The 65268-nt window shown below is 37.9% G+C and overlaps 1 protein-coding gene and 1 pseudogene across 1 annotated transcript; one reads left to right on the top strand and one right to left on the bottom strand.

Moving 5' to 3' along the window:
- The first annotated feature begins 274 nt into the window (after nucleotides 1-274).
- LOC123936358 lies at nucleotides 275-748 on the top strand (annotated as a pseudogene).
- A 26000-nt stretch (nucleotides 749-26748) lies between these two features.
- On the bottom strand, nucleotides 26749-37398 carry LOC123936357 (putative coiled-coil domain-containing protein 195). Its single transcript, XM_045996953.1, has 4 exons — nucleotides 37137-37398; nucleotides 32306-32538; nucleotides 30814-30819; nucleotides 26749-26904 (listed from the first exon to the last, which is right to left on the bottom strand). The coding sequence occupies exons 1-4, from the start codon at nucleotides 37396-37398 to the stop codon at nucleotides 26749-26751; spliced, it is 657 nt and encodes a 218-aa protein (XP_045852909.1).
- Between the last annotated feature and the right edge of the window lie 27870 nt (nucleotides 37399-65268).

Genomic DNA, 65268 nt, shown 5'->3' with positions numbered 1-65268 from the left:
CTGGGTGACTAAGTGTGGGAGGGCAAGGCATCCTAAATGACCCTTAGGTTTTGGGTTTTAGCGACTGGGTGAATATTTGTAACATTTACTGAGGTGACATTTACTTGGTTTGGGGATCAGAGGGCCATATAGGCTGGGTTTGGGCCCCCAGGACATGTCAGGCTTTATGGGCAGGTTGCACACTTAAAAGTCTGGTAATGACTCGCCATCTTTTGTTTCCCCGAGAAACAATATGTAAATACTGCCCTCACTCCCTTTTGTCTGGGCTGCCAACATGTCATCCAGACTGAGGAAGACCCAGAAACTTCAGGGCCACGTGAGCCACGGCCATAGTCCCTATGGGCAAGCACCGGAAGTCCCCAGGAGGCCTGGGTCATGCTGGTGGCAGGCATCACCGCAGGATCCACTTTGACAAATATCACCCACAGTTTACCTTGGGAAAGTTGGTATGACGCATAACCATTTAGAGGAACCAGAGCTTCTGCCTGACAATTAACCTTGATAAACCGTGGACGGTGGACCTTGGTCAGTGGGCAGACATGGCGGAGTGCTGCCCAAAACAAGACAGGAGCTGCTCCTATCATCGATGTGGTATCATGGGTCTACTACAAAATTTTGGGCAAAGGAACGCTCCCAGAGCAGCCTGTCATTGTGAGTGGCATTGTCATTCAGTAAAAGAGCTGAGGAGAAGATTAAGGGTATGTGTTTGTGTCTTGGGGGGTTGGGAGACTGTGTCCTGGTAGTTTGAGGGAGGTTCATTAAATGCTAATAAGCGCTTTTTTTTTTTCACTTTTTCAAAATTTCTTTTTGGCGTAACAGTATTCATTGTTTTTGCACCACACCCAGTGCTCCATGCAATACGTGCCCTCCCTATTACCCACCACCTGGTTCCCCAACCTCCCACCCCCCCCACCCCTTCAAAACCCTCAGGTTGTTTTTCAGAGTCCATAGTCTCTCATGGTTCATCTCCCCTTCCAATTTCCCTCAACTCCCTTCTCCTTTCCATCTCCCCATGTCCTCCATGTTATTTGTTATGCTCCACAAATAAGTGAGACTATATGATACTTGACTCTCTCTGCTTGACTTATTTCGCTCAGCATAATCTCTTCCAGTCCCGTCCATGTTGCTACAAAAGTTGGGTATTCATCCTTTCTGATGGAGGCATAATACTCCAACGTGTATATGGACCACATCTTCCTTATCCATTCGTCCATTGAAGGGCATCTTGGTTCTTTCCACAGTTTGGTGACCATGGCCATTGCTGCAATAAACATTGGGATACATATGGCTCTTCTTTTCACTACATCTGTATCTTTGGGGTAAATACCCAGTAGTGCAATTGCAGGGTCATAGCGAAGCTCTATTTTTAATTTCTTGAGGAATCTCCACACTGTTCCCCAAAGTGACTGCACCAACTTGCATTCCCACCAACAGTGTAAGAGGGTTCCCCTTTCTCCACATCCTCTCCAACACATGTTGTTTCCTGTCTTGCTAATTTTGGCCATTCTAACTGGTGTCAGGTGGTATCTCAATGTGGTTTTAATTTGAATCTCCCTGATGGCTAGTGATGATGAGCATTTTTTCATGTGTCTGATAGCCATTTGTATGTCTTCATTGGAGAAGTGTCTGTTCATATCTTCTGCCCATTTTTTGATATGATTATCTGTTTTGTGTGTGTTGAGTTTGAGGAGTTCTTTAAAGATCCTGGATATCAACCTTTTGTCTGTACTGTCATTTGCAAATATCTTCTCCCATTCCACGGGTTGCCTTTTGTTTTGTTGACTGTTTCCTTTGCTGTTAACAAGCGCTTTTCTAAATAAATAAATAAATAAATAAATACAATACAATACAATACAATACAATACAATACAATACAATACAATACTGCCCTCAATGGCCCTGGCATTGTTTAAGGAAGGGCTCTACAGATTGTAGCTCTTCTTGTACTTGGAGAAACAAGGCAAATCCAGTTATCATTAGCATTTTTCAGACAAGGAAAAGCACATAGCACTAAACTAAGGGAACCCAGAGCTTCACAAGTTACACAGTTCACCACTGAATCACCTACCCCAGGATATGATGCTAAGAAAACTTTGGGGAGTTGTTTTGACTTCTTTATTAATGAATTTTTAAAAAATTTTATTTATTTATTTATTTATTTTTAAAGATTCTATTTATTTATTTGAGAGACAGAGATCACAAGTAGGCAGAGAGGCAGACAGAGAGAGAGGAAGGGAAGCAGGCTCCCTGCTGAGCAGAGAGCCTGATGTGGGGCTCCATCCCAGGACCCTGGGATCATGAGCTGAGCTGAAGGCAGAGGCTTTAACCCACTGAGCCACCCAGGTGCCCTTTATTAATGAATCTTAAATTAAAATATAACACACAGACAAGAAAGTGTAAACATCACACATATGCAGCTGGGTGAGTTATCAAAGCAGGCACACCAGTAAATACCCCTCAGGTCAAGCAGTGGCACATTATTGGTACCCAGAAGCCCAATTTATGCCCCCTCCTAATCACTACCCCATCTACCTCCCCAGAGGTAATTGCTCTCTTGACCACTAATACTACAGTTAAATTTTGCCTGTTTTGAACTTACTATAAATGGAATTATAGGAATTTTTGTTTTTGGACAAAAGTCTGCCTTGTTTTACAATGCTTGAGTCATTCAATGGGAAGTAGAACATCTTAGTGGAAATTGTCTATAAATTTTGCAGAGAAACCCCCGTGCCCATGGAGTGTGCAGGTTTGGAATAACATTTCCTAGAGTCCACCAGTAACAGGTGGTGCCTCTACCTGGAGAGAAAGGAAAATTATGTAAAAAGGAAATTCTAAAGGAGACATTTTTGAGCCTGCCTGAATAGAACAAAGGACAAAAAAATGCCAGATGGAATTTAAAATGCGGAAAGTGGGAGGTCAGCTCACTGTTAAGGACAAATTATAATGGGCAAATGTAAGGTAGGACTTTTACAGAAGAATGATTTTCTTAGGATGGTTGGGGTAAGGGACCATTTGGAGTGGTCCCCTATTATATCCATTTGCAAAACCACAAGAGCAAGCTCCTAAAAGCCAATAATATGGAATAAAACTATATAATATAGTCTGTTTTATGTAATACAATAAAAAAGATTAAGGGATGGTACAAGCTTGCAATTGCCAGCTAATTACAAGCTGCATGAGTGATGAAAGGGACTTTATGATCTGACGCCTGCAGTTTACAGAAGCCCAGACTAGTTAAATGATTAGAGGCACAGTTGGCTAGGGCATACCCTGAGAAGGGCAGAGCTGGGGCCAGAGCCTCGGTTTTGAGGACGTTCAGGTCTTCTGGACTATATTCCTTATGGAGTCAAGATGTATATATGAAGGTCGGAGATCTCAGAAGGATCATATTCAAGGGATATTTTGCATAATAGTCATTCTTCTTTCCCAGAAGACTATGGGACACTGGTAGTGGAAAATTTGGTAGCGGGGGTGACTGCACTCACATGCACCAGGAATAGAATTATTCTTTCTTCTCCCTGGATGCTCTTTTCCCATTTCTTCAAAAGCTGGCTCTACCTCATCCTTCAACCTTAGTTCCTTAAAGTTGTACCTAATTATTCTCTAATCAGCACTCAATGGGTTTTCTTCTTAGCATTTATTAAAATAAGTATTTATTCCATGCATTTTTTTCATTGCTTGCTTGGTTGGTAAATCTCTTTGTCAACTATAATGTGAATGTTAACCCTTCAGGGACAAGCCTGTAGAGTTCATAGCTGTAATCCCAGCACGGGCTGACTAGTTAGTGGGTGCTAAATTAAGATTGCTTGAAGAGAAAATGAACAGACTTTCTGGAAGGGCTGGGTAGCAACCATGTGTCCTTGAATGGCAGGGTCTCGTAGAGGCAAATTGCAGTTGATGTAAAGCTATACTGCATCTTCGGGAATTTGAAAGCCATGTTTCTACGAGCATGTTTGAGTATTCCTGGTAACTTTAATTATGTCTCTATGGCCCCTCAGCTTGGAAATCGAGGGAAGCTGAAGATGACTCATCCTGATTCTCTTATTCCACCCTTCTTAAAGTCTCCAGTACAAAAAGATGTTGGCTATCCTTATGGGCTCAGCATCTAGGACATTTTCCCGAGTTTGTTTCACACTGGGGAAATCAAGTGTGTTTTAAAGTGGCATCTTGCTTCTATTTCCTGAATCATCCTAACAAATCTGAGATGCCTCTGGAGCTGCCTCACTGGCTGGTTTACCTGAGTGTGGCTTGGAAATTCTGACGACATATGCAACAATTTGAGATCCTTTGAGCTGGAACCAGTCTGCAACTGGACTCCCTATGGCATTTCAGAATATCATCAAACCTAGGGAACACTGTTCTTCCTCCCTGACTAGCCCAATGCAATGAGAATAAAGGTAGACTTAATTGAAGGTATATGGGCACACATCCATGATTTCTATGGCTTGGGAGGCCACAGAACAGTGCATGAATGGTATGAGTAGTGGTTAAATGCGGGGAAATCAGGCCACCTGGGTTCAAAGTTTTTCTCTTTCACTTAGTAGCAATATGACTTTGGGAGGGTGACTTGTCTTATCTGAGCAAAGGCCCACCAATATGGGTGTCTGGATTTTTGCCTTTAGCAGCTAAATTCCATGCCTATGAAAGTCCCTTTCCCCTGGAATTTCTGAGCCCAAAAGGCATTTTTCAATCTCACACATGGTGAGAGATCACTTGGCAAATGAATACATAACTATCCTCATTACCTGGAACACTTCAGGTAGGGTATTATTTATAATCAGTGGAGACGCAAAATAGCTTCTGGTGAAATATATTTGGCACAATATCCAGGCTTAGGGGGCATACTAATCAGGAATCAGGATGGCCCAAATCTCTAGCAGAGCAGCAGGTGCACAGGTAGGCAGAATTAGGGTGGCACAGGGCCAGAGGTATGGCTTTTCATTTTCTGTTATTTTCTTACTTAATCCACTGAGTCCCTTTTCCTCAAGTGAATGTGATAGTACGTGTTGGCAAAATAGTGCAGATGTAACTGAGACCATATGGTAGAGTATTTAGACAAATACTTTAATTTAAATAGTAAGTATCTGTTGTGAATACTTTTTTAAAGAGAACAAAGCAATAGTTAAAATGCCTTTAAAAAATAAGGCTGACACCATTCTTTGGCATCTGTTTTCATTATTTTTCCACCAGCTAAGATTTGTGCATTAAAAATAAAATTTCCAGTTTCAAGAACTTTTTGGTCAATTGCACATTTAACTAGGAAGCTCAAAATAAAAACCTTCAAGATTCGTATAATGATTTATCTCTCGGCTTGTTTATCCAGTTAAAAGTCAACATTAACTGCAAAATAAGTGATCCATATCATCAAATAACAGTTAACAGTCTGTTGGGTGACTTAGTTTAAGGGGCATGAGATAAATGGATGAATTGATTTTTAGGCTGAATAACAGTTTTGCATACTCTTATATTTTATGTAGATTTTGCATATGTCCTTCAGCTAAATCAAAACATAAGCTTGGATAGTCAATTTACTGCTAAGTTGGACTGATTATTTAGTAGACTAACTAGTGAACTACAAATTAACTTTCAGTAGTTTGGATTCTGTTGGCTTCTGTCCTAATCTTGATGAACTGCTTCATAAAATTTGAGATTACTCTGGATTATCTGGGTGGGCACAATGAAATCACAAGAATTCTTAACAGTGGAAGAGGGAGGCAGAACTGGAGGTCAGAACTATGCAATGTGTGAAGGACTCCACCTGACATCCATTACTGGTTTTGAAGCTGGAGGATGGTGGCCATGAACTAAGGAATGTACATGGTGTTTAGAAGCAGGAATGGGCAAGAAAATATATTTTCCCCTAAAGCCTCCAGAAAGGAATACAACCCTGCCAATACTTGATTTTAGCCTGGTGAGACCACTGATATCCCTGAAAAATTCCCAGTGATAAAACACATCAAACTAACGTAGAAATAAGAGGACACATTGAGTTTGTGTTGACCTACTGATGGGATTTCTTTGGGTTCATAGCCAAATTTCATGGGATCCCCTCTCAATCTCCTTTAGGTCTTGGGCACATGGTTTCATATTTGCAAATGCCTGTTTTCCCCTGTTAAAATAGATAAGGTTGTGACAATGGGCATATAGGATGATAGTAGTGGTGAGACACTAAGTCTATGTGTTCAATGTCCTCTTTTACAGTTGAGAAATTTGGGGTTTAGCTAGGTGGAGGGATTGCCATGATCTGGAATTCCATTGATTTCACTGCCTTCTATTTAACAAATATGAATTGAGCTGAGGAGAGGACATGACAATAGCAATATATGAAACTCACGTTAAAAAAGTCACTATAGTTGACCCAATGAATGGCCCAGTTGGTTTAGCCTCTGACTCTTGATTTCAGCTTGGGTCATGATCTCAGGGTCATGGGATCCATCCCTGCATGGGATTCTGCACTAGTGGGGAGTCTGTTTGGGATTCTTTCCCTCTGCCCCTCCCGCCACACTGGTGCACATGCAGTCTCTCTCTCCTTTCTCTCAAATAATAAACAAATAAATAAATAAATCTTTTAAAAAACCTGTATAGTAAGAGCAAATTCTGTATCATTAGCATCATGTGTATCTGAGCAATAACCATAAGTAAAAGCATTAGATTCTTAGGTAATGTAGAAGTCTATCATTCTAGGTCCAGGTTCCAACTGATTGATGGTACAATACTGAAGAGACATCTTTTAAGTAGAAAATTGCCGACTCATTCTGTCTCTGTTTAAAGGCGTGTTCTGCATTTTTGATGGGTTGTTAGAAACAGGTTAGCTAAAGTAACACTTGGGGGAAAGCCTAGTTTATTGACTTCATGAACATGGAACTGCATTCTTTTTTCATGGGCTCAGAGGGAAGGAGACTGGCATGAGCATCGAAAAAGTTGTTCTTGATCTTTGGAACACAGACATTTGATGTGACCATTAATGTCATATTGTACACCCTGAAGTATTTTGAATATATGTTGTTTGACTGTGTATTCACAGCTGATATTTTTATTTTAATTATGTATTATTTTTATTATATATGCATATATATGTACATATATATAGTAAAATATATATAACTTTTTTGTACTGAGAGAAGGATGACGACATAGTCTGGAAAGAAACAACCATGTCAGAAATGCAAGATTCTGGAATGTTTCAACTATGCTGTTATTCATGCATGAGTGATGCTATCATGTCACCCTGTTAGCATGACATAAGATGTGAGCTGTTTTTCTCTGTGATCAATAACATTTCCACAGATCATAAAATTTCACTATAGAAAATTTGGAAAATAAAAGTGTGAAGAAGAAAATTATATGCTAATAACTATATCACTCAGAGATGAGCACTTTAGGGTTGCTATGTATTTTATCTTTTGTGATATTCTCGGTATTTTTTAAATAATAAGATGGGGTGATATGCTCTATTTTGTAAAATTTAATATATCACATGTATATTCCCAAGTTATGATATATTCTCCCCAAACCATAAAATCTATGATGTCCCTCAGTTTGCTAAAGCAATCCCCAATTTTTGGACATAAAAGCTATTTTTTGCTCTTTAAAATAACATCACAATAGGTGTCTTTGAATATATTTTATATTGCTTTGATTGCTTCCTTGGGATAAATTTCTAGACCTGTAGTTATCAGGTTGAGCGGTCTGGGAATTTTCCTAGTATCGACTCAGGGTTTTCTGGCCCCATTCCAATGGTAGGACCTTTTGATACAGATTACTAGAGGGGAAGGTGGTTGTCTTCCTTGCTGGGGGAACTACCCCTCTGAATGTATTTCTGGGGTACAGCCTAATATTCTGTTTTGATAGAAGAGCTTCTTTTTTAACCATTTTCCTGGAAGGGGAGTACTTGTGGCTAAAAAAATCTTGTTTTTAAAATCAGATCTGCAAATCACGAGTTTTTATGACTAATGCTGATGAGCTGATGAAAAAAATGGTAATGTGGATAGAAAAACTGTTTGAAAATTTAAAAGGAGAATATACATATTTGAGGTTCTTCCTCTTTTGAAATTTTCTTGAAGTCAGAAAATCCTAGCCCATAGAGGACCTGACACACACTTTCCTATTAGGACATTCTGGTTGTTTGCTTGTTTTTAGAGAGGGGAGGCATGAGGTGCAGAAGGAGAGGGAGAGAATCTTAAGCAGGCTCCAAGCCCAGTGCAGAGCCCCAAGTGGGGCTTGATCTCACAGCTCTGAGAGCATGACCTAAGTCAAAATCAAGAGTCGGACACTTAACTGACTGGGCCACCTAGGTGGCCTCTCCTGTTAGGACATTCTTAACAGCATTTACAAGGAGATCACACACATTGGCCTTGAAGACCTTTAAGGCCAGTAACCCTTTCCACCTGAAATCTTGAATATTTATAAACATTGTGTAGAGAACAGGTCTTGATTTCCTTTTTTTGAATGTGTGTGGGTTCCAAATAAACCTTTCATATGTTTCTAACAATGGTCTTGGGCTTAAAAACACCTGCATTGCCCACGAATAATAGCAATTACCATGTGTAGGAAATCACCTTTGATCCAGGCAGTGCTCTAGGTTCTTCGTGTATCTTTTTTATTCCTCAAAACAACTTTTTCCTCCCCTTCAGTATTTATTTAACAGATGAGGAAATTGTGCCTCAGAGAAAGGACTCTCCTTAAATCTGACATGTGAAAAGCTAGATATATTCAGTCTATGTTCACTATCACACTCCTCCTCTGTGGTTCTGAATGAGACTCTTACATCATAGCAAGTAATTTCTGTGCATCCCTGCCACTATTTCAACCACTAATTCACTCATTCATTCCTCATCTATTGAGCAAATATCTGAAGACTCTAGGGATAGAAGAATGACCAAACGGCCAATATTTTGATGGCTTTGGGAGGAAGGCAGGGAGATGTACAGCACATTGCATTGTGATGGGCCTGGGAAAGAAGGGTGGGAAACACTGTTGGAGTATCTGACCTCAAAAGTGAGGCCAGTGACCTTGAGGTCTACTCCTGTTGATTTTCAACTATTTCTTTAATATTCTCTCATAGTAACATTTACTCTCACATGTGTTCACATACGTTTGTGTGTCATCAAAAACCCTCCTACGACTCATTCAAGTTTAAATGTTCTGAAAAAAGTGATGTGTCATTTACAAGTAGCCAAATGGTTTTTGTTTATGTTAGCAGCAAAAATGTACATGTTGTTTTATTCCAAATATTATCAGTCAGCAAATCACTTGCAGGACTCATAAACTGTGAAATATCCTTAGATTGCATACTGTGAACTTTTCAACCAACAACTATTTAATGGACATCTGCTATATGTAAAACTGTGCTAGGTGGGGTAGAAGCTTCAAAGTGGTAATAATGATATAAAAATGATTCCTGCCACTAGGGCAGTAAACAAGTGCCAAACAGTTGCTCAGACAGTGTTGGTAAAGATCAGAGGAGATGAAGCCAGCTTGCAGCAATGGTGACTGAAGGGTGTTAAGGGTGTGAGCTGCTTGTCCCTTCCTCACCTGTGCCTGGGAATAGTGAGTGCTGTCCTCCTGGGCTGAGCAGGGTATGTTATCAGAGACAGAGAACCTTCAGGATTGAGGGGCTGGGTCAACACCACCAGGGGCCAGCAGGACTGGCAGTGGTAATAACTGAGAGCAAGGGATTTAGAATGGATAGTGGAGGAGAGGGTGGGTGACCGGGGCTGTAGTTCATCCCGCTAAACTCCCTCCTTTGTCTTCGCCAGCAAGAAAGGCTAATGTGACCTGTGAAATGAGCTGCTCCCTGAACTTGGGTCTCCAGAGAGCTGCTTCCCTAAGGCACAAGGGATGAACTGTGACAACCGGGTTGATGCCTGACTGAGGCACTTTGTATGCCTGGACCTCTGGGCTCTGTAGGTTTGAGGCTCTGATTCTCAAAGTGGGTGCTCTCTTTCCAGTCAACGCAGTAAGGGTTCCATTGGATTAAAAGTCATTGTTGTTACCCAGCACTGGCAGCTCCTTGCATCCAGGGATCAGCAGCTGAGAATCATCTACATCATGGCAGGGTAACTGCCCCTTATCTGCAAGGGGACCAAGGTTGGCATGGTCAAGTGGGGACAGGGAGGAAAACCTGTGGGGCTCAGGTCATTATTTGAGTACCTTTAGGTACTTCCTTATTTTCTGGAATTCCTCCAGAATGTATTTCCTAAATGTTCCTCCTATGATTCTGTGGCAGATAAGGTTGAAAATCGCTGAGTGAATCTCCTTCCTCATTCGATTTCCTTCCTGAGATAACTCTCATTGTATGCATGGTAGCTAGATAATGGATGTTATCATTCATTGACAGGAGAGATTCAAAATACACCTCAGACAATAAAACCTCAAGTGCTTTATTTAATCTGGAGAATAACAGAATACATAAAAAAAATTGGTAAATGAAAGTACAAGAAAAAGGTAGTTTTTCATCTTCTTACATCCCAGACTTGTATTTTTTTTCTTTTAATACTTGCAATTTAACAAAATTCTGTTGTTTTCTTTGTTATGATAAACTTACCCCTACTTATTTTTTTCTTCTGAAAATTATTTATGTTTTACTTTTTTAGATATGAGCTGTCTCTTCTAGGATTAAAAAGAATAGCTCTATTGAGATTGTTTCTTTTCCTTGAGAGAGTTCTCAACGTATATTATGTAAACAATCATTTCTCATGAAGGTTATATATATTGTTTTCCTCTTTTCAAAGAGAAGGCTAGTATTACCCACATATTCCTTTCTTCTTTCCTTTAACTGTACCCTCACATTGGGTTGCTGACTTGTGGAGTAAGATCTTTCTGGGGTGAGGAAATTCAAGTAGAATTGACACTATCTATCCCTGGACAGGACAGTACAGGGGGGTGGGGGTGGGGTCAGGTGAGCCAGGTCGTGGGTATTAAGGAGGGTATGTATTGCACGGAGCACTGCGTATGGTGCATAAACAATGAATCTTGGAACACTGAAAAAGTTAAAAAAACAAACAAACAAACAAAAAAAATCAATATTGCACCAAAGGGTCCTGGACAGAGTAGTGCCACCTTGAGGGATATAAAAGATGCTAGATTGATGGTCCTTTCTTCTCTTCATTTAATTTACCAGTATAGGCCCTCCAAAAAGTTGAGCAAACAAGGTAAGGTATCTTTGCTAGAACAGATTAATAAACCTCATAGCCATATAGTATATAGCCATTGATTTGGCAAACACTTTCTTTTGGAACCCAACTGGAAAAGAAGATGAGAAAAAAATTTTCATTCACATGGAAGAGAAAAGAACATACATTTATAGTTTTACCCCAGGGCAATGTCCACCTTCTTGTTCTCTTTCATAAGAGAGCCAGAAGAAATCTGCCTTTCCTTGGGTCTGTGGTTAGCTGGATAATACCCCTCTTCTGGGAGATGTCCATGTCCCTGCATCTATGAATATGTTATAGTACATGGCAAACAGGAATTGTAGGTGTGATTAAGTGAAAGAGATGAGATAGGAAAATTATCCTGGATTATTTGGGTAGGAGAGCAAAGTAATCACAAGGGTCTTGTAAGGGAAGGGCAGGGGTGAATCTTCACTTGGTTGTAAATTCATCAAGTCAGATCAGAGAAGGCAATGTAATAATAGAAGCCCAGGAAGGAGGGAAGAGGGAGAGGAGGCTGGGAAGGAAAGAGGGAGGAGGAGGGAGATGGAGAAAGACAGAGATTTGAAAGTGCTACTCTGTTGGCCATGAAGAGATCTAGAGGTCATGTGCTGAGGAATGTAGCAGAAACTAGAAAAGGCAAGGACATGGATTCTTCCCTTGAGTCTCCAGAAACAACACAACCCCTTTTAGGACATCTGACCTCCACTTGTGTAGTTTTAAGTCACCAAGTTTATGGTAATTTATTATGGCCAGAATAGGAAACTAATAAGGATTTCCCAGAGTGATGATAGGAAGTAGGGTGGTTTCAGGGGTCCTGAATTAAGCAGCTGATGACATATTCTAGATCCTAAATTCTTTCTAAAATTTCTTTTTCACATCCTCAGTGTGGTTTTCTCTTGATTTCAGGCTAATCTCTTCATGGTGACAAGATAGCTGTTTTGGTTCAATGCTTCTCATCTCACACCTCACTCTTCAGTCAAGAAGGAAGAATGACTTTTGTGTTTATTTTTTAGTAGTAAAGAACACCTTCTCATACAGCAGAATGGTTTTTGGCCCGTCTGTCCACTGTTCTTTGTAGTGACCTTCAAGTCAGGATAGCTAAAGGAAACATTGCAGGGAATTGTGTGGATATTGAGATATGCTGTTGAATAAGTAAGTGACCTTTGAACCTCTGGATGCTCTTGTCATGTTCAATAAGGATGAGAGCTGGCGTTCAGGGCACTCTGCCCCAAGTGAAACGTTTGTTGAGAATATGTGCCTTTATTAAATATTTGGAGTTAATATGGATTAATATGGATTGGAGAGTGTCATAGGATATCAAACAAAATTTAATTCCGTGAGTAGCTGTGGAAATGTCTATTACCCCAAAGGTTTGTAATCTTTTGAAAGCTCTGAAAGCAAACTTCTTTTTAAAAAGACAAAAATGTACTTATTTGCCTATAACTAATACTCTCTCAAAGTGATTTTTGCTCCATAAATAGATTTCATTGACCTAGTCTGTTTAGGAGCTTATTCAGTTAATTACACCGTGTTTTGTTCTGAGGTCCTGCTGAGCAGGAGGATGATGTCATGGTTCACTGGCATACCTTGTCTGTGTAGAAACTTGGTTGGATATCTTCACCAGGGCAGTTGCAACTTCATCAAGGCTCCACCGTGGCTCAGCTCAATAGCTCTGTAAATGACAGTCCCTGTAGGAAGCAAGTCCCTTTGCAGAAGAATGCAACTGATGAGAGATGGCTCTGACTTAATTGAAATCTTCTCAAGTTGCTCCCATGTTCAGGAGCGCCTGGGTGGTTCAGTGGGTTAAAGCCTCTGCATTTGGCTCGAGCCCCTCATTGGGCTCTCTGCTCAGCAAGGAGCCTGGTTCTCCCTCTCTCTCTCTGCCTGCCTCTCTGCCTACTTGTGATCTCTGTTTGTCAATAAATAAATAAAATCTTAAAAAAAAGTTGCTCCCATATTCAACAAGAAAGGAACTCTGTAAGGATACATTCGAGAAGAGATTTTAAAAAAAACAAAACATAGTATTTCTTATGGGTAAGAACAGTGGGATCACTTTCAGTCTTACTGTATAAATCCTCTGAGGCCATGGAACAGCCACAGGACTGTCCTTCATCAAGGACAGAAGTGAGTTGTGGTGGAAAAGGTACTGGCCCATGACTTGGGGGATGTGGTTTCTAGGTGTGGCCTGTCACTAGCCCCGTGGGCAGGGCAGGGAGTGGGCATGAACCTTTACCTAACTCTTCCATGCTGGAGAATGCCATGTCTTAGACATACTACCAGTACTGCCACTATGACTATTACTTGTGAGTTCTTACTGGCAGCTAGTACTGTCGTAGGTGCTTTACAAAACTTAGCTCATTAAATCTCCACGGGCCACCAAATGTCAGTATATCTCCATTTTCACAGATGCAGAACTGAGACTTAAAGAGGCTTAAGATCATGTGAGTATGCACACTTCCTTCTTCAAGGCCTATGACATGCAGGGTTGGTCTTAGCAACCCCTCACATTTGCAGCAGTGCTTCTCAGCCTTGCCTGTGCACGAGAATTGCGGGGGGAGCCTTAAGAATACTGTTGGTCAGGTCTGTCCCCAGGTATGTTGATGTCATGTGTTCAAACTGCAGCCTGGGCAATGAGATTTTTAATGCACCCTGGTTTATTTTATTTTGCAGTCAGGATCAAGAACCATTGCTTGACATGAAATTGCAGGGACTGAGGAGGGAAGGCTGAGAAGACTGAGGCACTTTCTGATTTTGGAGCCCCAGTTTTCTGAGCCAGCTGTCTTTTCTTGGAATATCCTCTTGAGGGCCTACTATAAATGCTAGATTCTGTGGCTGGGACTAGCTTCAGGGAATTTCTAGAAATGTAAAGCATTTGAAGAAGGAAAGGAGTAAATATTTGGGAGGAACACTTGAATTAGTTAGTTTAGGGCAGCCTTGATGTCACAGGGCATCTGAAGTGTGGAAGGGTCTGTGTTTGATGATGCGATGGCCGGTTTCCCTATGATCTGCTGATCATCACCAAGACCAGTGAGATTGATGCAAAAGGCCACAGGTATGGTGGACTATATAAAATCACGCATGCTAGATGAGATAATACAGTAGGAAGGGGATAATTGGGCTCAATTCTTGAATGCCCAATTAACTGTTACATGTGACCATGAACCATTTAGCAAATTACTTTTCCTAGTGTACTAAATGGTATGGCAAGTGGGCCAAAGGGTTATTTACTTCTGAGCTATTTGTCCACTCTCCTATTCTTCAACACTGAATGCTTTCTTGTTTTAAAGAATGGGGTTTGTTGGACAACATGGTATTTCAAAATCAAGAATCTTCTGGGTGTTTTAGAAAGTGAAATTTTCTCCTTCCTGGAAAATCTTGCTTGCACCTCTGTCTTTCCATTAGAAGGGGGTTCTTAGTGTGAATCAAAACATCCTCAAGATGAAGGGCAAAAGGAAGGAGAAAGGGTATGGGCTTAATTAATGCTGGGTGGAATTAGGGATAATTTTCATGAACAGATAAAATCACAGGTGATAAGAGGGGTGTTGTATTTCTTGGAACACTTCACAAAGGTGTGTGTCTATATGATCTTCATAAATTGGTATTTAGCAGAGAGCAGAATGGATTTTTTTTAATCATTGTTAAGAATAGGTTTTTAGGGGCGCCTGGCTGGCTCGGTGGTTTAAGCCTCTGCCTTCGGCTCAGGTCATGATCTCAGGGTCCTGGGATCGAGCCCCGCATCGGGCTCTCTGCTCAGTGGGGAGCCTGTTTCTCCTTCTCTCTCTGCCTGACTCTCTGCCTACTTGTGACCTCTCTCTCTGTCAAATAAATAAATAAAATATTTTTTTAAAAAAAGCTTTAAAAGAATAGGTTTTTAGTTAGTCCTCGGATTCAGACATGTCAAGTATAAGAATTTTGAGGTGACTGCAGGAAGAGAAATCCTAGAGAAAGGAAAAAAAGAAAAATGAGGAGATTTTTCCTGACTAGAAACCTGAGTGCTACAGAGAATTATCTTTTAGTGAAACCTGGCCAGGAACATGCTTAATCTCTGTCTCAGTTCAGGGTGAATTGCGTGTCAAGTTCAACTTTCCAAGTAGTTTTAATAATGTCAAACTATTAAGTATGTATGTATGAGATTGGATAAATTCAGTGGTTCATTTCTCACCTTTTAGAAAACTAATTGTGAGCAGATTATAGTAGTCATGAAATATTTTGACTGTCTTGTGGCTTTAATGATAAAGGCAGAAGTCAAAGAAGAGCTAAATCTTCAGCAGGCCTTTTAGTCATTCCTTTATGAGAAAGAGTATTCCCCAACTGTGCACACACTTTCTCACAGTTAGAATGAAAGAATATTTCCCTCCATCGTATTTAAAAATTAAGTATTGCTGTAGGTGGCATAACTTAGTCTCTTAAGGAACTATTTTGGTGTCAAAAACACCAGGCTGAATGGTTGTACCTGCCAAGATTAGTAGAGATTTCTAAGATCTCTTTTCTAGAGGACAAACCAGAATTTGGATCAAGGAATAAAATGAACTCCATTTTTCCCATTGTCCCCGTTGACAACTATCTTTATGATGAAGTTTATTTCAGATTCACAGCTTAGGAAGAAGTAGCTCAAGGAATTGGGGGCAGACAGAACTGGGATGCTAGAAAAATGGCTAGGGCTTTCCATTGGATTCTGAAAACATTGTTTAAGTCTTCTTTTGTTTCAACAAGCTTATTTGTTAAAGGAAGTTTGCAGGAGGTCATAGTTATGAAAGGAAATAGCTCTGACAGATGCTGGCATACTTTGATGACAGATTGATGTAGTTGTTACCCTTTGGCTTTTCTCAGCCACAGTTACTAATTTGCCATTATTTGCAGTGTTGGTGACCACTAACAATCCATCATGGGGCAGTTTCTTCTTCCTTCTTCCTCCTTCTTCTTCTTCCTCCCTTCCTCTTCTTACTCTTCTTTACAGGTTAAAGTGCAGAACTCTGAATGCCAGGGTGCGTCTTGCTGTCCACATATTGGTTGATGACTCAGCAATTTAACCGGGAGACTATCAAAAGCCAGGAAACACAAAAGCTAGAAATTTCACAGGTGAATTTTTACCAACTTAACATTTGGATTTAAAATTAGACATATGTTGAGAGTCTTTGTTTTCAATGGAGCAAAAGAACCATGTCTTGTATTTGTTTAGTGTGTTATGCAACATATCCCTCTACAGGATCTCATTTGGTCTTTCAGTACCCCGGACACTGAGAACATTGAGATCATCCTTACTTGTTAAGAATACCTCAACACGGGGCACCTGGATGGCTCAGTGGGTTAAAGCCTCTGCTTTTGGCTCAGGTCATGATCTCAGGGTCCTGGGATCAAGCCCCGAATTAGGCTTTCTGCTCCGCGGGAAGTCTGCTTCCTCCTCTCTCTCTGCCTGCCTCTCTGCCTACTTGTGATCTCTGTCTGTCAAGTAAACAAATAAAATCTTAAAAAAAAAAAGAGAGAGAATACCTCAACACATTCATGGGACAGCATGGAACTCTTACAGGAAGGATCAGCAGTTACAGGGTTTGGTTTTGCTATAAACTCTGTCACATCAGATTGGTGGAGTAACTTCCCTGAGCTATACTTACTCTTTGAAATTCTGGCTTGGAATTACAATTGTACTGGAAAATTCTATGATCCTGTGACTTCAGAAACTTCTTTCCTTACAAAAAAAAAAAAAAAAAAGGAAAGTCAATCAGATTATTTGCTTTTGCTTATATATTATTCTCCATCCCTCAAGAGTTCCATATAAGCGAAAGATGTAAAATAAACCAAAATGAATAAAGCAGAATGTTTTAAAACAAAACACAGTTTATGTTTTCTCATATTATATTTTGGTTCTGTGAACAACTATGTATTGACTCTGGATTAGGTTACACTTTTTTGTGATAATACAGGAGGAGAGAATCCTCAAGCTGAGAGACTCTCCGATAAGCACAGAGCCCCAAGCAGGGCTCCATCTCAGGATGCTGAGACCATGATTTGAGCTGAAATCAAGAGTTGGCCACCCAACTGACTACGTCACCCAGGCTCCCCTATTTTCACGAGGTTTTGAAAATTGAACACATTGCTACTATTTATGTACTGGGATATTTTGCATAAAAATCCAGATTTTTAACACCTATGGATTATAGGGCATGTGGCAAAAGAGTGTCTGCTTTCCCACAGAGCATTACAAAGGTGAATAGCTGTAGTTTCCTTTGGCATTTTTTTTTTTTTTTGGTAAGCATTTTTCAAAAAAAAATTGAGTATTGTTAATACACATTGTTACCTTAGTTTCAGGTATACAACTTAGTGATTTGATAGGTTTATACATCATGCTATGCTCACCACAGGTGCAGCTGCCATCTATCCCAGTACACTGTTATTACAATATCATTGACTATATTCATTATGCTGTGCCTTTTATTCTTGTGACTTTCTTATTCCATAACTGGAAGCTTATTTCTCCTCTCCCCTTCATCCATTTTGCCCAACCTCTTACTCTTCTTCCCTCTGGCACCATCAGTTCGTTCTCTGTATGTATAGTTCTAATTCTGATTTTTTTTTTTTTGGTTTATTCACATTTTTAGATTCTATTTAGATTCTATTTTAGATTCTCCACTCTATTTATGAGTGGAATTATATGGCATGTGTCTTTCTCAGTCCAATTTATTTCACTTAGCATATTACCCTCTAGGCCCATTCATATTGTCTCAAATGGCATGATCCCATCCTTCTTTATGGCTGTGTAATATTCCTCCATTATATATATATATATGTATATATATATATAGATATATTTATACACACACATATATATATATTTACACACACACACACACATATATATACGTATATATATATATGTGTGTATATATATATACGTATATATATGTGTGTGTGTGTGTATATATATATATATATATATATTCACACCACATTTTCCTTACCGATTCATTTATTGGTGAATACTCAGGATGCTTTTATGTCTTGGCTATTGTTAATAATGCCACAATAAACATAGGGATGCATATATATTTTTTGAGTTAGTGTTTTCATTTTCCCTGTGTAAATACCCAATGGTGGAATTATTGGATCATAATGTTTTTCTAGTTTTAATTTTTTAAGGAAACTACATACTCTTTCACAGTGACTGCACCAGTTAAGATTCCCACCAACAGTACAGGAGGATTCCTTCTCCACATTCTCACCAACATTTGTTGTTTCTTGTCTTGATTCTAGGCATTCTAACAGGTGAGATGTGATATCTCATTGTGGTTTTGATATGCATTACCCTCATGATGAGTGATGTTGAGCATCATCTCATGTATCTATTGGCCATCTGGATGTCTTTTTTAGAAAAATGGATATTCAGGTCCTCTGTGCATTTTTTCTCTTGGATTGTTTGTTCTTTTGGTGTTGAGTAGTATGAATTCTTTATATATTTTGGATACTAATCCTTCATTGGACTTATCACTTACAAATATCCTCCTTATTCAATGAGCTGTCTTTTGGTTTTGTTGATGGTTTCTTTTGCTGTGCAAAAGCTTTTTTTTAATTAATTTTTTAGAGAGAGAGTGGGGGAGGGACAGAGGTAAAAGAGGGAATCTTAAACAGACTCTGTGCTCAGCATGGAGCCTGATGTATGCCTCAGTCTCACCACCAGGAGATCATGAAACCAAGAGTCAGATGCTTACTGACTGAGACAACAAAAGCTTAATTTTTTTTTTTTTTTAAATTTAAGTAACCTCTACACCCAATGTGGGGCTTGAACTCATGACTTTGACATCAAGAATCACATACCACTCTGAGTCAGCCACATGCCCCTTTTGCTATGCAAAAGCTTTTTATTTTGAAATATTCCCAATAGTTAATTTTTTGCTTTTGTTTCCCTTGCCTTAGGAACCATATCTAGAAAAATGTTGCTATGACTAATGTTGGAGAAATTACTGCCTGTGCTCTCTTCTAGAATTTTTGTGGTTTCAGATCTCACATTTAGGTCTTTAATCCATTTTGAGTTATCTTTATGTATGGAGTTAGAAAGTAGTCTATTTTCATTCTTTTACATGTAGCTGTCCAGGTTTCCCAGCCAGGACCATTTATTGAAAAGACTGTCTTTTCCTTATTGAATATTTTTGCCTCATTTGTCATAGATTAATTGACCATATAAACATCTATTTATTTCTGGGATCTCTTTCCTGTTCTATCGATCTCTGTGTCTTTTTTTGTGCTAGTACCATACTGTTTTGATTACTACAGTTTGTAGTATATGTTGAAATCTGGAATTGCAATACATCCATCTTTATTCTTTCTCAGGATGGCTTTGGGTATTTGGGGTCTTCTGTGGTTCCATACAAATTTTAACATTGTTTGTTCTACTTTTTTGAAAAATTCTGTTGGTATTTTGATGGGGATTGCATTGAATCTGTAGATTGTTTTGGGTAGTATGGACATTTCAACAATATAAATTCTTCCAATCCATGAGCATGGAATATCTTCCATTTGCATCATCTTCAGTTTCTTTCATCAGTGTTTAAAGTTTTCAGAGTACAGGTCTTTCATTTCTTTGGTTAAGATTATTCCTAGGTATTTTATTCTTTTTGGTATAATTGTGAATTTTTTTTTTTTTAATTTCTTTCTGTGACTTCATTGTTAGTGTATAGAAACAGTACTGATTTCCGGGTATTAAATTTGTATCATGCTATTTTACTGAACCTATTACCTCTAGTAGTTTTTGGTGGAATTTTTAGGATTTTCTATATATATATCATGTCATCTGCATAAAGACAGATTAACCTCTTTACCAATATGGATGCCCCTTATTTCTTTTTCTTTTCCAATTGCTGTGGCTAGGACTTCTAATACTATGTTGAATAAAAGTGACAAAGGTGGATACTTTGTTCCTGTTGATTTTGGCTCAGCTTGTGATCTCGGGGTCATGAGATGGAGCCCAGCATCCAGCTCGGCACTCAATGTGCTGTCTGCTTGAGATTTTCTCTCTCCCTCTCCCTCTGCTCCTCTTCTACATTGTGCTCTCTTCCTCTCTAAAATAAATTAATTAATTTTAAAAGATTCTCAATCTTTCACCATTGAGGATGATGATAGCTGTGGGTTTTTCATATTTTGTTGCAGTGTGTTCCCTCTAATCCCACATTGTTGAGAGTTTTTGTCATGAATGGATGTTGAACCTTGTCGAATGCTTTTTCTGCATCTTTTGGGATGATCATATGATTTTTATCTTTCATTCTGTTGATGTGGTGTATGATGTTGATTGATTTGTAAATATTGAACCATCCTTGCATCCCGGGAATGAATCCCATTTGATTGTGGTGAATGACCTTTCTAATGTGTTGTTGTCATATGAGGCTTGATGATATTTGGTTGAGAATTTTTGCAACAATGTTCATCAGGGATATAGACCTGTAGCTTTCCTTCTTCCTTTTTTCTTTCTTTCTCTCTCTCTCTCTCTCTCCCTTTCTTCTTCTTCTTCTTCTTCTTCTTCTTCTTCTTCTTTTCTTCTTCTTCTTCGTCTTCTTCTTCTTGGTGTCTTTGTCTGGTTTTGGTATCAGGGTAAAGCTGCGTTATGGAATGTATTTGTAAGTTTTCCTTCCTTTTCTATTTTTTGGAATAATTTGAGGAGAATAGGTATTAACTATTCTTTAAGTGTCTGATATAATTCACTTATAAATCCCTCTAGTTCTGGACATCTATTTTTTGGTGGTTTTTTGATTACCAATTTAATTTAGCTACTTGTAATCCATCTATTCAGATTTGCTATTTCTTCTTGGTTTGGTTTTGGGAGACTGCATGTTTCTGGGAATTTATTCCTTTTTTCTAGGCTGTCCAGTTTGTGGTATATAATTTTTCATAGTATTCTCTTATAATCCTTTCTATTTTTGTGATATCAGTTGTTATTTTTCCTTTCTCATTTCTGATTTTATTTGGATCCTTTCTCTTTTTTCTTGATGAGTCTGGCTAGGGGTTTGAAAATTTGTTTATCTTTTCAAAGAAACAGCTCTTGGTTTCATAGATTTTTTTTTTCTATTGGTTTTTAAGTCTCTACACCATTTATTTCTGCTCTGAACCTTATTATTTCCTTTCTTCTATTTATCTTTTTTTTGGGTCTTTTTCTAGTTCCTTAGGCATAAGGTTAGATTGCTTATTTGAGTTTTTTCTTGTTTCTTGAGGTAGGCCTGTATAGCTATAAACTTCCCTGTTAGAACTGCTTTTGCTATGTCCCAGATATTTTGAACCATTGTGTTTTCACTTTCATTTGTCTCATGTATTTTTTGATTTCCTCTTTGATTACTTCATTGAATTATTGGCTGTTTAGTATAATGTGTAGTCTCCACATGTTTGTTTGTTTTTTCCAGTTTTATTTTTCTTGTGATTTAATTCTAGTTTCATTCTGTTGTGGTCAGAAAAGATGCATGCTATAATTTTGATCTTCTTAAATTTATTGAGGCCTAATATGTGATCTATTCTAGGGAATGTTGCATGTGCACTTGAAAAGAATGTATATTTTGTTGTTTTTGGATGGAATATTCTGTATATGCCTGTTATAGTCATGTCCAATGTGTCATTCAAAGATATTGTTTCTTTATTGATTTTCTTTCTGAATGATGAATCCATTAATCTAAGTGGAGTGTTAAGTCCCCTACTGTTACTGTATTACCATCAAATTCTCTCTTTATATCCATTAATATCTGTTTTAGGTATTTAAGTACTTCAGTCATGGGTTTGCAGGTATTTACAATTGTTGTATCTTCTTGTTGGATTGATCCCTTTATCATTAGGTAATGCCATTCCTTGTCACTTACTACAGTTATTGTTTTAAAGTCCATTTTGTCTGATATAAGTACTCCTACCCCAGGTTTTTGTTTTATTTTGTTTTGTTTTTTTGTTTTGCTTCCATTTGCATGGTGGGTGTTTTTCTATCCCTTCACTTTCAGCCTGTATGAGCCTTTAGCTCTGAGGTGAGTCTCTTAAAGGCAGCATGTAGAAGAGTCTTGTTTTTTAAGCCATTCTGGCACTTTATATTTTTGATTGGAACATTTAGGCCATTTATCTGTAAAGTAATTATTGATAGACATGAGCTTATTGATATTTTTAAAATTTGTTTTCTTATTATTTTGCAGTTCTTCTTTGTTTTTTTTTTTTTCTTTTCCTCTTGCTCTCTTTCTTTGTGACCAAGGAGTACCTAGTATTTATTGGACTTTCTTTTCTCTTTATTTATTTGTGTATCTATCATAAGTTTTTGTGTTTGTGGTCACCAGGAAGTTCGTATTTAACATCCTAAGTAAATAGCAGGCCATATTAATTTGATGGTCATTTAAATTCAAACACATTCTTAAAAAAAAGAAGAAAAACAGAAAATGAAAAAAATATGTTTTCTTTTTCTTTTTCCCATTCTTTTCTACAGTTTATGTATATGTTGTTGCATTTTACTTCTTTTTATTCATATTTTTCTTTTGTCTAATTCTGGCTATTTCTTTTCCACTTAAAGTAGTTTCTTTCATATTTCTTGTAAAGCTGGTCTGGTGGTGATAAACTCCATTATCTTTTGTTTGTCTGGGAAACTCTTCATCTCCTCTTCAAATCTGAGCGATAATCTCGTTGGGTAGAGTATTCTTGGCTGTAGGTTTTTTTCCTTTCAGCACTTTGAATATATCATGCTATTCTCTTCTAGCTTGCAAAGTTTCTACTGAGAAACTGATACTATTATAGTGTTTCTTTTGTAGGTAACTTTTTGGTTTTCTCTTGCTGCTTTAGGATTCTCTCTTTATCTTCATCCTTTGATATTTTAATTATTATGTATTATGGTATGGTACTGTTTGGGTTCATCTTGTTTGGAACTTTCTGTGCCTCTTGGATTTGGATGTCTATTTTCCTCCGTAGGTTGAGGAAGATTGCAGTTATTATTTCTTCAAGTAAGTTTTCTACACCTTTCTCTCTCTTCATTCTTCTGAGACCCCAATAATGTGAATGTTCACTTGATGTTGTCCAAGAGATCTCTTAATCTATCCTCATTTTAAAAAAATTATTTTCTCTCTTTTTGTTGTTAAGCTTGTGTGATTTTCATTATCCTGTCTTCCAGATTGCTGATACATTCTTCTGTGTCCTCTAAGTTATTGTTGATTCCCTCTAGTGTGTTTTTTAAAAATTTTAGTTACTGTATTCTTCAACTTTGATTAGTTCCTTTAGTGTTTTTAAAGTTATCTCTTTATTGAAGGTCTCACTGAGTTCTTTCATTCTTTTCTTCAGTCTGATGAGTATCATTAATTTAAATTCTTTATCAGGCATATTGTTTATCTCTGTTTCATTTAATTTCTCTACTGAAGTTTTTCCTTGTTCTTTCTTTTAGAGTATATTCTTCTCTCTCCCCATTTTGCTTGACTTTCTGTGTTTGTTTCAGTGGATTATGTGAAATGTATCTCTTCTAAAGTTGCAGGGATGGTCTCCTACATGGTGACCATGTGCAGACTGTGTGTGCTTGATGGCTTTTGCTTGAGCTTTGACTGTATGTGCTAGGTACTCTTTTAAATCATGGCTTTTTACAGAGTGAGTCAGAAAAAAATTATAAAAGAAAATTATAAAAGGAAAGAAAAAAGAAGAAAAGAAAAAAGAAGAAATAAGGAAGAAGAGAAAAAAAAAAGAGATAAAGAAAGAAAAGAAGAAAACCAAAAATAAAAGAATAAAAACAATGCAAGACAACACATAAATTTTAAAAAGTAAATAAACCAGGATAAAACAATAAAAATTACCCCCCATCCAAAACCACAGCTTGTTTTCTGAGCCCCAGCACGACAGAGCAGCTGGTGTGGGCTTGAGGGTTCTGGGCTCTTGGAAGTCATGAGCTCATGAAAAATACTGGACTCCCTGATTGTGGTGTATGGACCCTGCTTCAGTCTAGGCTTTTAAAGTGGGGGTGGGAATGTAAACTGTGTTGTTCTCTAGTCCCCCTGACCTGGAGGACTTTCTTGCAACTCTTTCACCACTTGGCAGAGTTCTGGCATTGTTTCTTTTATATGCTATCTCCTCTTCTAAATCGTGTTTTTTTGTTGTTGTTTGTTCTGTTTTTTGTTTTGTTTTGTTTTGTTTTTCTGTGCCCAAGGATAGAGGGATCTATTCCAAGGCCCTCAGTAGTCTCCCTCCCCACTGCTCTTCACAGCATTGGGTTGGGTGTTCCCTTTGTTACTGTGTCTCCATGTCTCTTGCTCTTCTCTTGCCATTCTCTCTGTCTTCGGGTGTTCTGTAGCTGTTCAGTCAGCCTTCAATTCTTCTTTAGGAAGAATTTTCCATCCATAAGTGTAATTTAGTGTGTTCCATGGAGAAAGTGAGTTCAAAGTTTTCATATGTCAATATCTTGAACCCAAATGTCAGCTTGCAACTCCTTTTGAATGGGGTCTGTTCTCCAGAGCCCCCACTCTTTTCTGTTACTTATAGTCCCTAATAGGCATTTGAGTTCCTGACTTATAGAAGTTTGGGGCATAGAATAAGACAAATATAATTGGTGAGAACATGACTGGGATCGACTTCATATTCTTTGTGGTTCATCATATTTAAAAATCTCAGAAGGTTTACTATCAAACAGTATAATGAGTCAGGAAATAGAAGTGGGCTTTGTTTCTTTAATCATAATACTAAATATTTAATATCAAAGTTTAACATTTGATGGGTGCTTTTTACTGGGCAGTGTTGGAATCATGTAGTTGTTAATTCAGTTCAGTTCACAGAGCATATATGAAATGCCAATCACATATTAGTCATTAAACTTGGTATTGGGGATAATTTGTCATTACAGCTTTGTCAGTTATGACATTGTAATATGGGTGGTTGTCATTTATTTATTTAGTTTTTTTAAACTCTTTGGTAAATGTTTCATTTAACTGATGTTAACACAAAAGTCTTTATTTTGTAAATGGCAGAAAATAAAATTGTGCATAAACTAAAAACTAAAAATGCCAGGAATCTCATAGATTACTAGCTTAATTATCTATTGAGTATGTGTCTTTATTCCCAGATGAATGTGCTTTTAAATCTCATTTGTATTTTTCCCCTCTGGTTATAACCTTACTCTACGGTACATCTGTTTTAATGTTGAGATTATTGTTAATCTTAAATGAATATCATAAATAAAAGAAACATTTGACCCATTATGTGGCTTTTACCTCAGGGTATTCATTGATTCATCCATCTGCCTTCTAGGAACCTGTATGAGACTATTAAAATCCTTTCTTAGAAATGGATTGGACCATTCTTACCCTTTCATTGCTTCACTGCTTCCACTTCAACTTAGCCCCAGATTTGGGAGCCCTGGAGTGTGCTTCTTAGTATTTACAATAGTGAATTTTAAGTTTCGCCATCTAGCAGAAATCAGCCGAGAAAGCTTATTTAAAATGGGAATTTCTGGTTTGCTCCCTGTTGGTCCCCCTACTTCTATAGTTAGTTCAGTTGTCTAGGGTGAGACCAAAGAATCTGTATTTTAATACTCTGCCTATTTTAATATATTTGTTTAAAAAGAGTATTGGCATTTGGATGGAAACAAGGAATCTGCATTTTATTTTTTTAAATATATATTTATTTTAGAGAGAGCACACACATGGTGGGGAGAGGGGCAGAGGGGATGAGAGAGAGAGAGAGAATCTCACGCAGACTCCCCACTCAGCTTGGAGCCCAGTGCCGGCTCAATCTCAGGATCCTGAGATCATGACCTGAGCCAAAACCAAGAGTTGGAAACCTAACAAACTGAGCCACCCAGATGCCCCAGAAGTCTGCATTTTAATGCTCTGAATATTTTAATATTCTAGTATACAAGATATTAGTTTTAAAAGGGTATTGGTATTTGACGATGATTGCTGTAAACCAAGATGGGGAAATATTCTCCTGAAAAGAAGTTCAGGAATTGAGAGAATTCTGAGATTTCCAACTCCTAAATAATGATCATCTGAAGCCTTTTTGCCCTCCTTCCAAGTAGGTTTAGGCTTTGTCATTAGTGAACCCTATTAGTTAATAGTTAAACTATTGTATAAACAATTGCTCTGAGCCCACCATGGATGCTATGGGAGTCTGCTGTGTTTGTGTTCCCATGCCTGTGACATAGGATATTAAAAGATGAAATGAATTAGTATCAGTGAACTATCAACCAAGAATTAACTATAAGGATAATCACTCTTGCTTCTATACCATTAATCAAAACAAGAACTTTTTTCCCCCCTATATTTGTTGTAAGTTCATCTGGAGAGGGACCCTTATAATGTAAACAGCGGCATTTCTTGATGGCAGAAGGCAGCTACCGAACACTACCATGCAATTTAATTTAATTATGTTTAATTGCTCATTGCTGCATAGGAGACTGCAATAGTCACTGTACAGCAATCAACATTAGTATTCAACAATGACATAAAGAAATTACTTCCATTTCTCGGCCAAATCCATGGACAAGTCCACTGACCTGATGCCAAGTATTTTGTGTGTCTTACTGGGAATCTTTCCAGAGCTTTGTAGGGGAAGACACTGACCCAGAGGGGCCTCAGTGTTCTCATTTTTGGGAATCAGCTGTTTCTTAAATTTCATCACCCCACACAGCCTATTCTGCAATGGTACTTAGCTGGTTTGTGGTCTGATTTGGTGAACACTTCAAAGAACTTGAATTTTTGGAATATGAAGACAAGTCCATGGGTAACTGGAAACTGACTGTCTTTATCTTGTCCCTAAAGAAAGCAGAATAAGAAGATAAGCAAGACTTTTTAGTGAGCCTTTATATAGAACATCTACTTTTTTTCTAAGCCACCAAATACTGCCTAAACTGTTAAAAGCTCATTTGAAACATATCATAATATATTTTGTTTAGTTATTCAACAATAATACACAAATATATTGGAATTGACTTTTGATTAAACCCAATGAAGAATATTGATGAAACTAAATTTAAAACTATTGAGGGAAGATTATTCTCTTAATGTTTAAAGTTAAAGAATATCATATTGTCTCAGGTGAAGGGTCTTTCACATTGGAAATCTTCAGGTGAAATGAAGCAGAAACTTGAGGCAATTATTTTATAATCCAGATCAGTCAGCAATTACAGACTTTGAATTAACAAATATCCATCACACCTGAACAATAAAGGGGAGAGAGGAAAGACAGCAACGAATCATGTCATCTGAGGGATTAAATTATTAGATAGAATCTTGACATAAATTAGGATATACTGTTCTCAGGAAAAAGTCTAAAGAATGGTGTTTGAAATTATTGCCTTTTCTCCAATATTGTCCTCTCTCTGTTCCTCTTTCTTTGTATTGGATAAGGCGATCATTTCACTGAGTGGCATATAGTGGTGTGCATTGAGGGGAACACATCTGCTCCCTCCCTTGGGAGGAAGGTCAGTGGTTCCATATGTTGGAATCAATAAAATAATAACTGCTCTGTCATTTATTACCCCTCACTTGACTATCTCATTAATTCTTCACAAAAACTCTGAGGTAAATGCTATTGTGATTCCTTTTTTTAATTTTTAATTTTTTTTTACAAAAGAATAAACTATTGTATAAAACAGACTGATAACTTTTTTAAGGCCAATGATGCAGTTGAGATATTAGCCATCTGATTTCAGAGGTTGCCTTCTTAACCATTTTGATATGAAAAGGAAAAGATACAGTTGACCCTTGAACAACACAGGGGTTGGGGGCACCCAGCCCTGGGGCTGTGGAAAATCTGTGCATAACTTTTGATTCCCCCCAAAGCTTAACTACTACCAGCCTACTATTGACTTGGGACCTTACCAATAACATGTATAGTTGATTAACATATATTCTGTATGTTGTATCTATTATTTACCATATTCTTACAATCAAATACACTAGAGAAAAGAAAGTGAAGGGTAATCATTAAGAAAATGTTCCTTAAGAAAGTCATAAGGAAGAGAAAGGACATTTACAGTACTGTACTGTACCTATTGAAAAAAATCCATACATAAGTGGACTGGCTCAGTTCAAATCTGTGTTGTTCAAGAGTCAATGGTGTATGTACTTAATGTATCTGGTTTCTCCTATCTGCAAAATGAATAATATAGCATTTCTAATTAAATTAGTGATTTATTACTAATTTATATTTATATTAATTTATAATTTATTAAAAATTAATTTGAGTATAGTTGACACACAATGTTACATTAGTTTCAGGTAGACAACATAGTGATTCAACATTTCTGTGTCTCATGCTATGCTCCATATGGACGCCTTCTCCTAATCTTAAGCTTTTTCATAAATGCAGGACATTAGATTTCTAGGTTTCTAGTTTCTCCGAAAATTCAGGAAAAATTAAAATTCTGTCTCTGGTTTTTGGAGAGCATTTGTTCTTAGAAATATTGACATTGGCATTATTCTGTAAAACTCTTTCTTGGTATAATAACAAAAAGGCTCACAAGCAAATTAGATACAATGTCCGACTGCTTCAAAAGCCAGTTCAAACAAATTGGTTCTTGATAAATCTTTTGAAAAAATTTTTAAGGACTATGAGAAAGTAAATGAATTTACAAAAAAATTAGAGGGCTAATGTAATGACATGTTACTTTACTAGTTAATCACCGAGGACATAAAAGACAAAATTAAAAAAGCACTATAACAAAAAAATACACGCTTCGTTCTTGTCAACAGTTCTCTGCAATTGAATGGATTTTATGCCAACCCAGCTGTTGATTTCAAGCCATTAATGACTTTCTTGTTTTCACACAAACCTGCAATTGGCTCAGTCTTTCCCATTAAAGTAGATTCTAAATTACCAATAGATTGTGTTCTAAATAGTTTATTCCTTGGCAGCTTAGAATTTGGAAAACATTTGTTTTAGAAAAATAATACATTATAAACATTGGCTAGGCTCCCAAACAATCACAGAAAATAATATGAATTTTATGAAAATTAATAATACTTTATTTCTCAACATGATAGGTTTGTGAGAATGTAATGGATTAAGTGCAAAAAATAAAACATTATGATAATGTGCACTGCACAATTTCAAAATAGGCAGACACAGACTGAAAAGATAGATGTGCATCAAAATCTACATGGTGGTTATTCAGACAGTGAAGTTATGGAAGATTTTCCTTTTTATACTTTTTTACTTTGAATGTTGCATTTATACTTTGTAATTTGCAATTTTCTTATTATAATGAATATTTAGTTCCATTATATAACTGGATATATATATGCATTTGGATATATATGTATACATATATATATAATTTTTCAAAACAAAGGACATTCCTTTTTATGATGAACATTTAGTGTATATATATATATGTGTATATATATATATTTTTTTTTTTTAGCAAAAGATGCATCTCTGCCTTTCCTCTCTCTTCCTTCTGAAAACACATGGTCATTGACACACAGTGATTCATTATACACTTCTTGTTTCCGTGTCCCACATCTGCTCTGCCAATAAATCTTATGAGCTCCATATTCAAAGTATGCCCAGAAATCACATCCACCATTACTACCTTGGCCAAGAAATGATCATTTCTTTCCTAGATCATTTTTTTTTAGCCTTAAACCTGGTCTTTTTATTTTCTGTAATGTTTTCTTATAGTCTTTTTAAAGCAGGACTCCCAACATGATCCTTTATTTTTATTTTTATTTTTAATGAAAAGAATATGTTATATACTCGGTTCACTTGGGATAAATCTAGAATCATTGGAGGGGAATGGAAGGTCACCCTTAGTGCTTTGCCTTCATCTTCCTCTGTTCTTTTTTTTTTTTTTTAAAGATTTTGTCTATTTATTTGAGAAGGAGAGAGTGAGAGAGAGCATGAGAGGGAAGAAGGTCAGAGGGAGAAGCAGACGCCCCATGCAGCTGGGAGCCCGATGTGGGACGTGATCAGGGATCATGACCTGAGCTGAAGGCAGTTGCTTAACCAACTGAGCTGCCAGGTGCCCCTTCCTCTGTTCTTCTGCTTGCTCACTCTCTTCCAGTCACACCAGCCTCCTTTCCCTTCCTCAGACACGGTCCTGAACCCCTCAGCATCTCTTGCATTTGTTGTCCTCAATTCTTGGAAAGTTTTTCCCACCCAGAAATCCTCAGAATGCTTTCCCTTTTTACTCAGATGGTGAGGTATTTCCTAGCTACCATGTATACAATTTCAATAATGCTTGCTTCTCTAACCCTTCCTTTTCCCTTTTAATTGATTTGATGTTCTCTTTCATACATATCACCATCTAATATAAACAATACACTTTTATGTATTGTCTTACTTATGGATTATCATTCTACAAAGGAATATGCAGGAACTTCTGATAATTTTTTTTCCCTCTTTATCTTCATGGCCTAGAATCTTACCCAGCACATAACACGCCTCCAGGATTATTTGTTGAATGAATGAATGAATATAATGAAGTTATAGAAAAAAATAGGTCAAAAGGATAGAAGCAAAACTCATGATCACACTTGCTCATTGGCAGGACCAGGGAAAAGAGATATAGGATCATTCATTTAGTAACATCTTTTTCCTTTTATATATAAAAATATCTGAAAAAAAGTGACAAAATTCTTGCAGAGTAGAACAGTGATCTTTGTAACTTTCATTCCTGAATATTTTTGAATTTTAAAACTTTTCAGAAAGATATTTTTTTACTAGCTTTCCAATAATCACAGGACAAAACACACACCTGTGAGCCTTGCCCGGAAGGCCTCTTATGATGGTTTGTGCTCCCTCCTTCACCCTCATTCACTTGACTACTTTGGTTTTCCCCATAGTCATGCTTCCTTCTGTCTTGTCTTTTCTGCTCTACCTGAGGTGATCTTCCCACTTTCCCCTGCGTGACTATATGCAGCTGTCCTTCATGACTCAGGCTACTCTCTCTGTTCCTGTAATAGATCTTTCTGTAAGTGAAATACAGTTTTCATCCTGTCTTGTAAAATCCAAATGAAACTGGCTCAGCCGTTGTGTCCTGCATCCTGTGGTAGGTCCAGTGCTCTTTCCAGTATTGAAGAGAATCCCTGCAGGCCTATCACTGTTATCTCTTGATTTGATTTCCTGTCACTGCTGAGCTTGATGATTTCTTTATTCTCTCTGCACCCCATTTATTCCATTTTCTCTTCTTCATGAGAACCCAGGCCTCTTTTTCTCCTCGAAGGAGACTCTCCCTAGAAAGTCAGGGCCTAACTGGGAATTGGAAGTTGGGGGTGGAGCATGTGGGAGAGGGGAGGTCATGCTCTAGCCTTATGGAGGAGATAAGTTGGACTTGATAGTGACAATTTTGTTCTGAAAGTGGCCCTTGGCTCTATCCACTCCTGGGGTCACCATCTGACATTCCTCTTAGAAGACTCTGCCCATCTCTCAAATGTCTTCTTAAATCTCTCTTTTTCACAGACTGAGCCTACCTCCCCAAACATCAGCTCCTGGATTTTGAAAAACAAATTTCTTTTCTCTTTGTCTCTTGACCCTCTTGAGTTATGCCTTTTTTATACCACCCAAAAGTCACTGGGTCACTTCCCCCTCAAGAATAGTCCTCTCTCGGAGTGCCTGGGTGGCTCAGTGGGTTAAGCCTCTGCCTCTGGCTCAGGTCATGATCTCGCGGTCCTGGGATCGAGCCCCACGTCGGGCTCTCTGCTCAGCAGGGAACCTGCTTCTCTCTCTCTTGCTCTGCCTGCTTGTGATCTCTGTCTGTCAAAAAAAAAAAAAAAAAAAAAAAAAAGAATAGTCCTCTCTCAGAGAAGACTTCTGTGTTCAGTTCCTAAAATAAGTGTCTTTTCCTTGAGAAGTATTTTGTTAGAGTGATCAGTTCATTGGTGTGTCTTTGTCATGGAATGAAAGTTTTGAACGTAACGTTTTGGCTTTGCTGAATCTTGTATCACTGGGGGCCAGCTCAGAGTACAGTCATTAGTGCTCGATGAGTAAGGGCAGACCGATGAAATCTTCTGCTCATAGAGGAATCTGTTAGAGTGACATTTGCTCTCAAAAAATATTTCTTTCTTTTGACCCCCTAAATGCACATGTGAGATGGAAATTATTTTGGCCTAAGACACTATTTGGTTTTGTTTCCTCCATCTAAGACCTTGCCTATTGATGGGAATGCCTGAGTGCTTTCATAGCACGTGCCTATAATCTAACTTGAGGCAGATTGTACATTACCTGGTTACATTATCAAAAACATGATCAGGAGAAGTTCTTTGGTTGGAACTAGTGCTGGTTAAAGAATCTTCTGCAAACATCTTTTCTTCATTGTTTTGCTTCTTAATTGAAGAACATGCCAGTGATTTAACTCTTCCTTGAGCTCCTAGAATTCCACTCTTTGGGTGTCTTTCCCTAGGTTTCCAGGGGTCATTTGCAGCAAATGAATGAATTGGTGTGGAGATGGAATAGCGTCTAACAATCATGACATTGCCTGTGTAGGAGACACAAAATTTAAGCTTATGAAAATTTCACCTTTAAAGATGTCCACGGATGTCATATTATATTAATAGTACTTCATTAAAATGACCTAAACAAAACTATTACTTTTGATTCATTTTTTTTTCACATAAACTACATCTAGTCATTCATTTATTTGACAAATAACTGAGGGCCAGCCCACATGTCAGGCACTTCTTTATGAGATGGAGATGGGGATAGTGGCCCATTCAAAACTCTTGCCTGCATAAGCTTACTATCTTGTGTGCAGACAGGTGATAAACAAACATTATGTGATAAAACTCAGGTAGTGACAGATCCTGGAAAGTCAAGTTAGGCTGATAAAGGCAAGGGGATAGAGACATATGAAAGAGGAGGTCTGGAAGCTGTTTAATAGTGTGGTTGGTGAGACCTTTGTAAGGATACAGCATTAGAATAGAGACCTGGACATGTAGAAATAATAAAACAAGACTTTAAAATGGGGAGAACATGGATATTCTAGAGATGACAATGCAGGATATCATTTCTCTCTCCTTCTAGAAGATTGTAGAAGAACATATTCATCAGAGCCTCTCATCACAAAAATTGAACTGGCTGCTCCATTTGTGTGTCTTGACTTTAGACTTTAGTTGAGACGGTCACCATGAGGAGGCCTGTTGACCGAGAGACGAGAGCACAGGAGGTCTGTGGAAAGAAGCAAAGATGTCTCAATAGAAAACTGGAGTGTTCTTGAGAGAGATGGAGGGATTTATGGCCTTGTTTGTGAGGGCTTTCAATTCAATTTTTGTCTATAACTGTCTTCCAATAAACTCTTTTCTTGATGTGAATCGAGTATTCTCGGCTCCTTATAACTCAGGCACTTCGATTAAAAAACCTTTGTTTTAGGGGGTTTAGTTTGTCTGAATCCCTGTGGCACCATACTAATGCTGACCAGACATCCAGTTCTTATCCAGGGGGTGAAGAAGCCTGACCTCGGGTTGGTTTTCATTTTCTGGAACACTTAAGGTGTGTTTGCTGAATCTTTTTTCTTTCTAGTCACAGCCTTGGCATGAACTAGCATGGATGTTTAAGAAAGGCTTGCATCATGTTTGGGTTTTAAGAGTGCTAGAAGCACAATTATTTCTTAGTTTAGTTTGCTGCCCACATCTGCAGAATGCAGACAGCAGATTATTAAGGCCATTGCAAAACATGGAGGCTGCCTTGGCTTTTTATGGTTTGGAAGAGTGGAAGATCAGCTTTCAGGCAAGAGTTTGGGGCAGAGGGAAGTGTTTTAAGTTCAAATCTATCCGAAGTGTTTAACTGCATGCAAATACTGTTCCTAAACTATCCTTAAATACTACTTTGGCCATCATCTATAATTTCTATAATTGTCTAAGAACAAATTTATGGCCATTGACAATCATAAAATTTCTATTTGGAAGGATTATAAAGTATTCTCTTTAAAGTGAATGGTAGGAAATTACAAACCGAAGAAATTGTGCTGATGATGGCAAGGGGAAGTTTATTCTTATTTGGAACCTATGCTTCAGTTTGACTGACTAGCAACTTGGCTCTTTGTTCATCGCTCTGGGTCACAAATACAGACTCAAGTCTGTATCCTTTAGTTTCTTATGAGTAAAAGGCAAAGGATATTCAACACAGCATCATGGGGTCATTGGCACAATTTCAGAACTTGCTGCCAAATGCAATGTATTTGCCAGCAAAAGATGTGAATACATTGCTGAGAATTGGAGGTCCAGCGATGCTGGGGGATCCCTGTAAAGAGCCATTTTTTTTTTAAATATATAAAGGCAGCATCCCTGAAAATGCTGGTTGGATTTCATATCCACCGAATGCTTATCCATTATTACAGATGCTTCCATGAGAATTTAGCCAGCAAAGACCTCATTCTAAGCAGGTGTTCTTCTGCATTCTTACTATATATATATGTCCCCATATATACTATAGATACCCCCTTATTACAGACATGTAATATATATATATATCCCTTTATTTTCTATATCTATATATCCCCAAGCAGCTGTGTTCCTGGGCTGTAGGATATATATGTCCATATATGTATGTGTCCTACTCAGCATTGACCAAGTATTACAAAACTGGGACTGCCATCTGGTGTCCTCATGTTCAGGTCAATATTCTTCCTACTTATGGCCCTTACTTTCATGATAGTATATCACATTTAAGACACAGAAAAATACATGTAAAGTAACTCAACTGGGCTTCCAAGCACAAACTTAAATCATGTCTCTTTCTGTGTTTAACTGATACAACTAACTAGAGTTCCCCCAATTTTACCAGTTTTTCACCAGTCTTTTTTTTTTTTTAATTTTATTTATTCACTTCACACAGTTCACAAGTAGGCAGAGAGGCAGGCAGAGAGAGAGGAAGGGAAGCAGGCTCCCTGCTGAGCAGAGAGCCCAATGTGGGGCTGGATCCCAGGACCCTGAGATCATGACCTGAGCCGAAAGCAGAGGCTTAACCCACTGAGCCACCCAGGTGCCCCTCACCAGTCCTTTTTAAACTTAGTGCTAACGTTCTTATTGGGAGTTACCATCCATATGTTGAAGAAGTATGCTATCAATTGTGTGCGTAGCTCTTATTAGCAGTCTAAATTTTCCTAAGCTTGATGGCGTTCAGGCCCTAAGAGTGGAAAGGATATACTATACTTTTTGCTCTTTCACTGGTATAATACTTGTTGTAAAATAGCCACAATATATACTAAGACTCAACTTATGTTTTTTATCAGGATAAGTTTTATAGAAAATAAATTTGATGGAGTGTCGTTTGCTTTTGGAGTAAGGCAGTGGTTTTCAACTGGGGGAAATTTTGTCCTTCAGGCAACATTTGGAATCTCCAAAGACATTTCGTGACTAGAGGGTGAGAGGCAGGTATTACTGGCATGTAGTATTTAGAAGCCAGAAAAGCTACTAAACATCCTATAGTGAAGACAGACCCATACAAATACAGAGCTAGTTAGTACAAAGTGTCCAAGATTGCAGAGGTTGAGAAACTTTAGGGTAAGGATGTATTAAAAATATCCATATCTTTCTTTTCTTTTCTTTTTCCTTTTTTATTTTTTTTTTTAACCAGGAGAAAGTCTAACCTCCTTGTCAGTTACTCTTTTAGTTTTATTAAATAACCAGCAGACAGAACTACTCAGATCTAGAGTTGCACTTGACAAAAAGGGAAAAAGCCCCGATGGGAATCTCTTCTCAGCTTTGAAATGTAGGGTCCTGTGCAGGAGAGAGACCTCTCCAACAGAGAAAAACAGTTGGCAAATAGGACATGTTCCCTTGCCAACCTGTTCAGAACCTCTAAGTGGCATCACCTGAAGCCTTTGACAGATGATATTGAAAGGGAGTTGAGTATTTAATGACGTACATCAATTTTATTTGAATATGCTGCATGTAGGCAAGCACTGATCATTTAAATGCAGAATGTAGTTTTTGCCCTGCTGGTTTCTGACTTTGTGTAGAGTCTTAACAGTCAATATTCTTCTCCCATAAAAGGTGAAAGATTTGATTCTTAGAATGTATCAAACACTGACCCTGTATCTTTTTAAAAAATTAACATACAATGTATTATTTGCTTCAGGGGTACAGGACTGTGATTCATCAGTCTTACACAATTCACAGCACTCACCATAGCATATACCCGTCCCAGTGTCCATCACCCAGTCACCCCATCCCTCCCCCACTCCTCCCTTCCAGCAACCCTGACCCTGCATCTTGAAGCCTTTGACCTGTATAGGACATTGAATTATGGGCAACACATGGATAAGAAACAACATCTGCCATTTGTTGTGTGCTTGCCAGGTGTCTAAGCACTCAGTCTATTATTACAGAAAGATAGGTACTATAACCATGTCAGGTAAGTACTCTAACATCCCGACATAGAAAACAAAGGTGAACGATTTCTCCTAAGTATCTCTGAGTCAAGTGGATAATGAATGACAAATCATTTGCAACCATAATTGTCTGACTGTAATAATCATACCTTGAGCTACTGTGCAATATTGTAACTTAATAAGTGAGCATGGCTTTTGACACACACCCATTCAATGTTCTATGATGTGACATTTAAAAGCTTGAGGTCAAGAAGGAAAAATACACATTGTTTTTAATGTGACTGATTTTCACAAACCTACCATTTCCACCTTTCCCGGAAGATCTGGAAATAGTTTTTTTTTTTTTTTAATGTTTTATTTATTTGACAGAGAGAAATCACAACTAGGCAGAGAGGCAGGCAGAGAGAGAGGAAAGGAAGCAGGCTCCCCGCGGAGCAGAGAACCCGATGTGGGGCTCGATCCCAGGACCCTGAGATCATGACCCGAGCCGAAGGCAGAGGCTTTAACCCACTGAGCCACCCAGGCGCCCCTGGAAATAGTTTTTGATGTTGCTAAAATATGTTGCTTGAAGATGCTAATGATTTTTCCCCCTAGGGATTTAAAGGTAATCTACCAGGAGAAAAAGGATGGAACTCACCACTACCAATACCAACTTCTTCAGTTATGTGAGAGGCACAATAAACCTAATGTTTAGGAGGGCTTTGCAAAGATGGGCACAGCCCAGAAGAGCTATGGACATTCAGTACCTTGATGTTCATGCACAGCTGGTGCCGCATCAATGGAAACATCACCGTGAAGCGTTGCTGGAGATTTTTCGGATGCTTTTTCGAGGTTACCAAGGTCTGTGACTTCCTCTTCCCTATCATCTTCTGATTCTCCCCTGGGGCCTAGGGTTCTCTGACTACTTGAAGTCAGCTTCATCCGGAGGACTTGATTCTCTTTCTTCAGCTTGTTGATCTCTGCCCGCATTTCCTGGATAATTCTTATGAACTGGATGTTAGCTTCCATTTACCTTTCTCAGGTGGCTCTGGTTTGCTACTCTGGGGAGACAGGTCACCTTTTGCTCATGGACCAAATGTATAGTCTACTCAGCAGGACTGGTCGATCCCACCCATAAACCTTCCTGAACAATAGATGTCACTCTTCTCTGGGCCATCTTTCAGCACCTGGGGAGTTAGACTGTCAGAGAGGAAAAGGATCTCCATGACTTATTCATTCTGGGGTTTGTTTTTCAGAACAGAGCTTTTCTTTGTATCTTTCATTTCATATCAATCCACAGTTCTAGAAGATTGCTATGTGACTGAAGAGAAGGGAGCATTCCAAAAATTTCCAGGGTGGAATAGAATCTCTTGTTTCTGTCGTGAACTCACAAACTACCAGCTACTCAGTTTTCTGTGTTATCACTTCTGGAATCAAATGTTTTATAGAATCACCAACTGTCATTAGTAAATGCAAATGGGCACATAAGAATTATGCCTTGTTTTTTCTATAAAATATGTCATAATTCTGTACTTTTGGGGCAAGTTATAAATCTTGACACTTGTTGATTGAAGGTAACAGTAATCATAGGGGACATATGATTATAGAGATTATTATAAAATATAATTAGTTATACCTAAATCCCTCAAGATAAGGGCACTTATCACTTTTCAGTAGGTTTCTATCTTGTAAGCATTTTTGCCATTATTTGGTTTTAGATTGTTTGCTTGGGCAAAGGTTGCCCAGGGATATTTTGGAAAGGTAAGAAGATATAGGTTGAACATTAATCTTGAATGAGAAGGACATGCAACAATTAACAGCTTTCATTACCTATTTCCTGAAGAGGCTTCTTTGTTGGGAATGAAAAGTATGAATCTTAAATAGCATATGCTCTGATAGCAGTATCTATTTGGAAATTCAATTAATGTTTAAACATACGCACTTCTGCAATAGGGTAAAACGATTAGAAAATTTTTCATGGTGATTGTTTTCCCTGCACATTCATTTCCTTCTGTTTTCTGTATATATTGATTTTTTTTTTTTGCCTAGCTTAATAAATATTTGTTGATTGATCCAAGGCTGCAGTTTGAAGGCGTGATTAGAGAAAGTCTTATTCCCTTTATATGTATACACATTTTTATATGTATTTAATCTTGGGATGTGTTTATTAAAAAATCAGTTTAAAAATAGTAAGGCTGTTTATACTACTTCTATTTGTATGTAAATGCATTCTAGTAGACATTTCTGTGCCAGGCACTCTACATGCTGTAGCAGTGGGTAGTGGAAATACGGAATTCGGATTTTAACGGTTATCAGTTGAACCACCTATCAGATGTTCAAATCTGTTCCAGAGCATCTCTGTAATGGATTATTGACCCTATATTTGAGAATTTCTCCTTTAGGGGGATCCCCTTCTTACCAAGGTATGCTATTTATGTTTTAATTAAAATTATCCACAATGACCAAAAATTGGCCTCTATCTATATTGTTTCTCATTCTTCTCTTTGGAGAGTTTATGTAACACATCTAATCCTTGTTTTAATGAATAGTCTCATTCCTTCATATTCCAATGAGTGTCTCTTCTCCAGAATAAACCTCCCCAACTTCTTCAGCTATTTGTGATCTAATGTGGGATCAATGGCCTTAGGTCCATCATGGATACTTTCTTTCAAACATGTTTCCATTTGTTGGTAAGCCTCCTGAATTAGAACGTCTGCCCTGAATACATTCTCCTGAAGGATCAGAAGAACATAGAATACACTGCCCTAGGTTCTATGAAGTGTTTTTTGGAAACTACGCCATGAAAGTGGGCAGTAAAAATCATTTTTGGAATTGCATCCAGCACAATAGAGCAGGAAATAAAAATAACTTGTATAACTGTTGGAAATGACAAGAAAGACATCATTATATACAGACAATTTGATTGTATATCTAGAAAGTTCAAGAAAAAGGATAAAAAATTTTATTTTGTAATTTACGTTATGTTGTAAAATAAGCATTTAAAGATCGATAGTTTTCCTAAATACTATTAATAACTGTATAGAAAATATAATTGAAAAGTACTCCGCTGACAAGAGGTCCCCCCATATATAAAAACTCAGAAATGATCTTTTAAAAAGTTTGTAAAATATATAATGAAGAAAAATTTAGCATTTTATGGAGATGGAAAATTTGAGAAAATGGAGATTACGATCCCAGTAAGAAGATTGTATATTTTGAAGAAGTCTTAAGTTATTTCTAATTTATAGATTTAATGAAAGCCCAATTGAAATCTCTATGGGACTTGAAAAAACAAAACTGATGAATCCATTCTAAAGATCTGGAGACAATAGTTTTGAAGTATGCGAAAGTAGAGTATTTATTGGGTCCTTGCCTTATTAATTTTTCAGTATGGTCTGAAGGTCTGAAAGTGAAAACAGTGAACATTGGTGAATTTGCAGATGGGAAGTTATAAATCCTAGAAGAAACACAAATGGAAAAAAGGTGAAAAAAGCCCAGTATCACTAGTAATTTTACAAATTATAACACTGAAATACTTTTTCTTTTTTGGGGGGAAGGGCCCAATAAGTTAACAAAGATTTTGAAAAGTAAATAAAATTAATGTAAAACAACAATTGTTTATTGACACATATCAACTGACAATACTTATTGATTGATAGGTTTCTTTTTGATAAGCAATTTAAAAGCAAGTAGTAAGGATACTTTAAAATTTTTTAACTGTAGACTTTTAAATTCTACCTTTAAACCCTACCTAAGAAAGTAATTACATTTAAAGTTTTTTATATTTTATATTTTATTTTTTTATTTTATAAAAGGATGCTCATTGCACACTAATAGCAAAACTTTGGAAATATCTAAATGTTCAAAAAAGAAGAATCAATAAATAAAATATGGAAAAGCCATAAAACAGAATAGTATTCTGAACCTGAAAACATTTGAGTAAAAAAGTAATATATCCAACTGTATATAGAGTAAAATCAAAACCATGTGAAATGTATTGGAAACACCCCAAAAGGAAAACAATTCCTATTTCTGGTAAGATTCTGGATGATTTTTATTTATCCCTGTATGCTATCTGAATTAAAAATACATATAGTTACATGCAAGACTTCCATAAGGAAAAATTAAGAAATGGAAAGAAAGTAGATAATATGAAAGAAATTTAATAAAATGAACTAACATCACATTTTCTTGGGCTTTCTTTTTAACTTTTGATTAAGTCAAATGGCTGTGAGAACTGGAAATTTTTTTCCTTCCCAAACTAGTTTTGTTTTGTTTTTTAAAGATTTTGTTTATTTATTTGACAGACAGAGATCACAAGTAGGCAGAGAAGCAGGCAGAAGAGAGAGGAGGAAGAGGGCTCCCTGCAGAGCAGAGACCCCAATGCATTACTCGATCCCAGCACCCTGAGATTATGACCCGAGTCAAAGGCAGAGGCTTTTAACCCAATGAGCCACCCCGGCACCCCTAGTTTTGGTTTTTAATAATTATCAGTAATTTTGAAATTTGATGTATGAGTGAAAGCTATTTAGAATTATATATTTTTATGTAAATGCTAGGACTGGTGGTTCTATATATGTGATTTGTTTTCAAGTAATAATCCAGGCAATAAATTGGCTTGGGATCCAGTCTGAAGAATGGCAGAGCAGGTGATTATTGGCGTGTGGAAGAACTATGACCACTGCCTCCATGACTCCTAGATGGGGCTTTGGATCTTTCTCTTGAGCCAGCAAAATCAAGACTCTGAGTCTTTTTTCTAGAGCAGGAATCCATCAGCATCACCTGGGAGTGCTTGCTAAAATGCAGGTCTAGGGTTCAACCCTGCGCCTGTTGCACACTCTCCTGCAGTAGACTTGGTAAATTGTGTTATAAGAAGCCTCCTGGGAGCAATTACAAAGCTTCTGGTAGCACATTTGAAAAGAAAAAGAAACAGATTAGATTAATTTTTTAACACAATAATTAATTTTTAAATTTAATTTAAATCAATTAATTTAAAAATTAATTTATTTAACACAATAGATCTAGAATAGTAACATTTCAAATGCAAATAAATATTAAAATTGCTAGTGAGATATTTTTACATGATAATGCTCTTGCTAAGTCTTTAAAATCCAGTGTACATTTTACACTTACAGCCCATCATAATTCAGACATGAAATTTTCATTGGAAATACTTGGTCTGTGTTCAGATTTATAAAGTTACTTGAAAAAGTGGATTCGCACACCTGAGTAAGTTCAAACATACTTAAATGCACTAGGTATTAGTCTGTCTTCTGCACAGTAGCCTCCAGTCATCCTCCAGAGCAGTGGGAGTAAAGGGCAAATCCCTACAGTGAGGCCCAAAGTCTTAGCCCTCTGGTTTTCGGTTCCGCTCTCATTTCATCTGCCACTCCCCTTGCTCCAACACTCTATTCCACCCGAGTCATGTGGGCCTTCTGTATTCCATAAACACTCCAGACACATTTTTGCCTTAGGACTCTGGTCTTAGCTGTCCCTGGGATTGACGGTGCTTCTCCCCAGATTTCCAAGTAGTGAATTCCCTCATCTTCTACATCCGCTAATAAACCACTCCCCTCCAGCCTCCAGCATGAGTCCACATGATGGGAATGCAGTAGATCTTTGGTTTTTCCTACATCTAAGGAAAAAGTTTAAGAAAGGAGATGAGCTGCATGAGGATGTCTATTTTCCAGACAACAGAGCTGGTACTTCCTTCGATCCTCCTTGATTAAAGGATGACCCAGCCTGTCTTTTTTCTGGACATAAAATCATGCCTTGCTAGAATATGGTGTGTAGGGCTGATGTGGCTTCCTTAATGTGTCAGAACCTTCAGTTTTAGTCAGTGACAGAGGATGAGCAAGGTCAGATTAGAATTCTGGGATTTAACTGCATCATTACCACTAGACCACACGTCCTATGTGGAAACACCTGATTGCCTTCCCCTCTAAAACATAAGAGAAAAATGTCACTTACGTGAAATCTTATGTCTTGCTTTCAGGCAGGCATACATCCTGCTGTTTTAAATTATTTAAACAGCTGCTGAGAAATTCGGCTTTTGCACGATCAGCTGAGAATTCACTCTGACCTTGAACTTGATATGTAGCCATTGTCAGAGTGATTTCCCAGGTGACTGGAAGCATCTGGTGTTGCAATGAGCCCAGACTCAGGAGCCTATTTGACAGTCTGCCATCTCGCCATTGTTTTGACATTTGAGTACCACACAGTGGCAGAGCAGCCATGTGGAAAGGAAGGAGGAAATGAGAAGTTTTTGATGGGTACAGCATCCATGAAATGCTAAGTCTGTGAGAGGGATGTTTAAGGATGCCCTGGGTCAACTCACATGAAAGCCATCAGCTGCCTCTCTGTGCAGCCTGATGTGAGATGATCTTGCATTGGCTAGCTTTGTGAGCATGAGGAGACTGCCATGGAGACAGGCATGGGAAGTAACAACCACCATCTGATAGGTCACTGCTGACCTCTGGTGAGTCTCTAATGGGCAAAAGAATTCCAGGGTTTCCCTGAGACTGGAATGTGTGCAAAGAATTTGCAGTGATATAATGGACAAGGCAAAATCATGGGTCCTAAAGTCCTAACTTCTGCTCTGTCACTAATTCATTATTAAATCTTATTCACAAATTATGGGCATTGCAGAAATTATAAATCAAATGCCTTACACAGAGAGGCAGGTAAAGTCAATGGACGAGGATGCCAAGTTCAGCAACTATTCACCTCCAGACATTTGTTGCCATGAAGGAATGCAGTGCTTTGGATTCCCCAAAAATCTGAGAATCCAGATTTTATATGAGATCTCCACATTTTTAAAGCTAGACAACTAATTCAACTTTTCAAATATACTGTGCAGCCCCAACAAAATGCGTTAGAGAGAATGAATAGATTCTCTCAGTTTTAAATGTGTGGAAACAAAGTCCTTCCTTTTTCCCATGAGAAACTTAGGATCAGAAAAGTAATATAGCTCTCCAAGATCAACTTGCGTTAATGAACGTTTGCTGAGTACAAAGTTTATGCCTCCAGGCGAGATAACCTGTAAAGATCTTTACTGGATAAACTTTCACTGCAAGACCAAGCCACTCCTTTTTTCTGAGCTTGTATCTGTACCTGTAAACGAAACAGAAGCACAGTTATCTCCATGAATAACTGTGAAGAGTAAATGAATTTACAACAAGTGCTTTGAAATGAGTCAATTTCAAATAAATGTAGTTGAATAACATCAAATGTTAAAATCGAATATTGCTGGTTGGTCCTTCTTTTTGCCACCCAGCATCAGCCCTGCAGGGAGAGGGCTTCTCTGGCTAGGAGGGGGATGGGAAGGTAGAGGAGGGGGTGAGGAAGAGAGCCTGGTCAGCTGCAAGGTTTGCAAGCTTTATGCAAGCTTCATCCTTGTATCACTGTCAGCAAGTTATTCCTGTCTGCTGAGCCACTATATTTTTACTTTCTGAAAATCTTTCTTGTCACTTATGGGTCATTTGGGAAGAATCAACATCTTTTCTGTATTAAGTCTTTATTATGACATTTATTCAGATCTCCTTTTAAGTACTTCCATGGGGTTTCTTATTTCTATCCATTGGAGTCTTGGATTTGTTTTATTATGCAATACTTGCATTATCATGTAGCTCTGAATGTTTTGTCTTTTCTATTGCTATCATCACATGCATTCTGTCAAGAAATACTTACTTCTTATCATGTTCCAAGCCCTGTGCAAAGTACTGGGCTTTTAGTAAAACACAAGACAGACCAAAAACTCCCTACCTGAGTGGAATTTATATTCTAGTCAGGTAGAGAGCAAAGAAGCACAATATATAGGAAAAATGTAAAGCATATTAGAAGGGATGTGGCTATAGAGAAAAATAGAGCAGAGAGAAGGCACACAGAATGCCAGGTGAGGGCAGTGAGAGTTCGATTTTATATTCATTTTAAAAGCTGAGCAGCTAGGAAAGGTGTCCCTGTGAAGGTGATCCAAGGAAGAGAGGGAGAACACTGATGAGAAAGTAGCGTGTCTGGCATAGTGAGTGGAAAGAACACAGGCAATGAGGCAACTGTATTCTTGTCGTGTGTGCTGGTGTCACAGAGCCCAGAGCCATCAGAACGGATGGGATATGGGAGAAAGTACTAGAAAGTCAGGCAGGTAAAGGGGGAGACAGAGCACATGGCTTCAGATTATTTTTCCAAATGATAAATTCATGAAACCCAAATTATTGATGTATTTGGACTCATTTCTGCTTAATTCTCTATTTGCAATTCTTTTTCCCTTGGCTTCTTTTTCTTCCCTTACCTCTGTCATCAGATGGCTTAATAAAATCCCCTTTATATCGTACTATAGAAAGGAACACAGTCTCTGAAAGTGATGAGTTCTAGAACATAGAGGTTCAGTGAGGTGAGATCTGGAGCCGATGACCAAGAAAGAATTCTTGAGATATCTTTGGTGCAAAATGGTGGTTTATTAAAGTACGGGGACAGGACACGTGGGCAGGAAGAGCTGCTGCCCCAGGAATGTGAGGAGTAGTCTATTATATACTACTAAGTTGGGGAGGGGATTAGGGATGATGTAAGTCTCTAAGGAATTTTGGAAGCAAGGTTCCTAGGACCTTGAGGAGCTAGCTATTTCTGGGGAAAAGGTTATCATTACCAGTAATAAAACCTTCTCGTGAGACCCTTTAGATGTTTATCAGTGGGCATATGCTTGGGAATGATTGTCGACACTATCTTGGAGGTTTAGAGATAAAGTTTCCTGAAGGAGTTGTTAAAGTAGACTTACAGGATCCTGGTTGGGGGTAGGGGGTTGGTCAGGCTAGGATTGTCCTTTGCCCTTAGCAGAGCCTTAAGGTGGGGGTCACTCTGCCTGTTTTAAGGGCTTGTCAGTAGGTAAGGAAATTTAATAATTATTCTTCTGCCTCTGTGTCCCACATCAAAAGCACTCTCTGGCGTTGAGTTCTGGCTTCCCCACTTTTTAGCAATACGACCTTGGGTCTGTCACTTCTCTGTGCCCTTGGCTGCCTACCAGAGAGAAATGCTGACTAGGAGTAGTCCTCTCATGGCAGGTTGTAAGGATAGCGTGGAGCACTTCAGCAGTGGCTAGTATACAGAAAGTCCTCAAAATGTGTTTGTTATTCTTCTGCTGGTTTGAAAGCTCTGTATTGATTATATTTCTATTCCTTTAACATATATATACACACACACTGTCAATTTTTAAAGACACATATTTTTTAATAATGTGAAAAGTTATTTGATATTACTTCCTCCTCTTGGCCACTACAAAACCTAACATTCTTTACCTTCCCCTTAAGCATTTCTCATTAGTGATTGTTATTTAGAATTTGTTTTTAAAAAACATGCTTCTTTTTTTTTTTTTTGCCATCATCAGATTACTAAATTTAACAATATATTGTGACTCTTCTTGACCTGTTTTCCTTGGGTTCCTCTTTCTTCTTGATTTAGTGTATTTTTTTTTTACCATTTTTTTTTTTTAAAGTGAGGGTCTTTGGGCATCTGAACTATGGTTTTATAACTAGATAGGCTTTTATTTTGTTCTAACTTGTGAATAAGGGTTTAGGGGGATATAAAATTTCACAATACCTGTAAGGCTTCCTGAAAGTTCTTGTACCTCATTGGACATCACTTTTTTTTTTTTAAGCACTGTCTATCAACTACAAGATCACAAAATTGTTCTGAGCACTACAGCAGAGAGGGGCAGGTGTAAGGATTTCAATACCCGGGATCTCTCCAGTTCGTTTCCACTTCGTTTCTATGTTGGTTGTTATTGATGGAATCAGATAGTGTAAACATTGTAGCTTGGATAACAGCCTTCATCCTATGAAGGAATATGGGCAAGATTTGTTCTCTGTGTGATTCAACTTTTATTTCTCCAGTAACATTGCACTTTTGGAGGTACCTGTATTTGTATGGACTCTAAATAAAAGGAATTTATTTGTTCAGAAGAAAAATTTGTATTTTGAATACACATTTTGATTGCTTTTTGGCCTCTGTTGCTAGTAAATTTGTGGTAAATTTAATTCTCATTCCTCTGGAAGCGATTTTTCTATTCATTAGAATATGATTTTTTCACTCTTTCTCTTGCTCATGATTCATAGTGACTTCTGATCTGTTCACATGTCTGCTGTTAAGAGTAAATAAAATAACCAGGCCCCTGCTTACCTCTCATTGTTTATCTTCATGTTACCCTTCTCTCACTCACCACATTCATACCACCTGCACCTTTCTAGATGTCCAAAGGTCCTCTTCTCTGAGAGAGACTTGACGCATCTTGCTGGTTTTGACTTGAAAACTCCCTTCTACATCTTCTCCTGAAATCTTCTAGTTATCCTTCAGGTCCCAGCTTAAGTTCGCCTTCCTTGCAGATGCTTACTCGGAATCCCCTGACCAGCTTAGAGACCACAACACATTCTCTCAGGGAACTCCATATACTTCCCTTGCAGCTTTTGTCAAAATAGTAAGAAAAAAATTGTTCCTTGTGTATCTGCCTCTGCCTTTGTATTTTAAGCCCCATGAAGACAGGGGCTGTCTTGTTCCCACAGCATCGCCAGTACTTGACTGCGCCCATCTTGTGCTTCCCAGAAGCAGATGTCAAAGAAGGGTCAGCCATACAGGATATTTCTTAGGGGACATGCTGTGAAGGCTAAAGGAGAGAGGGGACAGAAACCAGTTGGGAGAGTCAGGGAGAGGGGGAAGGAAGGGCTGAATAAGGAGAGTGTCAGACTTCAGCACGACATTGAGAAAAATCTGGGCCAGGTCAGTGTGGCATCAGCAAGCAAATGCTGCTTCTTAGAGAAAGCCTGTATTGGGCAAAAATCTCCAGCATTGGTCACCCTCCACCCCTCCACTGTTGCTGGGCTCAGCATTGACCCGGATGAGTTTAGAGACATGGGGTTTGGACATGTTTGTCACAGCGTATCTGGAGCTGTGACAGCTGAGCTGGGAATGCCAGGCAATAATGCTCCCACAAAAGGTCCTCTCAAGGGGGGTCTGGGTGGGTCTTCCCACAGGCCCCAGGCTGGTGTGTTTTCTGGAATGGATGGAATGGGCTCCCCAGAATCAATACCTATGTCTCAGTGCCTGGCCCCTGTGAATGTGAACTTATTTGGAGAAAGGGTCTTTGCTGATACAGTTAAGATAATGAAGGATCCTGAGATGAGATCCACAGCTGCATGAGGCTGGTGGAAGCTGCGTCATACAGTCCAGACACAGAACCTATCCACTGTCCTGGGAGATCCTTCAACAGTACAACTCCTGATTATGCTGTTTATCGCAAGCAATGTGATATGTGTGTGTGTGTGTGTGTGTGTGTGTGTGTGTGTACACCCTCACATGCACACCTAAAATCTTATGGAAGGACTATCTGAAAAATGCACACTTCCTGCAACCAGCAGCGGGCCTCAATGTGGGTCAGATCCTTTCTGGAGACCTGTTTGGTGCTGTTCCTCTCTTTCACTTCCTTTATTTTCTCAGAATCCTGCGGGAAGAGCAAACAGTTCAATAAAAAAAGAAGTATCTCCCACTGACTTGTATTCCCTAACTGATTTCAATGTCTTTTACTTTTGAAGAGAACTTTCTCTAGACAATAACTCTTAGCTTAGGCTGCCTCTGTGTGTCTGTGGACTTGTATTTCCAAGCTCTCTCTCTTCTCCAAACATTATTGTCAGAGGAACTGCTGTGACCCAGAGGGACTGTTCCATTTGGTCTTTCCAGGCGTGTTGGGCTAGAAAAATCCCCAAAACAGTCTGTGAGCATTGATATGCTTCCTTATGGTCACCTGATGGTGATCATATGAACACCCACAATCACATACAGCTCTGTGAGATGATTCACAGGGAGTCAGCAGAGCGCTCTGTCTTTCCAGGAGGCCATGACTCACAAGTTCTATCCCTGAGAGGGATACAGTTATGCAAATAACAAAAACTTACCCATTTAGAAACATATCTGCTTTGGGAAGCCAATTTGCCAGAAATGTGTCTGGTGTTATATTGCTTATCTTGTTTTACAGATGAAAAGAAATCTGTGTCTTGTGGTTTTGCTGAACCTTGGCTACTATTAATTATCAATGAAATGGGACTTTGAAAAATTTCCAATTTCATTTAGTGTCTTGCATAGCATGATGCTCCTAATCCTAACAGTGTTAAACAGACTACAATGTCTGCATCAGGGCCTCCTTACTTTTGAAAAGGCATTCCTTTTTTTCTCCCAAAGGGTCACATTTCATTGGCTCATATTGCAGAATATTACAAAGCTATCCTTTAGGACGAGCTTCTGAAAATAGAAGATCCAAGGAGGATAGTTGTCACGTAGGCAGTATGAGTCTTCTCTTAGTCCTGGGAGGTTGTTGCTTCAGTAGCTTTTATGGTGCCAACCTTTTGCTTATTAACATTTTCTTTGAGGAAAGATTGAAGCTCTTCTGTTAATCTAGACCCCCTTTGGGTATTTTCATTATGTTTCTCATTAACCAGCATCTTGGACAGAAGTACAGAGAATTAGGTTTGAAATGGAGGACAAGAAATAAATAAGGAAGGAAGAAGCCAACTTTGTAATGACTTTTGGTAGCTGGTCAGCATTCTGAAATTTAAAAAAAAGTAATCAATTATCAGAGTTGCTGTGTTTGGACACTTCCCTTTCTGTGTGCTTCATTCATTTATTGTATTGATTCTTTTTTATAATTAAGTTTTTTAAAAAATTTATTTGACAGAGAGAGACACAGCAAGAGAGGGAACACAAGCAAGGAGAGTGGGAGAGTGAAAAGCAGGCTTCTCCCACTGAGCAGGGCTTTCCCCCAATGCGGGGCTCAATCCCAGGACCCTGAGATCATGACCTGAGCTGAAGGCAGATGCATAATGATGGAGCCATCCAAGGACCCACATGGTGTTGATTCTTTAGCTCTTAGTTCTTTACAATTACTCACCACACAAATAAGCCCCACTAAGATGAAACGACAGCACTTTATAAGATGTTTATGTTGTAAGAAACAGCAACATTCCTGGAGGTAATAATACTGTTTTAATTCTTGTAGTGTGTGAATAGTTACAGAGGATTTTCCCATTCACTGCCCTACTTGGTCCTAAGAGCAATACTGTCTTATGGGGTGCTATCTTGCGCCTTGATGGATAGTGTGTTAGCTTTGCAGAGAAATGGCCCTGAGCTGTAATTCCATCTCTGTCACTTTCTAGATGTAGGACTCATATGGACTGAATGTTTGTGTCCCTTCATAATCCATATGTTGAAGCCCTAACCCCTCAGTGTTGTTGTAGTAGGAGATGGAGCCTCTAAGGAAGTAGCTGATTGCGGTCATAAGGATGGTCTCTGATCTGATAGGATGAATGTCCTTATGAGGTGAAACACTAAAGAGAGTTCTTTCTCTCCCTCTTTCTCATTCTTTCTGTCTCTCTGATATCTTGCTCCATCTCCATGCACAGAAAGGAAGACCATTTGAGGACATACCTAAAAGATGGCTGTCTAAAAGCCAGGAAGGGAGCTCTCACTAGAAATCAAATTTTCTGGCACCTTGAAATCACGGACTTCCAGCTTCCAGAACTGTGAGAAAATTAATTTCTGTTGTGTAGGCTATCTAGCCTCTGGTATTTTGTTATGGCAGCTTGAGCTGATTCATACAAGGATCTTGGATGCATTCACAAATACCTGAGTCACATCTGTATCACAGAGACCTGGAATTTCAGGTCCCAGTGTCTCAGAGTCACTTATTCAGTGTTCTGTTTAATGATCAACTCCTCAGAAAGGCTTTTATTACCTAAGACAGTGGCCACTATCACACTCTACCTCCCACCTTGTTTTTTTTTTTTTTCTCCTGAGGCCATATCTACTTGACATCATATTCATTCGTTTATTTCTTTATGCATGGGTACCTCTCTCACCAGAATACAGGCATCATGAAAGGAGGCCCTTGGTCTGCTTTGATTTTTACTGTATCTTTATAACCTAGAAGAGTGCCGGACACATAGTAGTAGCCAATAAATACTTGTTAAATACATAGGTTTCTGGCGGGAATTAATGGAATGCATATGTTTTGAATCTTAAAGGGTATCTTTCTCATAGTAGGTCCTCAATGATGGTAACCATGATTAAAAGGATGGCATACAAACACAAATTTTACTCTTCCATTTTATCAAAAGGCATTTTCTTAATTCCTCCCTATATGCTAGTCACTATTCTAGGACATGCAAACAAGTTCAAGGTGATACAATTAATTAGAGGCTGATAAAATCTCGATCATTTGGGAGTACCCAAGTCTTTTGAAGGTTAGATCTAATCTTTATTTTTTTTTTTTTTGGTTAGATCTAATCTTACCAGTAATAATTTGTCCACTTACCTCTACCATCTAAGTTGAAAATATAGCTAAATTATTTTATTTTGCTACTAGTTCCCATCTGTGAAATGAAAGAACAGGCAGAAAAGAATTTCAAGTCAATTTAAAAAATCTATTTTGTATGTGTTGAAAGGTTTGTGGTTGTTGCAACAACGTAATGATGTGGTTAACAGGAAGATGAGAGATGACACAATAGAAAGATACAATTTGAAAAAATAAGCATGTGAAAATTTATTGAGGTGGCTACACTACGGAGAATATTGATGTCCCCCCAAAAGAAGTAACAGTTTCTCAGTTTTCTAAGGTCCACAAAAACAGAGAACTGCTCACAGACCTGCCAGGGTACCTCACCTTTTCAAAAACTCTGGCTACAAGTCCCTCTGTTCATGAGGAGTGATTAATGAATGTACACTACTGCAGTACATTCTTGGGTGTACTTTGATTAGGTGAATCAAAGACCCATTTTCTAGGCCAATAAGAGAACAGTTTGGAGACATTGGGAATTGATCCAGGAGTCTCACATCTGTCCAGTAAGAGGTCCCAAAGAAGTCAAAGCAACTATGGGAGATTAAATATGGCCACAAATTCTTTCCAGCTCCTCCCACTGATGTATGGAGTCTGTTTCCCTAGTCTTGAATATAGGCAGTTCTTGTCACTTGCTTTGACCAATAGAAAATGATGGAGGTGATGTGTGACTTCATTTAGACTCTAGGAGCCCCTGAAGTTTCCATGTGTGTCTTCTTAGAATGCTGCATTAAGTCTCCCATGGGATGAAGAAGCCCAGATGGAGAGAGTATTCCAATTGAGCCCAGCCTGGGCTGAGTTGCCAGCTGAAAGCAACAGCATGAGTGACCTTAGGTAAGGCCAACAAAAAAACCACCCAATTAGTCCACAGAATTATGAGAAATAATGAAGTACTTTAAGTCCTGAAGTTTCGACATGGTTTGTTATGTTGTGACAGATAACTAATAGAACAACAATAGAGATTAGAAAAACAAGAGGAGAAAATATATCTGAAGAAAATATATCTGACATGCTGAAGAATGGCATATCTTCTTGAGTGCTGAACAGGATGAATTTTTTTAAAAAGATTCATATCTGGATACATCTTAATTTGTCTACTATCAAAATCTCTAAGATGAAAAGAAAACTCTAAAAGTGTCCAGAGCAGAAAACAAACAGACAAAAACAATTCCTGCTCCCAAAATATTTGTCATTGGCAGCACTTGGACACTAGAATAGAAGGAGACATAAATATCAAAGTCTTGATTTAGAATATTTTTGATCCTAGAATTCTATACCCAGCCCAGCAACATTTAAGTGTAAGAGCAAAAGGAAGAAAATTTAAGACCTGCTAGAACCCAGAAAGTTTACCAGTCACATATATTCTCTGAAAGATTTACTCAAGGATATATTACAGCAAACTGAAAAATGAATCAAAGAAACAGTAAGACCTGATATATAAGAAATTGACAGGTAAACAAAATCAGTAAAACACAGAATTAATCTTTTATGCATAATATGGAAAACAATTCGTAGTAAACTATCTGGAACTAAAGTCCCATAATTTATGACCTGATGTATTGTGGGATTGGTAAAGTGATTGAGTGCCAAGTTTCTTTTCCTCTTTAGGGAAATATGTAAATATTGATTTATTTCATGTAACTATAGAAAAATATAGATTTTAATAGTTCTGTCAAAAATGTAAAGGCAGGAGGCATCTGGGTGGCTCTGTGGGTAAAAGCCTCTGCCTTTAGCTCAGGTCATGATCCCAGGGTCCTGGGATCGAGCCCCTCATTGGGCTTTCTGCTCAGTGGGGAGCCTGCTTCCTCTTCTCTCTCTCTCTGCCTGCCTCTCTGCCTACTTATGATCTCTGTCTGTCAAATAAATAAAAATCTTTTAAAAAGTCATTAAAAAAAATGTAAAGGCAGTACTGAAAAAAGAGAAAGAGTATGTATAGGGTTCTAAACCACTAAAGATAAAAATTTACAGCACCACCAAAAAACCCCACTTGCTGGTTAATAGAAAATATAAAAAAGAAACCTAAAAAGAATACTTCTAAACATATCAATATTGCCCTAATTATGGATGGATAAATTTCAGATGCTTGGATTGGGAATTATGTGGGATTGTACATTCTAGCTCAGTGTTGGCTACAATGGGAAGATTTATAAGACACAGACAATCTAACAATAGAGAAAAAGAACATGATATGCTGGGTCTTCAAATTCAGCATAGTAGACAGAATGTGTATGTTTTTCTCCACCTCCTCTCACAGGTCCATTAAAGAGAAAGGAAAGGAAGGCATGACCCTACAAGGACAAAGAGACAATTGCGGTGTTCTGAAACTAGAAATCAGAGAGAAAAGTGATAATTGACCTGGCCAACCAGAGAGAGAGAGGGCACGGGAGCCTGGGTAAAATCTCTGAAAGGCTGAATCATCATGAAAACCCTGAGAATTTGGTGTAAGGTACCTATAAATGTGCAGATATCTGAAAGGCCAAAAGAAGGAGAATGGTTAAAACAATTGGGTTCCTAGATGCCCTCCTTGTGCCACATATCCAGTTGATTTCCCACGTGTTAATATAACATTGGAAATTTATTCTTAGGTGAGGATGAACCGAAGGGATTCTGAACTGGGAACACCAAGTTCAAAGTGTGAGTACCATACTGAAAAAGGAGGATTAAGTGAGCATTACCATTTTCACCATCATCCAATGGTGAAAATTCTAGTGTAAGGGCCTATTTAGCCAGAGCAATTCCATCCGGTTAAACAATGACTTTGAATGACTTTGTTGTTTATACAGTAAACTTAAACTGTCCCTGTCCCCCCTCCCCACCCCCACGGACTTACTTAAAAGCCAGTTTGGGAAACCACTCCCAGGTAACAAAGCCCAAATACAAGGGTGGGTCAGGCCAGGTGGAGGTATCCAATCAGTGGGGGCGCATACTGTCTCCCTAGCTACCGAGGAATATGGGGCCCACCCTTTGGGCACCTTTTGGGCACCAATTCTGACCAAGGTGATAGGCTAGTTCAAATACCTACTATAGGGTAAATTGTAATTCAATTGATTCAATTGGTCACTTATGTGTGACCTAACATGACTGTGCAGCTTTCTCTGTATGTTACAATCTCATTGGCCACCTGTGTGTGGCCAGGCCCAACCACATGGCCTTTGTCCTTAAAAGCTAGTATGTAAGGCAGAGAGAGGTCACCTCTTTGCAAGAGCCGGTCCTGGCTGGTCGGTTTGATTCTTGATGCTTGGTGTGAAATAAAGCTTTGCTTGACCTTCACTTTGTATCAGCCTCACTACTTTGACCATGGACCCAACACTAGAAACTTTTAAAAAATGCTTGTAACTATTAGTTAATTTTCTCTGGTTTCTGGGACATTGACCAGCCCTAGATCTATAGACATTGTCAGTTGATGATTTTACCCATGGAGAGGTAATTTCTCTTTTCTCACTCCGTCCCCCCAATCTCACACGCACTAGTAGTACCTCACTTTGCGTATGAATGGGTAGTAAATAAATAACAATCAGGAGAATTATCTATCAAGAAAGACTGTAGGCCAAACAAACAAATGGAATAAAGATCCCTATAGGAAACAGAGACAAGTAGAGGGAGAAGAAAATTCAATTAACTAATTAACATTCCTGGAAAACATGTGAAGAATAGCATTAATGAAAAAACCCAAAATATATATAAAAAGAGAACATTTAGAAAAATAAAGAATCTCTGAAAATTAAAAATAAAAGTGGAAATTATGGGTCATGGTCTCTGAAGATATTAAATATGGACAAAAGGAGCGATCTCTACTCCTTACCCCAAAGAATTCACCATATAGAAATGAAAAAATTAAAAAAAAATAAAATGAAATTAGGACCATTAGAAATGAAGATTTGTGGGGTTGACTACAACAATCTTCAGAGGAAAATATCTACAAATGTATTTATTTTTCCTTCTTGGCTCACATATAAACTACATTTCCCAGCTTCCCCTTCAGTTAGGTGGAACCACGTGATTGAGTCCTGGCCAGTGGAATATGGGAAGAAGTAATTATGCTCCTTACACAACAGACCTCTGAAAAAGCTTGTTCTCTAAGACTTCCTTATTCTTTTCTCTCTCTTTTCTCATTAGTCAGCCAGATAGAAGGATTCAGTAGAGGCAAGTAGTGAGTGTCAGTAAACATTACCCCTGCTTCTGTTGCTGCTGAGACTGTTCTGGTTTTCTGAGTGGTGACAGTAGTGTGTGTGTAGGGGGCAGGTTATCCTTGTGATGAGGGAACAGAATGCTGGCTGAGCAGGAAGCAAAAGGCTGATACCCTGCAACCTTCCCCCACCCCTAATCCTGGGTGGGACAAGTTTGACATTCTTTAGTAATCTCCCAACCATCTTACTGTTAATACCTTGCTAGAGGGAAACACCTTGATAATCGCAAGTCCTCAAGCCCTCCGGTATCTTGTAGGTCTTTAGCATAGGAAAGTTCTTTTGAAACCTCCCTTTTTCCTTAACTCTCCCAACTCCATAGTATATAACCTGCCACCCCTCACAGCGCAGGGGCAGCAGCTCTTTCTGCCCATGGGTCCTGTCCCTGTGCTTTAATAAACCATCATTTTGCACCATAGATGTCTCAGGAATTCTTTCTTGGTCATCGGCTCAGGACTCCACCCCACTGAACCTCACCTATATTCTAAAACTTCATCACCTGGTTCTTCAGTGCTCTTAATTGCAGGCCGGCAGAATCCCTAGAAGCTTAGTATAAAGGGAACAAGTTATCTGAAATTCTTCACTCAGTGGCACAGTAGTGATGAGGGAACACAAGGCTGACTGAGGACAAAGCAAAAGCTGACACCTTGCAACCCCCCCCCCCCCCCACACACACACACACTCCTGGGTGGGATATATGTGACGTTCTTTAGGAATCTCCCAACTATTAATAGCTTGCTAAAAAGCAGAACGACCTTGGTGATGGCAAGGCCTCTGGTATCCGGTATTTTGTAGGTCCTCTTTAGCATATGAAAGAAAGTTCTATTGAAACCTCCCTTTTCCTTACCTTCCCCCCACTCCCATGGTACATAACCTGTCACCCCTCACAACCCCGGGGCAGCACCTCTTTCTGCCCATGGGTCCTGTCCCCATGCTTTAATAAACCACCATTTTGCACCAAAGGTGTCTCAAGAATTCAGTTTTGGTCATCAGCTCCAGACCTCACCCCACCGAGCTTGGAAAGGTATCTTTATCACAAGCTGAGATACTCTGTGCGTCATTCTTTTCAAGAATTTGAAGCAATTCATTTATTCATTCGTCTGTTCATTTTCATTTTGGGAAATAACTTTTTAAGCATCTACCTATCGAATGTACTTTCCTGGGCTGGAGACAGACAGGTTTCATGCTTGAATAAGAGAGACAACTAAATAAATACAGACAATAATAAAAACACAAATTGTACTTAGCATTATGGTTAGTAGTTGTGTTAATCAGTATTAGGAAGAAGCCATGCTTCTTTAAGGAGACTTTTATTTGAGCATAGTCAGGGAAGATCTCTCACAGCATAAAGGGTGAGAATGTGAGAACCCTACAAAAAAACTGCCAGATGGATGACTTGGGCTTTCATTTTTAGTTTTTAACTTTTAAAAAGGTCTTTTGGGCTTTTGATGGAGAATAGATTAGAGCAGATATTAAGTAACTGGTAATGAATGTGAAGAGACAGGATGATTTATGAGAAAATATTTTTGTGATCCATTAACATGTAATGTCATATAAGGAATTTCTCCTACCCAGGATATTTTAGTAAAATAATTTTCAATCCCAAGCTTGCCAACAATGATCTTGTTTTGACATGTTTGGAAGGGTCTTGCTTTGGGAGTGACAATTTTATTTTCAAGAAATACTATTTACTGTGTCTGATTATTTTAAGTGGCAAGATATCCTTGGGTTTATCTGAGGATGAACTGTCTTACTGAATTTTGTGATTTGTGTGTGATTTGAAAAGAAAATTTTATTTCAATGAGGAGAATAAATGAACAATTTTTGTTCTCTTACTAGTTTACGTTAGAGACTGTTCAAAATAAACTGTGCTATTTTGACTACTGCCATTGTATTAGAACAAAGAGCATTCTTTGTTCCTTATACTATTAGGGCATGTTTGGTAAAGAAAGGAATGAATAGTAATTTTCTCTGAATATATTTAAAAAAATAAATAGAAGGTACTTTGCCAATAGAGAGAGAACTAAGAATACCTGCTTAAAAAAATGGCTCATGTCCTAAAAATGGGCCCTGTGGCTGATTCTTCCATAAGCACGGAAAATACTTTGGATTGGACACAAGTTTTTGACTATTTAACTCCGGATGGAATCTCTGTGAGGTCACTGGTATGTGGTTTTATGCAGTCTGGCTTGGTTGGGAGGTCTTGAAATAGGGATCCTCTGCCCCTTCTTTTCCCAACTCCACTGCCATTATGGTGGCCTGAGGCGCACCTCTTATAACAGTAGTAATTCACATGGCAGCTCATGGAAAGAGTTCACAGGGCAGAGGAGCCATTTGACTGTGGGACTGTTAGGTACAATGATGGGCAGGGGTGAGTTCTCTTTTGATCTTGCCAGAATTACAACTCACTGAAAATGTGATTGGATTTTACTTCAATCTGGTCTAGTTTTTACATGAGATCTGTATTAGATTTGGTTCAGTGGGTTTTATGATAGATTTGGTTCAATGAGTACAGAAACATATAGGTTGAAGTTAATAATAAAAATATATAGTCTTTGATTGCATTCATGATTTTGTTAAAAAATACTTTCCATCAAGTATTTAAGAGTTTATTCTTGCTTATGTTCAATTCAAGTTCTTGGTTTCTGGAGGTGCTTATAATTAAGCAAATGGCCATCTGTTTTTGTTTGTTTGTTTTTAGACAGCCGTTCATCCACTGAAGCATTTTTGAGGCTGTCTCTAGCTCTAGGCTCTTGGGAACGGAGCAGGAAAACATGTTAACCTTGTTCAGGGACCTGGCCCTCCTCTATGATTTTTGGTATATTACTATAGAGAAAAGCAGTGTTTCAGAAGGTAGGCTTTAAAGAAAAGTATCAGAAAAAAAAAAGTATCAGAACTAAAGGACACGAGTAAGTGTCTGTTTGTTTTTTTTCCATTGAAGTTTCTGTATTTATATTGCTATTGTCATTTTTTCTGACTTTATTTCAAATTAAATGGTCCATCAAAAAATTTTTTTTGTAGTTAACATTTGGGAGTCCTCTGTTCTTTTTTGTGTTCTTGACAGAAAAGTATTATGCTGGGTTTTTAGACTTTCTTCTTTTATGTCGCTCAGGTAAATGAATAATCTGAAAGGCAATGGTTTGGGGATATTGAATGTTAATAAAGTAACACAGAAATAGGGTATCTTGTTGGGTTGCTATTTATTTCTTCAGGTTTTTAAAAATAAATGCATAGGGCAATTAAATACTGAGACATATTTAGCTATAATTTTAAATGCAAATAGATTACAGATACAAACTTTTAAGATGTGTTGTTCCCTAACCATCAAGAAGAACTCTGCACATTCATGTTTTCTTATAGCTCACTTTCCCATCTGTCCCTAGTTTCATGTACCTACTGAACGTTTACTGGTTTTCCTAAAAGGATGAAGAAATTAAAGGTAGTGTTCTCTTTCAACAAAGAATGGCCAGTGACCATTTTGGTCCACTTTCCGATTTGTTCAAGCCTTTGTCATTTACAAGTCATCAATGTTAAATTACATTTCAGTCCTCATCATTGTCTTATTCTAGATTATATTCATCATTCCAGAAAGAAACACTTTAGTTGTCAGCAGTCACTCCCCATGTCCACTTTCCTTCCTGTCCTTGACAATTATTAATCTATTTTTTGGTATCCGGATTTTTATATTCTGGACACTTTATACAAATGGAATCATAACATATGTAGCATTTTGTTTCACTAAAGATAGTGTTTTTAAGATTTATGCATACTGTAGCATGTAATACAGCATGTGAATTCTATCTCAATTAAAAATGTACATAAAAGCCATGGAAGTTGGTTAAATAAAAAAACTTGCCATTCAGACAGGGTCACCAACTGTATGAAAATATTTATTCAAAATTAATATGCAAAAGTATAATTCTTGGTTTCTAGGTTACCTCTAACTTCATGATTTGCTTTTTTCCCTATGTATTAAAAATGGATTTAAAATAACACTTTTTCTACCACATCAACCATGCAATACCTTCTCTTGAACACCTACTGTTCATCTTTGCTTCTTTTGGAAACGAGGTCCTTAAAACCATCCTGAGGCGGAGTAAGTTGAGGACAAACGTGTCCACTCAATGTCGAGTGCTGGGGTTTGTAATTTTGATAAAGTGTGTGATGTGTGTTTCTTCTGCCGTAAAATAGGGACAATAATAATCCTTCCATAGGGTCATTGTGAGGTGTAAATGGTGTTCAGAGCAATGTAGAGAACACAGTATATATTCACTAAAAAAAAAAAAGATTTTATTTATTTATTTGACAGAGAGAGAGAGAGAGAGTGAGCACAAACAGGGGGAGTGGCAGAGGTAAAGGGAGAAACAGGTTCCCTTCTGAGCAGGAAGCCTGATGCAGAGCTCCATCCCTGGATCCTGGGATCATGACCTGAGTCGAAGGCAGACATTTAACCAACTGACTGAGCTACCCAGGTGCCCCACAGTATGTTTTCAAATGACATAAATGATTATTACTCTTATTGGTGCTGATACTTGTACCAACAACAGTGTCCAGTTGTACGTGCTTATGCAATGAGAAGTTTTGCAGTAATGATTATAAATTTTCAACAGAAGTGGAAAGGTCTCTATGAATTTCTACCTTCTACATTAGAATTCTGCATATATGGCTAATGAAGTCAGCTTTAGGTGTTTATTCATGGTGAGCACTGTGGCCATATGACTCATGGAGAGCATAATAGAAATACAGATATTGAGCAGGGAGAAGCTACTGAATGAAAATAAAAGTAATTCAACTCAGCTTTCACTTTCTGCTAAGTATTGTTTGTGGTAGTTTCAGTCAAGAGGCTGGAAAGAACTCGATGTTCAGATTGAGGTCATCAATAACCAGAATTACTGAAATGCCAAAAAGCAGGAGCAACTTGATAAGAAACATGAAATTTCAATTCTTCCTCAGATTGGTAAATGGATTGCTTTTATCTAATGTTGAGATTATGAAAACAATCCCATGAAAATATTAATTATTTGCAGATTTTCTGACATTTGTAACTGAGAATTTAAACTACTGACTATTCATCTATAAGGAGCTTATTGCATGTAATAGTTATATAATATTTCACTTATTAATAAATGTAACAAAATTGAAAGAGCAAATTAACACTGCTATTGACAAATACACTCTGTGTAAAAAATAATTTTATATCTTTAGATGAAGTTATATATATTTTTAATAGTCGCCTAATAGTAATAAGATACCTGAATGGGGAATTTTTGGCTTACAAAGTGATTTTACATGCACATACATGGATCTTAGCAGGACCCTGAATGTACATATTAATTTACAAAAATTTATATTTTTGGTTTTTAAGATTTTTATTTATTTATTTGAGGGAGAGAGAACACGGGCTCGTGCACAAACATGGGGGAATGGCAGAGAAAGAAGCAGACTCCCCACTGAGCAAGGAGCCCAACTTGGGGCTTGATCTTAGGACCCTGGGGTCATGACCTGAGCCAAAGGCAGATGATTAACCAACTGAGCCACCCAGGCACTCCAATTTACAAAAATTTATTAAAGGCTTTTTGTAAGCTAGATACCATTTGAGGTTCTCAAGGTAGATTAGATTAAACAAAATACTGTAGATAAACATCTCTGGCTGCTGTGGTCTGAATGTTTATGTTCATATGTTGGCATCCTACCCTCAAGGTGATGGCATTAGCAGGTAGGGCCTTCTGAAGGTGGTTAGGTCATGAAGGTAGAACCCTCAGGGTTGGGGTGAGTGTCCTTATAAAAGAGACTTCAGAGAGCTAGCTCGTACCTTCCACCATGGGAAGACACAGCAAAAAGGCATTGTTCCTGAGGAAATGGGCTCTCACCAGATACCAAATATGCTGGTGTATGATTTTGGACTTCCCAGCAACGAAGTGGTGCAATGGTGAAGTCCAGATGTGTTGCCTATAATTCCCCGGAGGCCTCTGTGATATACAAAATTTGGTCAGGGATCAGAGCCAATATGGGGTGGGATGCCTGGGTGGTGCAGTCGATTAAGCAATGGATCCTTGATTTCAGTTCAGGTTGTGATCTCAGAGTCCCGAGATGGAGCCCTGCATTTGGGCTCTGTGCTGAGTGGGGAGTCTGCTTGAGATTCTCTCTCCCATTCTCCCTCTCTGCCACTCCCCCCTCCCCCGCCCTTTCTCTTTTTCACTCTCTCTCAAATAAATAAATAAATCTTTAAAAAATCTAGGATACTGGTCTGAAAACCAAACAGATGGATTCTGAGGCCTCATTTCATCCCTACTAATCAGATTCTCCTGGAGAAAAAGCCTGGGAATCTGCCTTTTTAGTAACTGTATCAGTCTTATCTCATAAAGCAAACTTGAGAAGACTGAAATAGCAGGATGGGGTCATCTAGATCTTCCCAAAATCTGGGTCACCATAAAATTACAGACACTGTACTATAATTTAAGAAAAATACCTAAGTTTTAAAAGTTTGCAGAGAAAAATCACCAGCAAACATGGTAAATGGGCCTGTTTCTTCTAGGTTACTTCCAACATTTTTAGGGGAATTCTTACTTGCATTTACCTAGGATGTAAAATTACTATTTAAACAGAACATAACCATGATCATTGCACATTCTCACTTTTTTCTTTTTCAACAGAAAGATAGAATGAAAAATTAGATGGCTTGCATGTGTCTTCATTTTCCCCAAATTTTTACAACTTTGAGAATGATTGCATGAAATATGGGCAAATATAAAAAGTAATGTTCCCTAATGACTGAATCTTATTCTCATTTTTTCCCCACTACTGCCTGATGAGATGCAATTTTTGTAATGGTCCTTTGCAAAAGTTTCTCTGCCAGCTTTTGTTTTGAAGCAAAGAGATATAAATTATGGGACTGAATATTTCTAGGACATCCTTCCCCACCATGCCCTCAGAAACAAATATAATTTTAATGGGTATCCATGAAATTTTGTAGAGCAAAATTTAATTTAAAAATATACCATGAATACTTGCTACACCCCATCATCTAGTTTTATTCTTTGTCTGCTCTCTATTGCAAATGAGATTCTGGTATAAGCTGTAAAGGTATTTTTTCCTTCTTATTTTTGGCCCCAGGATCTAGTAACATCATTAAAAAGAAAAGCAAAAAGACACATCCACTAAAATATTGAAACTAAAAAGACTGATAACCCCACATGATGGTGAGGATGTGGAACAGATAGAACTCTCATATATTGTTGGGGGGGTATAGAGCTGTAAATAGTAAATGTTGAGGGTATTCAAATTGATTAATTTGAATAAAGGTCTGGCAATTTTTATAAAACTAAATGTACATTTACTATTTTACCTACTAATTCCACTCCTGGATGTTTATATAAGAAAAATGAAAAGATTTGTAAGTCAATATTTATAGTAGCTTTATTTATAGTAGCCCCAAATGTAAATAGCCCTGGTGATTATCAGTGGGAGCATAGAAAACAAATTATGGCCTATCTTTATAGCAGAATACTATCCAGCACTAAAAAGGAACAAACTACCGATATATGAAAAAAAACTGAGTGACTCTTAAAAACATTGTGATAAATAAAAGAAGGCTTACCCAAAAGATAGTATATGATTCTATTTATATGATGTTCTAAAATTGGCAAAACTAATTTGCAGATAAAAATTGGAACAGTAGTTACCTCAAGGGAGTTAGGGGATGAATTCTGACAGGGAGGAACATGAGGGAGTTTTCTGGAGTGGGAGTGATGTTGTATGTCTTGAAAGAGAGGATATATATATATATATATATATATACACACACACATATATATATATAAAACACATATAATGTTATATGTCTTGAAAGAGGAGAAAACATTTGTCAGAAATGTGACGAAGAGTTCATTTAAGATTTGTGCATTTCACTTTGTGCAAATTTCTCTCCCCAAACCTATGAGCAGATCTTAAATTCTAGTTAATGATATTCATGCTGAAGTTTGTAGGAGTGTTAAAAGTGATGTTAGCAATTTACCTTAAAATATATTTTAAAAATGAGATGGATGTATGGATGGTTATAAGAAGGCACAGATGGATAGATGTGTGCTAAAGCAAATATAGGAAATGTTTGTTGTAGAATCGAAGTAAGAGCATGGGAGTGGTCTGCTCTCTATTTTTGCATATTATATGACACCTTCCTTTCAAGTTCCGTTTGGAACTCTATGAAGTTCAAGGAATCCTTCTCAACCCTCTAGAATGCTTAGGTCCTTTCCTTCTGTGAATTCTATTATTATTATTATTATTATTTTCTTCTCTGAATTCTTTTTATAAATGTAGCAGACATCACAACTTTTGACACTTGATTATACAAACTCATACATTTTCTGGAATCGTGTAAATAGCATTTATCTCTGTGACTAGGACATAAACTTCTTGAGAGCAGACCAGTCTCCTTGTTTCCTATGCCTTTCCTGCCATGTCCCCTCCCCAGCTCTCTCAGCATTTATGAGAGTATATCATCACATCAGGATAACGTTTGTCAGAATGGCTAAGCTTCCAGACACAGATCAATGTGACTCTTTTATAATTTTCAGATGAGTCTGTAGTTTATATTTTAAGGATAGCCTAGCCCTGGAGCACTGACTAATCTGTTTCCTGGATAGATTCCAATTTCCATTTCATAGGCCTGAACATTTACTATTTACAGCTCAATAGTATCCACAGAGAAGAGAGGCTGTATCTAAGAGAGGAGCCAAATGAAATTTCTCCAGTGAATCAAACTCAACCGTATTGAGTTGCATTTTGAGCATCTGGCACAGTAGTTCTTTCCTTGGCAGTCTTTAGAGACACTGAGAAAAGTGGAAAGTTAGTGAGACAAAATGACATGCATATCAGCAGCTTATGGATATCCTTATTCAACATACAAAAATAGATCAACATCATAAAATTATCAGAGGGTGGTTTGCACTAGGATTGCCTGATGGGACCTTGACACTGATCTTGGCTTTCTTCAGTGACTGATGATCATTTAGACACAGAATGAGGACAATATGAGTAGTTAATATAGTCCTTGTTAATTCCAAGAACTATGCTTTCTAGGATTAGTGAATAATAGTAATTAATAGTAGAATAGTAGTAATTAATTTATACCAAGAAAGGTACTGAAACCTCAAAGTAGATTATTAATCCCTAAATAAGGATGGGTTTAGTGTTCTAAGATATTTTCTACTTTCTCTGTATTTGGCTTTTATTAGTTATATCAAGTTCTTGCTTTTAAAAATCACATTGTTTTTTAAAGTAAATGTGGAACATTAAATGAAGAAGTTTGTTGTATTTTTGAAATGAGATGAAATTCTAATCTAAAATTCTCACCTCACTCCCAAGAGGTATCAGTTCAGTCAGCCTCTGCAGGATGAGACACATATTTCTATTTTATCTTTGGATCCCACCATCTAACCTTTGAAATAATTACACTAGATCCTAAAAACAAAACAAAGCAAAACAATCAACAACAACAAAAAACCCTAGTGGATTTGACTAAAACTTTCTTTTTTAAAAATTTATATTTCTGTGGTTAAAAAACACAAACCATGAAATTTACCATTTTAAACATTTTTAAGTGTACAATTCAGAAATGGTAAGTATGTTCACATTGTTGTGTAGCCAAGCTCCAGAATTTTTTCATCTTGTGAAACTGAATCTCTGTACCCATTAGACAATAATTCCCTGTTTTCCCCCTTCTGTAATCCCTGGCAACCACCATTCTATTTTCTGTTTCTATGAGTTGACTACTCTAGATACCTCATAAAAGTGGAATCATACAGTGTTTGTCTTTTAGTGTCTGGCTTATTTCACTTAGCATAATGTCCTAAAGGCTTATCCATGTGGTAGCATGTGTTAGAATTGCCTTTCTATTTAAGGTTGGATAATATTTTGTCATATATATATATATGGTATACCACATTAAAAAAAAAAAAGAAAAAAACTTCTTCAGCTGTTGATGGATCCTTGGGTTGCTTTCACCTCTTGGCTATTGTGAATAGTGCTGCTATGACCATGGGTGTGCAAATATCTCTCTGAAAGCCTGTTTGCAGTTCTTTTGGATACACACTGAGGAGTGGAAAAGTGAAATTGCTAGATCATATTGGTAATTATATTTTTAGTTTTTTTAGGAACTGCCATACTATTTGCTATGGCAGCTGCACCATTTTTCTTTCCTACCAACAATGTTCAAGGATTCTAATTTCTCTGCATCCTTGTTAACACTTGTTATTTTCTGCTTCTTTTTTTCTTAAATAGTAGTCATCCTTATACGTGTCAGGAATTTTAAAAAATTACTTTTTAGTGGAGTCACTCTCTCACCAAACAAGT

This window comes from Meles meles, unplaced genomic scaffold (assembly GCF_922984935.1).
Source record: "Meles meles unplaced genomic scaffold, mMelMel3.1 paternal haplotype, whole genome shotgun sequence".
In the NCBI taxonomy this organism is placed as follows: domain Eukaryota; kingdom Metazoa; phylum Chordata; class Mammalia; order Carnivora; family Mustelidae; genus Meles; species Meles meles.
This window is presented reverse-complemented; position numbering and strand designations above follow the sequence as displayed.

Coding starts and splice junctions, on each gene's coding strand:
- LOC123936357 (XM_045996953.1), bottom strand. CDS start 37,398: ATGGAAGCTAACATCCAGTTCATAAGAATTATCCAGGAAATGCGGGCA. Junction 32,539..37,136: donor AGCTGTGCATGAACATCAAG/GTACTGAATGTC, acceptor TCTCCTACACAG/GCAATGTCATGATTGTTAGA.